Source organism: Rhineura floridana, chromosome 15 (genome assembly GCF_030035675.1).
Source record: "Rhineura floridana isolate rRhiFlo1 chromosome 15, rRhiFlo1.hap2, whole genome shotgun sequence".
NCBI classification, from domain to species: domain Eukaryota; kingdom Metazoa; phylum Chordata; class Lepidosauria; order Squamata; family Rhineuridae; genus Rhineura; species Rhineura floridana.
The window spans coordinates 22199253-22271341 of record NC_084494.1 but is presented as its reverse complement, the minus strand read 5'-3'; the positions used below and the strand labels follow the sequence as shown (position 1 = coordinate 22271341).

At 44.4% G+C, this 72089-nt stretch overlaps 1 protein-coding gene and 1 long non-coding RNA gene across 2 annotated transcripts in view; both read right to left on the bottom strand.

The window, feature by feature from the left end:
- Window positions 1–3454, bottom strand: part of LOC133370457 (uncharacterized) — a 21983-nt gene extending 18529 nt beyond the window's left edge. The window contains exons 1-2 of the long non-coding RNA XR_009759134.1: window positions 3112–3454; window positions 618–758 (exon numbers count right to left, since the gene is read on the bottom strand). This is a non-coding gene — a long non-coding RNA (uncharacterized LOC133370457). The remainder of the gene's footprint in view (window positions 1–617; window positions 759–3111) is intronic.
- Window positions 3455–37889: 34435 nt separating this feature from the next.
- On the bottom strand, window positions 37890–71849 carry SERINC2 (serine incorporator 2). The gene is made up of 10 exons (XM_061597274.1): window positions 71376–71849; window positions 62051–62212; window positions 61263–61450; window positions 57254–57333; window positions 52664–52801; window positions 52256–52425; window positions 50262–50352; window positions 47485–47629; window positions 43763–43975; window positions 37890–38583 (listed from the first exon to the last, which is right to left on the bottom strand). Exons 1-10 carry the CDS (start codon window positions 71412–71414, stop codon window positions 38445–38447), a joined length of 1365 nt encoding a protein of 454 aa, XP_061453258.1. The 5' UTR covers window positions 71415–71849; the 3' UTR covers window positions 37890–38444.
- Between the last annotated feature and the right edge of the window lie 240 nt (window positions 71850–72089).

Here is a 72089-nt window from a genome sequence, read left to right as displayed (position 1 = left end):
AGGCGATAGACTTAGCAAGAAAATATTATATTTATACACACACTTACAACTGAAGGAGGCATAGGAAGGCCTCACCAGTTTGCAACTATATTCACCTCCCTTCTCCCTCTCCCCCTCCCCTTTTGCAAAATCATTCACTGCCTTATCCAAGCCCCCCCCTTTTTTTTTGGCCCTCCCGTGGCTCTTTCCCTTAGCACCCTGCGTCCTCCGGGTACAACTCCAGTTCCCCCCACCCCATTCCCCCAACCTCTCCGCAACAGGCCTCCAATGGCGCAAGGCACAGGCAGGGTTAACAGCCGCCAACTGACACCGCGGAAAGGTTACTTCAGGCGCCCACCATCAGCCCTGCAAAAATCGCTACCCCGGAGCTCCAGCCTACTCGGGGGAACGAATACGCACACACGCTGGACACAGCACAGCTTCAAAGGCAGAGCGAGCGTACTCTGAAACAGCAACCTGACACCTCTTCGGCAACCCAGGCAAAATGGAATCTGCTCTCTTCTACTGGTGCCAGCACCGTCGCCCTCCACCAGCAAAGAGCAGCAGCAGCAACAGTCAAAACACACAAACGACACGAGGGGGCAGCGGCATAAATAGGGAAAGAGCCATCGCCTTACCTTGGCTGTCTAGCCGCAAGCTGATCCTCTCCACTTTTTCAAATATATCTATTATTTATTGGACTTGGCGTCTTGTTTCCCTCCATTAGGAAACGTTCTTCCGCTCAGCCGGGTGGTGATTTCCTATTCTTTTACTAACACCTGTTTCAAAAAAAAGGGGGGGTGGGTAGGGAGGGAGGCAAGGATCGGAGATGGGGGATTATTATGTCATCCTGCTGGAAGAAGAATGCATGCGATTTTTTTTTTCAAGGGAGGAATGAGAGGGTGGGGGAAGGCAGGTCACTCGGGCTACTGATGGTTTGTAGCTCAGCTTCAAAACAAAATCAATTTGGGAAAGAGCGAGGTGGGGGGGAGGAGAAAAAAACACAACACCCTGGGCAAGCTTAATAATGGGAGATTCTGCAGTTTGTGAGCATGCTCCAGGCGGAACCAATCTTCCTCTGTTATTCTTCGGAATAAAAATAATCCACGCTGAAGAAGACGAAGAAGAAGAAACCCACACGGAAGCGTCTTCCTGCGGCCTCTGGACAGCGAGGGATGAATTCCGCCCGGAGAAGCCGCATCACAATCGGAATTGCTGCTTGCGTTTGCTTTCCCTTGCTTTCCCCCCCTCTTTTTCTTGTAGAGGCAAAACAGCAAGCTTCTCTATCTCCGCCGTGGTGTGTTTTTCCCCCCTCTTCCCCCCCCGCACCCCCGGCTATTTAGGCCTTTGGGAAAGCGGTTTGAACCTTTTAAAGATACAGTACACCGATTAGCTTGTCCAGGGGGGTTGTGTCAGGACTTTGTGGTGGAGAGAGCGAGGGGTGGAGAGGGGAAGGCTGGCTGGCTGGCCCAAAATACCCCAGCTAGTGCCACGCGATTGAGCACCAGAAACGGGCACTGTGGGTGGCGAGGGGCGGAGCCGGAGATCCTAGTGCTTTACTTGATATCTTGCAACCGTCCCGAAGACTTCCACCCCGCACCATATCTTACTCGGAAGTAACCCCCCCCCTTTGATTTCATTGCGACTTTCTTTCGAGGAAGTGTCCGTTTTCGGATCCCAAGCATTATTTTTTTTAAAAAAACACAGGAGAGTCTAGTCTTCTGGATATCTATCAATGGAATCGTACGTCCATGTACAAGTAGGCTCCACTTCTCAGGCTCCCACATTCCTGGGAGCAAGCCCCATCCAATTTAATGGGACAAGCATACGACAGCCCCGGGCACAAAGCTGCGATTCCTCAGCGCCTTCTGTGCTTTTGTTTGTGCTTGTTTGTCTGTCTTACAACCTGGTCCCTATGTCTGTCGCTTCGAAGCACCGCTGTATTCAGTGGACTTTGGACAAGGGCCGTGGCTCAGCGGAAGAGCATCTGCGTCGCATGCAAACGGTCCCAAATTTAGACTCCGGCATTTCCAGGATGGGCTGTGAAAGACTCCCGTCTGAAATCTTGGGGCTTATGAGCCACTGCCAGACAGGGTAGCCTGTAGTGAGCTCGATGGACCGATAGTCTGACTCGGTGTCAGGCAGTTTCCCGGAGAAGGGGGGAAAGACGTGGGTAAGCGAGCTCCACAAGTCAATGGGACGGATATCCGACAACAGATTGGTTGCGGGGTGCGTTTTTGTCCTTAGATCTAGAGTCCATCGAAGTTCGTGGGGCAACAAGGCTGCTATCCCTTGCAAAATGTCTGGAGAGTAATAGCGTGGGAATTTGCTTCTGAGCAAACCTGCATAGAATCGCGCTGAATAAAACTTTTGTTGTTGTTTTGAAAGTGCCATAGAATTTCTCATACACTTGCTATGGCAGACGAAGGCTGCTGCAATCCTTAAAACACACTTAACCAGAAAGTAAGCTTCCCTAAACACAGTGGGGCTTACTTCCGAGTAGATTGACATAGGCTTTCACTGAAAGACTGAAATCCTATGTACCTGGGAGTCAGCTCCATTGATTGCAGCGGGGTATACTGTCCTATTTGAGTAAACACGCACAATATTGCTTTGTAATAAAGTTGCCCTTGTAGTAGAGTTCAACGGGGTTTACTCCCGGGTAATCGTACACGGGATTGCAGTTTTGCTCCCGAGTGCCCAGTCAGACGGCAATCCTCACCCCACTTACCCAAGAGTAAGCCCATTGAATTCCAGAGGACTTACTTCTGAGTAAACATGGACAGGATTGCACGTTGATCCGTTTAAGAACAGGTTAGGGGTACCTGTATCACCCAGTTGATGGGATTATCCTCAAACAGCTCCTATGCATGTCTTCTCAGAAGTAAGCCCTGCTGAGTTTACTTACACTCAGGTAAGAGTGAATAGGACTGAAGCATTAGTAAGGAGTGCCCACAAACGAACTGTGTTCAAAACCAACACACAGGACGCCGTCCACCCGTCCACATCCCCATTTTCATTTGCTGAGAGTGGAAAAAATTGAAGTCACCGCGGCAGTTGCTTTTCTCCTCTTTGGCTTTTGGTTCATTTCTTTTTTTTCAAAACCAACCACCCCACTCAGAGACTACTTACCCGGCCGAAAGGAGATTGCTAGACGCTAGAGGCCCAGGTTTGCATAACTAGACGCGAGATGCTTTTCTGGGACGATTTTTCTTCCTCCTCCAGATTTGTCCGCCAGACACAATATTAACCACCAATCCACCCCTCGCGATCCAAAGGGCTGAGCCGGTTCCACCAACTTTTTATGAGTATTGTTATTAATAAGTGGGGTTATTATTAAAGCGGCTGGCGCTGGGCATTCGAATCGTTGCCGCCCCCAACAAAAATCCTGGGAAGAAGAAGCCCAAGCGCCCCTGGAACTCTGGAGAAGCCTTAAGGGACGCGGAGGAAGACCTATGCCGCTCTCTTCGCACGTATTCCAGCGCCGCCGGAGAGCAGCCACATCCTCTGCTGGTGCCACACGTCGAGTCGCCGACCCACCGGACAAGAGGCATCACTCAAACGACCGGTCTTTCGTCCGGAGGGGAAGGGGGCGGCTTAATCCCAGGCCTCCCCAACAACTCTTAACCCCCGACCCTATTTTCAGTCCCAAAGCTCAGTCTTGTAAGATAGTGAGAGGAGAGGACCCCCGGGAGCGTACAGACTGCTTCTTGGGAGGCTGGAACCCCAGGGCTTGAGACCCACTAATCGCCGTGGGGTTGGGGGGGGGGACTTCGCCCCTCCTTCCCCTCCTTCCCCTCCCCCTCCTTCCCCTCCCCCTCCCAGCACCAAATCTCAGTTCTGGAAGATGGCAACGTTATAAGGGCTTTTGACCATCTTCAGAGCCCGTTGTTCATCGTAGATAGCAGTGGGCTTCGAGGAGAATTTCCCTCGGTGCCGCTCAGTCGGCCCTCTCGCCGCACTCATCCCCATTCCGTTTTAAACATCACGATGGCAAGGCGAGAGGCCTCTGAGCGTGTGCAGAGTACATTTATCCGCTAGACTGCCTGGGATGGGGAAGAAAGAGGAGCAACAACGTTGGTTCCAATATAGACCTGAAACCCCGGCACCTTTTCATAGGACTTCACCCCTGGCCTAGCCTCTCTTCTTTCTCTTGCCTCCCTCCTCCTCCTCCTCCTCTTTCAGCAGAATAAGATGATCATATTCTGCGTCTCTTTGCTCCGGCGAGCCGCTTGTGATCGCCAATTGGCTGGGCACTTGCAACCGGAAATGTCAACGGCCTCAGCTCTGCTGGCTGCCCAGAGCAGCAGCAGCAGCAGCCCGCCTGAGCTCAGCAGAATCCTGGCATCGACGGCCGCCGTTCCTCCTCTCCCCTCCCCTCCCCTCTCTGTTCTCTCTCTCTCGTCCACCCAGTGTCAGGTCACTGTGTCAATCCAAGCAGGAGAGACTTCACCAAAGAGGGGAGAGAGAGGACTGGCCAATGCTGCAGGCAAAGAGGGGGGGGGGAGAGAAAAGGTGCAGCCAAGTCCCTCTCTCCATAAGCAACACCAGAGGGAAGATGGGTGATGGTTTGGACTGTGTTCTGCCCCCTTAAGAAAAAGGGAGGAAAGAGCACAAGGCTCTATTCCCAAGGACAGAGATTTATTGATAAGATTTCTAACCTACTCTTTGCCAATAGGGTCCCAAAATGGGATGCAATAGCACAATGATAGAACCCTTATGATGACTGGGGAAAAACCATTCCCAATAGAACAGGACAGTATCAATTCAACAAAAGAGGTGGGTCCCATGCACACAGAAATACATTAACTTGTGGCCCTGTCTGCACTATATATTTAAAGCGGTATCATACTGTAAACAGTCATGGCTTCCCCGAAAGAATCCTGAGAATTGTAGTTTGTGAAGGGTGCTGACAGTTGTTAGGAGACCCCCCCCATTCCCCTTCTAGAGCTACAATTCTCAGAGTTGTTTAACTATCAAACCCTCTTCCCAGGAACTCCACAATTCAAAACTGTAATACCATAAAACACAATCTGTGAAGAATAAAAGAAAGAATAGACACACCATGAAACAATCACGCAGCATCTAGCACAGCACAATTGCTGCAACTACCAGAAAAATCATTAAGTGGGCCACCAAGACCCTCAGCAATTTTCAAGTGGTCCATGGTTAAAAAAAAAAAAGTTTGGAAACCACTGCTCTAGAGATTAATGCAAGGAAGCCTTGAGGTACTACCCTGTCAGATTAGAAAAAATGGTGATATCCTGAATAATAATTATGATGGTGGAGCTTGTTTCAAGTGTTTGTTAGAGTTAACTTTGGGGTCTTAAGTGAAATCCAATCTCCCTCTAGTTTGCTTTGCGAAGAATGGAGCTCTACTTGATTAAAGAAGCAGACGTGGTTATCCAGGGAACCAATCCTGTTCTGCAGCATAGATTTGGTCTGTCACCGGGGTTTCTTATAGAACTGCCTCGTGGTTCTTGTTTATCAAATTTCCCCCTGAGCAAAAGACACTCACTTTCCAGCACACATTAGTCTCCAGATGAGTCATTTCAGCCAGAAGGTCTTTACTGAAGTGAGTGCCTGCTTCCTTGGAAAAAGAAAGAGGAAGTCTGGGGTAGGACAGTTCATGCAATAGTAGGTTGATGGGGTGGGGGAGAGAAACAGAGAGATTTCAGTTTGCAGCTCAGAACCAATATGTGATGACAGGCAGTGGTGGAGTGGTTGAAGCACAGGAGCTCATCCTGACAACCCTGCCCCACCCACCCCCTCCCCAAAAGGAGAATCCAGACATGCAGACAGTTGTGTTTATTTATTTATTTATTTATTTTATTTATATACTGCCCTAAGCCCGAAGGCTCTCTGGGCGGTGTACAGAAAGATAAAAACAAGCACAATATATAAATACAATAAATACAATGAATCAAGAAACAAAACAACAAACAATAAAAGAACCAAACAACATCCAGAATACAAAATAATGATGAAAATGCTATTAAAACACACTTTAAAATGCCTGGGAGTATAAAAAGGTTTTCACCTGACGCTGAAAAGATAGTACCGTCGGCGCCAGGCGCACCTCATCAGGGAGGCTGTTCCACAGTTCGGGGGCCACCACGGAAAAGGCCCTAGTTCTGGTCACTGCCCTCCGAGCTTCTCGATGGGATGGCACTCGGAGGAGGGCCTTAGATGTTGAGCACAGTGTATGGGTAGGTTCATATTGGGAGAGGCGTTCCACCAGGTATTGCGGTCCCATGCCGTGTAGGGCTTTATAGGTCAGAACCAGCACTTTGAATCTAGCCCGGAAACAAATAGGAAGCCAGTGCAGACGGGCCAGAACAGGTGTTATATGAGCGGACCTTCTGGTCCACGTCAACAATCTGGCCGCTGCATTCTGGACTAACTGTAGTTTCTGAACAGTCTTCAAGGGCAGCCCAATGTAGAGCGCATTGCAGTAGTCTAGTCTAGAAGTTACCAGAGCATGAACAACTGAGGCGAGGTCGTCACTGTCCAGATAGGGACATAGCTGGGCTACCAAACGAAGATGGTAAAAAGCATTCCGTGCCACCGAGGCCACCTGGGCCTCAAGTGACAAGGAAGGATCGAAGAGAACTCCCAAGCTATGAACTTGTTCCTTCAAGGGGAGTGTAACCCCATCAAGAACAGGATGAACATCCACCATCTGGGCAGAGAAGGCACTCACCAACAGCGTCTCAGTCTTGTCTGGATTGAGCTTCAGTCTGTTAGCTCCCATCCAGTCCATTATCGCGGTCAGGCAACGGTTTAGCACGTTAACGGCCTCACCTGAAGAGGATGAAAAGGAGAAATAGAGCTGCGTGTCATCAGCATACTGATGGCAACGCACCCCAAAACTCCTGATGACCGCACCCAGCGGCTTCATGTAGATGTTAAAAAGCATGGGGGACAGTACCGATCCCTGCGGGACTCCACAATGGAGAGTCCAGGGAGTCGAGCAATGTTCCCCAAGCACTACCTTCTGGTGGCGACCCACCAAGTAGGAGCGGAGCCACTGCCAGGCAGTACCCCCCACTCCCAACTCCGTGAGTCTTCCCAGAAGGATACCATGGTCGATGGTATCAAAAGCAGCTGAGAGATCAAGGAGAATCAACAGAGTCACACTCCCCCTGTCCCTCTCCCGACAAAGGTCATCATACAGGGCGACCAAGGCCGTTTCAGTGCCAAAACCAGGCCTAAAACCGGATTGAAATGGATCAAGATAATCAGTGTCATCCAAGAGCCCCTGGAGCTGGCCGGCAACCACCTGTTCCATGTTGACCCATGGACTTTGGCTCGAGAGACCTCTATTCACAACCCCAAATTGCCATGAAGTTCCCAGGATAACCTTGGGCCAATCACTGTCTGAGCCTAGCCTACCTCGCAGGGTTATTGTGAAGATAAAAAGGGGTAACCCACACCTATGTGTGCCTCCAAACCCTCCACGGAGGAAGGATGATGGGATACAAAACTGAACTGTGTCAATGTACCATGTTGCACACACCCTGCCATTTCTCATGCTAGTCAGGCTCGTTTTGAATTGTTAATAAACAGATCGTAGGACAAGTGTGCTACTTTTCTATAATATATTTAATGCAAAAAGCAGAACACCTGAATGTCTTTTAAAAACACTGGCGCTAAGCTTCCGCACATTCCTGCTCTACTACACCACTAACAAAACAATGAAATAAGGTACTAGTCAGGAGGCTGACATCTGGTGTCACCACTAGGCATCTGCCAAGATATATGCCCCAATAAGGGGCCGACTGCTGCCCCTCCTCCTCCTTGCAGTTGTGCCTTGTTCACCTGATTTCTCCAAGCTTGCAAACAGTGACTACAGGAGGAGCCTGCACCTGTCTTGCCATCTTCCTGTGGATGGCCATGCAGATTTTATTTAAAGCATTTTATCCCACTCTTCAGCCAAAAAATGGGGGGGGGAGGTGTCTCTCAGAGCAGCTTCCATATGTCAGTGATAAGTTCATTCCTTCCCTCCAGCTTGCAGTCTAGAAGATACAGCACAAAAGGAAACAGGACGGAGAGGGAGAAGGAAAAAAGAAAACCAGGCACTGATCCTTAGTTAAGAGTTCTTAGAAAGACCTACTAGAACTGAGTGGTCTCATAGGAAAAGCAAATGGGCAGTAGTGATAGTGCCAAGGAAGTTGGCCCACTCAAAGAGAAGGGGTCACAAACAAACCCAAGGCACACAAACCCCATATATGGAGCCAACACTGACTATTTGGGTAGATCTTAGCTGGGTGACCTTTACAAGCATTGGTGGTGTGTTCCACTTCCTGAGAAAAAGATACAAGATCTCCAGGGAGGCTGCAGCTCTGAAAAGCAGCCTAGGAAAAAAAATATTTGGACACCACCATCACCCTGGATAGAAGCAATCCAGCACTATACATGGAAAGACACTGTGGGTGCTACCAGGCAGTTGCTATTTTCAAGTGGGATTCAATCACATACCATCGAATTCAGGTTGTGCAGTTAAAAATGCTTTGGAGGTCTTGCACAGGACAGCAAACTCTCTTCCCCAAAAGATAGTCCTTTTTGCAATAAAGAAAGTGATGAGAAAATGCACTGGAAAGGGTGGGATGGCATTTGCTTGATGCAACATCATCTTACCTCCCTGCAAACAAATCAGGACAATTTCTCAATATCGGGTCATCTAGAAGAAACCTGCATAAAAGACTCACTAAGATTTCTTTTTGAGCTTTTGGATGCTTAACAAAATACAAACACTCTCAACTCATCTGCTCCAAGAATAAAAACCCGAAAGAGCTATCCAGGATATACAAATATTTAGAGCAAGGGTCATGAAGAGCCTGAATTTTCTTTCTTGCTAGACCAGTTTGCCTTTTATCAGATTTTGCAACACAACACAAAAACTAAGACTATAGTCAGACTATCCAGATAATTGATCTCTACTCTGGGTGGATCTTCCACCTTGCTGCCTGGGACCCTTTCACAAAAGATACCAGGGCTTGAACCTGGGGACTTTTTACTTGCAAAGCACATCCCCTACCACAGGTAGAGAGGGCACAGGTTTGCATCCACTTTGCCTATGTTAATTTCTATGGATAGATGGAAAAGTTGCAGAAACAATTACTAAGATTTCAGTAAAAATGTAAGTTCCCAGAAACAGAATAGGCTTGTTTCCAGTGATAGTCCTGCTCAGAGTAGGCCCCTTGAAATTAATAGTCATGACTAACTTAGGTCTTTTAATTTCAGTGGGTCTACTTGGAGTAGAATTTATTTGGAGATAACTCCTAACACACTTTCACCCTGGTGAAGAAGCCTGCTGTCCAGAGGCTGATGGGAAGCTTCAAGGGTTCTTTATCATTAACCCATATTTGAATTGGAGAGTCCTTCAAACAGAGGACTGTCCTCTGTAAAGTAGGGCATATGGCCACCTTACAGACAGCCTGGATAACAGCAGTTTTTAATGAAATCCAATCACCAGTGTCTTTCCAGACTGAATTCAAGGTAGTGGAATTGACCTTTAAATCCCTAAAACAGCCTGGGTCTCTGGAATACCACCAGCAGCAACTTCTGATATATAAACCTCCTCCACATCATGAATTAAGATGAACTGGAGACATTTGGCTTCCTTCATATCCCACTGCTGCTTATTTTTTAGTACCAGTGAGACCTGAAACAAAGTGTTGCAGTATAGAGTGCTTCCTGTACAGGATGTTAGCCATGCCATTGCATTTCCTATCTCACCCCCAACACCATCCCCCACCAACCTCCAGTCACGGTTCTGTGGCCACTGAGCATGTTCAGTTCTTTGGGGGCTGTTTTTGGAATGATCCCCCCTTTTTAGGGTTGTTGCTGTTTTCATTAAAGAATCTGCTTACTTATGCATAGTTTGGGATCCCCCCAAACCTGTCGATACTTTCCTCTTGTATGTGAGTGGTGCCATTTTGGCTACAGAAGCAACATCACTCACCACTAAAAACTGGAAATAGAGGGTCATGATGAACTATCTCAGAGTATAAGGTGTGAGCTCACACAAATTAATGTTCCTCCATACCAAAAACAAAAAATAAAAAATGTAGAAAACTTGTGTCAAATGGAACCGTTCTAGCCCAGCATTCTTCCTGACCTGATAGCATTTACAAAAAGAAAAAAAGAAAAAAAAGATGAAGGCTTTTTTTATATTTGGTACACAAGAGCATTATAGCACTTGACATCTCAAGTGTTATCTCACTGAGGACTAGGCCCTTTTTTCAGTGCAAAGTCTGAAGAGTGGTATCAACAAGGTACTTTTCTAGACTTCAGGTATTGTAAGAGACGACTGTGTTGAAAATAAATCTACATTTAATGCCCACAATTATAAGAAAGTCTGGTTTCTAGCCTATGCTTTGTCTGAAAAAGTATTATAAATATTGCTAAGTAGTCTTTCCCTGGAGAGCCAGTGTGGCATAGTGGTTAGAGTGTTGGGCTATGACCTGGGAGACCAGGGTTCGAATCCCCACACAACCATGAATCTCACTGGGTGACCTTGAGCCAGTCATGCCTCTCAGCCTCAGAGGAAGGCAATGGTAAACCCCCTCTGAATACCGCTTACCATGAAAACCCTATTCATAGGGTCGCCATAAGTTGGGATCGACTTGAAGGCAGTTCATTTCCATTTCATTTCAGTCTTTCCATGCCTTTCTGTGGAATGGAACTGGTCTAATTCATTCATGGCACCTCTAAGACTGTCAGTGAGCCAGGATCAGTTATGGGGATTAAACCCAATACAGGTGCCAACTTCATACATCACTCTCTGAGTTCAAGAAGTTTGTTGACCTGCAATGCATTATAGTTCTTTTAAAACTCCAACCTAATGCTAACAGAAAATCAAGCTGCTAAACTCCAGTCTAACTACAGTAATTCACCATAGAACCTCTCCCCGACACACAGCTAGGATCATTGTTTTCACTGTCATAACAAGCAATTGGTTCAGGCCTTTTAATGACTTACTAGAAAAACAACACCAAAAATTAAAATCAAGAGACTTTGGCATCCAGGGAGGTTAAAAAAGAGTCATAATTAAATAACAAAGGCTGCAAGCCAAACAGTAACACTGGAAATAAAGAATAATCTTTTTACAGAATGTAGCAAATGGATTGCTTTAATTTCCACCAGGAATTCTGAAGTTGGTTACATATTCCTATTTCTTCATTTGCAGTTCTTCAGATTCCTTAATGAGGAATTTAACTGCAAAAGAACTGAAACCTTTTTTTCCCCTAGCTGTAATCAAATCAAACAAGAACTTTGCTAACAGCACAAAGGGAGCCCTCAATCATTAATTATAATCAGACATAAATCCAAAGAAATTATAACAGGAAGCAGTTGGAATGAAGGATTAATGTTCCCTCAGATGGATGCACCAGATCCGCGGTAGCAGACCACTTGAAATGCCTGAGGTCCCAGTCCTGAGCACACTTACACAACAGTAAGTTCCAGTGAACTCAATAGGACTTACTCCTCAGAGAACATACATAGGACTGCACTGCAAGGATCTTTTCCAAACACTCTATGCTATTCTGAATGTTGTGTACTTAAATCACTAACAGTCACACCACCTAGAAAGCTGAAATTTGGTACACATGAAGGATGGGAATCTGTCAATTGCAGTTTCTCTGTTTCTAATTTTTTCCACTCTTACATTCAGTTTTCCACATTTCCACATCAGTCTGTGATTTTTTTAAAAAAAGTCCTCATGAATATTCATCAGCATTTTAGTGCTGAATTTCTCCTAATGTACACATGTTTTCTACGCAATTTTACATAATGTACACATTTTTGTAAAACAATTTCCCCTAATTATGGAATGATTTGCCTGATGAGGTGTGCCTGGCACCAACACTGTAATCTTTTCGGAGCCTGGTCAAGACTTTCCTCTTCTCCCAGGCATTTTAGCATGTGTTTTTAAATTGTTTTTTTTTTTTAAAAAAATGTGTTTTTAAATTTGTATATTCGTTCTTAATGTTTTCAATTGTTGTAAACTGCCCAGAGAGCTAGGGCTATGGGGCGGTATACAAATGCAATAAATAAATAAATAATACAATGCACTTAGTATGTTATTTTCAAAAATACATCCATCTTTATGCAGTTTACCCTCGTATATGCATTTTTGTACACATTACTAGGCTAAAGAAATTGCAAAATTTGAAGAAGTGTGAATTTTGAAGAATGGCTGCTGTGTTTCAGTTCTTGTATTGTTTTGGAATGTTTGAATTTGTTAGATTCACCCTTAAATGCGAACTGAATTAAATCTCTCCCCCGTCCCTAAATCCAAGACACTCTGATTCCTGGCAAAGTGTGAAAACAAGACATAATGGTTCATCTCTCCTTCAAAACAGCTGAACAGTAATATGAACTCATATTACTGATTTCGAGTACACCTCAATATTACCCAGAAAGCTGAAGTATGGTGCATGCATAGCTCCAGTTATTTGACGAGTTTGGAAAATGAGATATTTTAAAATTCTCTAGCAGCCAAAGCTCAGCACAAGACATTTCCCTCCTAAGAAAGAGCAGGAGTCCAGCATAGAGGAAGCTAAACCCACACATGTGTTGTTGGGGGCGTGTTAGACAGCCAGTTCCATTTCTCCTTCACATACTTGCATCACCCTTGAGGGGAGTTCCATCACAGAACAGAAGACTAGTGAAGACTCTCTCACACACACACATACACAACTGTTTGTGCATAGCACTCGTGCATATTAATATACACACAAAAAGTGTTTCTAGAGGTGGCAGAAGTAGAGTAAAATGCTATAGGTTTTTCCTCCTTTTAACTTCCTTCTACAAGAAGACATGCAAACACAAACTATTTTTGCTAGATCAGGACCTGCAAGCATAAATTGGATGTACATCCAAAGTTAAAACAAAAAACATAAAAAAGGGCATGAGAAAAGTCTTGCTGGATGGATCCAACCAAAGATCCATCTCTTCCAGCATCCCGTTTCAATTTTAATAATCAAAATTAAAAACAAACAGCAGGGAAACTAACTAAAGCAACAGAAAACCAAACAAGTTTTTTTTTTAAAAAAATGTGGCAAATAAAATTAACTCTCCAGCAAATTCAAAACAAAGAAGATTTTACATCCCATTTGAAAGCCAGGAATGAGGGGACCAACCACATTTCCTGCGACAAAGCACCTTGGACAGCTCCTTGAAAGTTTGGACTAAAACCCGGAAAGGGTTCCACTTCCCCCTGACATAAAGCCACTGGCCACCACTGGTACAAAAGTAAGAGTTGCCCCACCCACTAGCATCTAGCCCTGCCTACCACTGGCATGGACCCCCCAGAAGGTTGCTCATGAGGGAATGTGGCCCCTGGACTGAAAAAGGTTCCCAACTCCTATATAAGAAAATGGTCTATCAGACTTTGGGATCTGGAGGTGTTGAGTAAAATTACATCAACCTTGTGCATCAAGCATGGAAGATAAATGAACAAGAGTGGCAGGCTTTTAGATGTAATTGAAATGGTAAAAGAAATCTAGATTGCAGACATTATTTCTCCTTGTTATAAGAAAAAATGTTGTTAATAATGGGTTTAAGTATCCAGTGGATTTGATAAGATTACATTAGTGTGGTGGGGATGGTAACTTGATCTGGTAGAATTTTTAAAAATTAATTAAGATTTAAGGACTGGAAATATTGATCATGGGTTGTATTCAACTAAGTCCTACTCATAGTAGACCCATTGGAATTAATGAACCTAAGCTAGTCATGTTTATAAGCTTCAGTGAGTCTACTCTGTATTGGACTAGCAAAATCAATCCATCAGTCATTATCACTAGGTACTGTTGATGCCCTCTCCCATGAATGTGTGTGTCTCCAAAAAACTACTGGGGCTCTTACTTAATGAAGAGCTTTCACCAATTCTACCCACAAATTGAATGTAAGAGTGGATAGGTCCTTTTGTCATAATATTTATTTATTTATTTATTTAGGGTGCTTTACAGCAATTAAAAATATTAAAAACAAATATACACATTTTAAAACACAAATTTTTTTAAAAAAACACAATTTAAAAAAATTTAAAAGCAATTTAAAAATAAAATAATGATAGCAGTAATTAATAATTATTTGTTTATAATTAATTTTACTTTGATTATTAATTATGATCATTATTAATATGCCCTGTTATCAATATCAATGATAATGATAATTTAATAATAATGGGACATACCTGGGAATGGGGCATATTACTATCACTATTACTATTCTCCATTCCCAGTTCCTGAATATACTCAACTAATGCTATCACTGAGCACAATTTTTTTTCCCTGCATGGTGCTAAAAACTAGAAATATTCTTTCTGTGTTGTTCTTGACCAGTGAAGCTTAATAACCGCAACCTTATTTGCAAAGGGTAAATCCATATATTCCCAAACCCACCCTGAATTATCCACTTCCTATATAGCAATCAGCCTAAATATTCTTAGCACCATGTAGAAAGCCCAAAATATTGCTGCTTTAAATAACATAATGTCATAATAAGGCAACTGTGCATTTCTTATTTACAGTTAAATAAATACAGCTGTGCAGAGTGGAATGCAAAGGGCATGGCTAAACTGGTTATTCCAGGGTAAAATACAGCATTACCAACAACAACACCAAACAGTTAAAACAAGAGAACCAAATAACAGCACAATATTTAAAATGCCCGGGCAAATAGAAAAGTTTCACATTGGTGCTGAAAGGATTGTAGCGTTGGCACTAGTCACACCCCTTTGAGGAGAGTGTTTTACAGTTGGGGTACCACCACAAAAAAGGCTCTCCCCATTTGTAAAATGAAAGGACACTCACAAACACCCCTAAGACCACCTTGGAAGTAACATAAGCACAACAAAAGCACTCCCCTACACCTATGAGAATTTCATTGAGATTGTCTCTTATAATTGCTGAACATAATTAATTTGCTTATGGATTGGTGGTGAGTTCTTTTAAAAATAAAGGAGAAATATTTGGCACAACACTAGAGGCACCAGTTGGCAAAACAGGGGGAGGATCAAGGGGCAAAGTCAAGGTGGTGCAATTGCACCAGTGGATGTGCCAAACTGGCTCCACTGCCATGTTTGAACCATGCCAGCGTTGCTGCCATATGCCCTCCCCTTCTATCTCCCCATAAGCTGCAGTGACATGATTGACCACAGGTTGGGTGAGAGCCGCTGCCCCCACTACACTGTCCGCAACTGCAGAAAAACAAACAATTATACCCTACCGTCTCAGCTTCACCAATTACAATTTGTCTCAATCATTTCCTCAATTACAGCTTGGATCTGATTAACTTTATAGATTCATCTGATTAAAGCCTGCCTGCAGCCTTAGATAATAGGGAAGAAAATCCAGTACTCTTGGAGGGTAAGGATAGCTGGGTTCGATTCTGTAAGACTTTTGGGCCAAATGACACATGACAACAAATGTCTTGCAGCCATTTCTCCATGCAAACCAGTGGTTTACAACTAAGAAGCAGCTCGGCAGAGGGGATGTTTAATGCTCTAAATTCACATTTTTAAATTTCCCACCACTTCCATCAAACTCAATGAGGGGGGAATCCCTTGGCCCAGAGTAACCTACCACCATTGATGGGGGATTTATGGTCATGGTCTATGAATTTGCCAAAGTCACTGGGCAAGTGGCTTAAGTAGAGCAGGGGTAAGAAACCTCAGGCTCGGGGGCCAGATGTGGCCATCCAGGCCTCTCTGCCTGGCCCTTGGAACTCTCCCCGGGCTACACCCCTCAATGGCTCTGCTTTGCACCCTGTTCTTTTTAAAAAAAGAAATTTAATAAACATCAAGACAAACATACGAACAAGTCTCAACTAATACAAAGAAACTGAGTTATAATGAGGATATCAGCGGAAAAAGTCTAGAGCAAATGTACATTTGTAAGTCACTCAACTAAGAAATGTTCTCCAAAAGTATCTATTGTGTATGTGGAGGCTTTTTACCTTCAACAGAAACATGAATGAAAAGAGGGGAAACCAGGTAACCGCAAATTGTCCTGGTTTTGGATGGACCTATGCTCTGCCGACTGTAAGTTTCTCAGAGAGGGCCAAGATCCAAATGCAATTATACCAAGCATCAAGCATTAAGTACAAAAAAGGTTTTCCAACTGCTTGCCACAGTGGATCTCGCAGCCACCAAAATAAAATAAATCAAGTTCATATGCAAGAGTCTTTTGTGTGGACTAGTTGACAATAGAGCAAGGGAGGGGGATTTGGGTACCAATTGCACTGTAATAATGGGGAAATGATTAAACACCTGATCCCACAAACTGCTAACAAAGGGGCAGGACCACCACATATACCTGAGAGTGCCACTGGTATTACAGGCCCCCCAGCAGTTGGGAAACATAGTCACCAGAGTCAAATGCCATCTACGGACTACCTTCAACGCTGCTTTTCTTACTGATGCAGAAATCATTTTGAAGGGGGGATTTCTCTACATAGAATCCTATGTTTTGTCTGGTATAGATTCACCCAGATCCCCCTCCCAGGCCAGTTTTAAACTATAGGTAAGTGAAATAAGCATGTAATATAAAATGGAAATTATACCCCCTCAACGGTCAGACTGCTGCAGGCATTCCTGTTGAAACAAAGTTAAAGAAGCTGGCATCTCACACTCTTACCCTGAGTGTTCTTGCCTGGCTGGAATGCGCCCTTGAGCTCTTGATAATGACTCTTGCTAGCCTGGATGGGAGGATAGAGAGGACGTGTGTGTAGAAGCTAGACTACTGCACAATGGTAAAACTTGCGTTTGTTGCTCCACCCACTTTCGGTTCTGGTCCCACCCATCACTGACATGTGGCCCTTGGAAAGGTGCCCAGAATAGAATATGGCTGTCGGACTTTAAAAAGTTCCCCACCCCTAAAGTATAGGACAAAAGCTTAGGGTGTTCCTTCTTTGTGCCAGCTCACCCACCACTCTTTGACTTTTGAGCTGCCCTTGGGCTGAAGAGTGGGGTAAAAATTGTCGGAATTCTATTGAGATGCGTAGCAGAGTTGTGTAGTGCTGCGGAATGGAGAGTATTGAGCGAGCTTAGTGTGTGTGTGTTTGAATCTTTGCTAAGATTCTACCTTCCCTGCAAATTAGTCAGACAGAGACTTTAAGCTTTAAAATAAGAAGCAACTACTTTATTCTGGAAGTACATGCTTGATAGGAAAGAGTTCTATATCTAGCTAACTGGCTATGCTGGAGCAGCCTGCACTGGTCCCAGTGCTGGCCCTCATCCTGGTTGAGAGGAGAGACAAAGAGAAGATGTCTGCTTCCCTCTCGAGAGAAAGAGAACACTGAGAAAGGCGGGAAGGAACTGGGATCAACATTCCTTTGCTTATCAGCCTAACAGGAAGGGGAGAGACGGCAGAGGATCAAAGGGATAAGTATAGCCTCAACCAGCAAGAGGTCTAGCTCTCTAGCTACCCTTATTAACCCCATGCAGCCTCAACCCACCAAGTTGGAGTTGAACCTCATACATTCGAACAAAAATTAGGGCTCTGCAGTCCTGATCTGGGGCGCTGGAACACCTTCGGGCTGACCCAGAGAGTACCCAAATCAATTCAGGTAGTGGGGCTAATGTTTAATTATGGTTTTAAAAACCTTAAACACACAGTCAGGAAGGGGGTAAGGGAAGGAACTGGTGAGCAGAGGCTTCAGTCCCACAGGGTGCTGCTTTCTGTGGGTAATGCACTTGTGAAGGAGCACCTTGTAGCCAACAGGATTGATTCCTCCCCTTACCACCTCCTCCTCTCTCTCGACTGTATGTTGTTTAATTAGGGTTTTTAAAACCCTAATTAAACCCAGCCCAGAGCAATCGGACTCAGTCCAAGCCTGAATCGGCTCCCAATTCAGTTTGGTATTCAGCTGAATCCAGTGCATAGCCCTAGTAAAAATGCTTTAAGTAAATAACTCCACCCCTTTCTGGCAATTCCACCAGCACATTTCCCCCCACGCAGCCTCTGCACTGGCGGGCATCTCCATCAGCTGATGCGTTTCACTAGAATATCTGGAATTGCACTTGCACAGGGTTGCTTCCATCATAGCCTATTGCTCCTCAGCCGGCATAACTTAAATAAAGAATTCAGGGGTGTAATCCAGGGTTGTGGGGGTCATAGACCCCTTACTTTTTTGGGAGCAGGGTCCCAGGCAGGTTTTTATGTATGAGCCAATCAGTATGAAAGGGGAGCATGTCACCTATTGAGACGAGTTCTTGCCATGCCATGCTGATTGAAGCCAATCAGAGTGAAAGAAAGCGAGTCAGTCACTGAGAGGACTCTTTTCAGTAGCTCACACACAGGCTCCCCTTTCATGCTGATTGGCTCCTAGACACATCTGTAATAGCAGAATGTGGGCTCACGAGATGACAGCAAGGGAGATGAAGGAAACTGGAAACGGGGGTGTGGTGTGACAGGGGCATGGCATAACAATCATGAAGGGGCCCTGGATTTCTGAATTTGCCACTATACTACTGACAGAATTGCACTCTAAGTGTCTCCTGACTTAAAAACAAAAATCAGCCGCAGAGGCTTGCATTCCCCTCTAGCTGTTTTTCTGATCAAACACACCCACACTAAACTACATTACTCCCTGTCGATGAACAGTTACTGGGTCCACATATCATTTGTGAGTATGAAGCTGTTGCAGGGAGGGCATTTTCACTGGGAAAATGATCCAAGAATAAAGATGGGAAAGAAGTTCAATTCAATTTGCATTAAAAGGTGAACGTTCCTGGTTTGCCCTTTCCAAAACAAGCACATGCAAAATGAAATACGGCCACTCTTCGACAATTGCACTTCTCTGAATTTTGCAATGCAGTTCTCCAGCCAAGGAATGCATACCAAAATGCATATGCTAGGTTAAAGGGCACGTAAAAATGTATATCTTAGCAAAAACAACATACAAAATGCTAACATAATTGAATTTCTGCCCTATCCCTGCTAGGAGCCATTAAGATCTACTAGGGAAACCTTTTTTGCAATAATGTGTATAAGGCAAAAATGCATATATTAGTGTAATGTGTCCATAAAAATGCATGCATTACTGAAGATAACATACAAAAATGCACTATAATAGGGGAAGCTGTTTGGCAAAAATATACATATTAAGTAAAATGACATTCAAATATGTATGTATTAAAAGATTCAGATCCAAATGCTGATATATTTTTATGACTTAAAAAAAAAAGAACTAGTGAGGAAATGTGGAGAACTGAGAGAAACCAAAACTAACAAATTTGCCCATTTCTATCCCAGAGTTAAGGATCAAGCCCCCCCATCTGCCAGCTCTGATCAAATATGGAACCACCAACCAACACCCATAACAGCTGCAGTAAAGTTTTTAAAAAGAAAGGAACCAGGATTCAGTTTACATACCTCCTGTGTCCTATCTGGCTTGGTTTTTGAACCTAGCAATTTGAGGAGTTTCATAATGACAAAGAGCTCACACACGTTCTAAAGGTTTCTTTCTTTTAATGAGGCTTAAGCAAGAGTAATTGTGGGCTGGACTGCAGCCAAGACATGGCAATTAAATTGGAAGAAATCACAGATTAAGTCAGACAGAACCTTGATTTTGGACCAGCTAACATTCCAAATGTTGGAACCAAGCTTTGGAATCACACAGAACTTTTCTTCAGGCTTAGACATTCAGTGGGGCGGGAGTGGGAGGGAAACAAAGACAAAAAAAACCCCTCATGTTGCATTGGTTTAGGGCGGTTCACTTAATGATGCTGGCTGGTTTTCAAAAGATGATGAAGAAGAAAGTTAACATATTCATTCTAGTATTTGCAACACTGTAGCTGGTAGGAATGAATGAATGTGTCAATTTTGGTTTCTCTCTGGCCCCATCTGCACTTCAATATATTTAAAGCAGCATCATACCACTTTAAGCAGTCATGATGTCCCCCAAAGAATCCTGGGAACTATAGTTTGTTAAGGGTGCTGAGAGTTGTTAGGAGACCCCCTATTCCCTTCACAGAGCTGAAGTTCTCAGGTTCCCTGGGATGAGGGATTGACTGTCAAACCACACTGAGAATTGTGGCTCCCTTTTCCTGTTTATACATTGCTGGAGTCGGTGTTCCGCCTGCCAATAGCCATATTCATTTACTCTACAATTGCCAGCCTTGCACCAATTTGAAAGCCTTTTGTTTAAGGCTGCAACCTTGTCCAGCCTCCAGCCTTTGGGTCCCCAAATGTTGCTAGACTACAACTCCCATCAGCCCCAGCCAGCCGGCCAATGGTAAGGAATTATGGGAACTGTAGTCCAACAACATCTGTGGACCCAAAGACTGGGAAAGACTCATTTAGACAATGGACATGTGTGTAATAGCAGGAAACATCTTAGAAGAAGTGTTCCATCCTGTATGAGAAAAAAAAGGAGAGATGCTTCTTTTCAGATGATACTTGCCCTCTGGACTTTTATAAATCTGCCTTTTCTAAGAGAAGGTACATATCTCAGTGGTAGGGCTTTGCATGCAAAATGCCCCAGGTTCAATCCATAGCATCTCCAGGGAAGGCTGGGAGAGACCCCTGTCTGAAATCCTGGAGAGCTGCTGTCAGTCAGAGTAGATATTGCTGAGCTAGATGGACCAGGGCTCTGATTCAGTATAAGGCAGCTTCCTTTGTTCCCACTGAGGTGAATGGGATGTACCCCTGAGTAAGTCTTTCTCTTGGAGTCAACACCTATCTAAGGGCTGGCAACTCTACACAGGAATACAAGACGTTTCATACCTCCCATGGCCAGGCCTAGACAAGGACGCCTAGCTCAGGGCTGGCAAACAAATCACCCTTGGAAAACCTTTCCCACAGCAAGTCTCAAATGCAAATCACTGTTCAGAAGATTCCAAATACTTTCAATAATTGTGCTCCCTGCCCTTCAAATAAAAATGCCAAAAACAGTTAGCATAATAATAAACTTACAATATAAGAACAATAAAGGAGACAATTATTTTAAAAGCAGCAAGTAAAAACCAATCCTTTTAGGGTCAAATGTTCTTTAAAAGCCGGTGGAGGGGGATTTTTGGCCTGTGCCAAAGGCTGATGATGTAGACCCCAGGCAAGCCTGGTAAGAGCATTCTGCAGATGGATGCCATCACCGAAAAGGCCCTCTTCTCAGTTGCTCCTCAGTGAATCTTTTAGATTGTAAATTTGCAGACAGGCTTGTTTTAAACTGATTGTATGGAAGCCGCTCTTGGCTGAAGGGGGGATAATAATGCTTTAAGTAAAATTAATAATAAGCATACTTCAATCAGCAGGGGCACTTGGTGAAGAGCCTTCGATTGTGACCACAGGGAATGGGCAGCCTGATAAAGAGATAGTGATGCTCAAGTCCGGCACTAGAATCTGGCATACTTAGGCAGCTGCAGGGGGACATGGACTGCACTGGGGCCCGTTAGGACAGATGCTTGCTCTGTCTGGGCCTCTGCCGCTATCAGGCTTTTCTGCCCAGTGTTGATGCTGGAGCTTGCCACCACTTGCCCCAACAGTTTCCTGTTTTTGTCTCAGGATCATAAAAACAATGTTAGTGTTTTTATGTTTTGTTTTGGCTGTTATAGAAATGCTCTTAAATAAATAAGATGTTGTGCCCTTCAGATGTTAGTGGACTACAACTCCCATCAACTCCACCCAGCCCTGTGGAATTCCCTCCCTTTGAATATTAGGCAGGCGCCATCTGTGCTACCTTTCGGTGCCTTTTGAAGACTTTCCTCTTTCAACAAGCCTTTTAAGTTGAGACCTATCCCAGTCTGCATCTGTGTCAGAATTGTTTAATATGTTTTTTAATAATGTTTTTAACCCTTTTTAAGGTTGTTTTTAAACATGTTTTTAATGCTGTTTTGTTTTAATGTATTTTAAGATCTGTTTTTATGATGTTTTAAAGTGTTTAGTGCTTTGTTTGCCGCCCTGGGCTCCTGCTGGGAGGAAGGGTGGGATACAAATAAAATAAATAAATAAATAAATAAAATGGCTACCTGCCACGGATTCAGGATGAGTGAACATGTCAGTTTCATTTTCTTTCACAGTTTTTCATTTTCCCAATCTTAAATTCAGTTCCCCACATTTCCACATCATTGTGCAATTTTTTTTAAAAAAAGTCCTCATGGGCTCCTACTGGGAGGAAGGGTGGGATATAAATCTAATAAATAAATAAAATAATGAAAATTCATCAGCAAATTTCTCTTTATACATTTCCACATACAACTGTGCCTCATATACACATTTTTGCAAAGAATTTTTCCTAATGCAACACATTTTTGTATGTTATTTTCACTCATATGCTTGTTTATGTACACTCTACCCTAATATATGCATTTTTGTACACATTATTTGACTGGAGAACTGTATTGCAAAATTTGGAGAAGTGCAAATGTTGAAGGAGGGCTGTTTCTCTGTTCACATATTGTTTTGGACAGTGCAAAGTAGGAAGGCTCGCCTTTCAACACAAACTGAATTGAACTTCTCCCCTATCCCTGTCAGGAATGATGGGAACTATAGTCCAACAACATCTGGAGTGCACCATGTTGGCTACTCCTGCTTATAAGAGAAAATGGCAGCTCTGTAAAAGGAAATGAATTATGGGAGAAGAAGGCAGACAAAATAAGTCTAGGTCTTGTCTGTGTATGTGATGAGGAAGTGAGATAGGCTGCGGGGGGGGGCTTCTGAGTCCAGTTACTGAGGCCCTCCAAATTCTGGATCTGGGCCTGTCCAAACATCGTTTGCCAAAGGCTACAAAAAAGGAGGATTTGGCAGCACTTTCTTTTTGTGAAATGTTTGTAATAATGGCAGGATTTGGTATGCAAGTCTGTAACAACTCGTCAGTTGTCACAAATGTCTTTTTAAAAAAAAAAAAATCCTGTGGGGAAATCTGAAACGTGTCACTGAATGGAATCATTTATTGAGAACTTTTTTCCTTTTCTTTTTTGGCCTTTATACCAATTACTTTTTAAATGCAGACATGAGAACTCTCCCCCCCCATGCCCCTTTTCTGGCTGTCAAGAGAAAGCATAAGCAGAAAGGCTCTTGCACAAGTCACAAGAGGACACGTTTTAATGTTCCCAATGTCCATTGTTTCCTTTTTGCTGAAATGATTATGTTACTCAAGCTTGGCTCCCCAAAGCCATGAAGTCTGCACCATTCCGCCATGCAAACTTCTCAAAGAGGTGCAAGAGAAGGAACACAGTGAACCTTTGTAAGATGTCGAGTTCGTGGTTATCAAACGCCCTCCTAAGTAAGGAACGTTGATGACTTCTCCACTCCGCTGTTGTCTAAATGTAAATTAAGATGTGTCGGGAACACTTAGAAATATATTCCAGTTTAATAATCTGAATAATGAGATGATGATTCTGAAAAAGGCATAACAATGATTGTCTCCTTCAGGGTTATGGGAAACCTTGTTCAGGCTGAGGGCCACATTCTCTCATGGGGAACCTTCCAAGGGCCACACGCCAGTAGTGAGTGGGGCCAGAAAAGTGGGAGGAGCAACAGGGGGGACTATACAGTAAAAGTCAGAGATTTTTATATACATCCACACCCCACATATCCCTCTCCCTCTGTCCCCAGGGCCAGAAGCAAAAGTGGGTGAAGCAATAAATGTGTATTTACTCCCATATCCTTCTGTATTCTCCCTGGAGGCAAGCAAGTTGCATTATCGCACTTCAAGGACACATTCCAGCCAGGCAAAAGCACTCAAGGAGATTGCAGGGCAGTGTGCCTCTGAATGCCAGCTTCTGGGAATCACCAAGGGTGTGTGTGCACTGTTGCACTCGGGTCCTGCTTGCAGGATTCCCGTAAGCATCTTGTTGGCCACTGGGAGAATAGGATGCTGGACTAGATGGGCCTTTGGCCTGATCCAGCACCCAGGCTCTTCTTATGTGCGTATGCTGACTATCTGCATCATTCACAGCTTGTGTATATCTGAGAGGCAACTGGCTGTCCACTGACAGATGTTTAAATTGACCTTTGCTCTAACCCAGCCAGACTATCTCCTCTCCCGTTCCCTCCCACCCCACTCTGTTCTGATCATTTGGAAGAGAAAGCAATGGAACAAGTACAATGCTGAACGGCGAGAGGAGGCAACAACCCACAAAAGCCAACCATGTAAGGATTAAGTCAGCAACCACAATGACTGCACAGCTTGCATTAGCCTCATAACCTCTTTGGTATTCATTTGCCATCCATTCACAATGCAGGTGAAACATTTCATTCTCCCGAGCAGTCAACTTTTCCCACCCACTTTGTGGTGACTAGTATGCCTTCAAGGTCATCATCACTTGCAGAGAACTATATGCTCAAAATGAAAGGAAAAAGAAAACCTGTATGTTCTTGAGCCCAGTTCCATTAAGGGACCGGGCCTTGAAGAGGGTTAAAGGCAAAGCCATGCACATATGTTTGTGTGTGGTCAGTGGGCCACACCTAGGAACATAAGGAGAGACCTGCTGGTTCAGGCCAAGGGCCCATCTAGTCCAGAATCCTGTTCTCACAGTGGCCAACCAGGTACCTGTGGAAGCCCAGATGCAGGACATTGTACCTCTGACTATGGATGGAAGGATCTGTCAATTTCAGTTCTCTCAGTCTAATATTTTTCCAGTCTTCAATTCAGTTCTCATTTCTGCAGCAATTTGCTATATTTTTTTTTCAAATCCTCATGAAAATTCTTCAGCATTTCAATGTGAATTTCTCCAGATAAACACGTCTGTATGCACTTTTGACTAATGTACACATTTTTGCAAGCAATTTCCCCTAAAAGAATGCATTTTATATTATTTTCAGCAATATGTTCATTTTTTTTGCACTTTCCCCTAATATATGCATTTTTGTAAACTTTGGCTAGAGAGCTGCATCACAAAATCAGGATGAGCGGATTTTGAAGGATAGCTGTGTTTTGGTTCTCATATTGCTTCAGAAAGTGTGAAGTTGGTAGACTTGGCTTGAACTGCGAACTCAGTCTAATTTCTCCCCATCTCTACCTCTGACAGTGGAAATAGTACACCGCTGTCATGGCTACTAGCTCTTTAGGAGATGGCTATTTAGGGAGAGTGTTTCAGACAACATACGATCAATCCTTGGGAACACCTGTATTTCTGGCAACTTACTAATTCTGCAGACAGAATGGTGACAGTTTATAGCCAATTAAATGTACTATGTATCCATGCCAAGGGCACTGTTTCCTTTACAAGAAAGAAAGTTGAGGATATAACTAGCTACCGTGCACTACTCAACACTACTCTAGTTCGAGGGAGGGGTGTCTCTGAAAAGTAGGACACATGACCACCCTATGAACACAGCTAAAATAAAAGAACATAAGAAGAGCCTGCTAGATCAGACCCAAGGCCCATCTAGTCCAACATCCTGTTCTCACAGTGGCCAACCAGATGCCTATGGGAAGCCCTCAAGCAGGTCCTGAGTTCAACAGCACCTCTCCCCACTAGTAGTTCCTAGAAACTGGCATTCAGAGATATACTGCCTCTGACAGTGGAGGGAGAACATAGCCATTGTAGCTAGTAGCCTGATGGGAATGGAGCTAACTTTTAGGAGATCATGAAAGTAATTTATTGCCCTCAGCACTTGAAAGGTGTATAGCTGCTAGAACTACAAAGTCATTCCTGCTTTCAGCCGCCATGCGTCATTCTGAAAGCCATTAGCATACAAGATTAAAGGGCTGTTTTATCATTCTCGGGTGCCTATCCGTATCCTCTGACTGTCAGATACTGAAATTCATGGAACTTTCACTTATTTTGCTGGTGTTCTGAAATGACAAATCCATGTCCCTACTAATTAATATTTAAGTGATCTTGATAATGTAATAAAAATGCCTTAATTCTTACTGCATGTTTTGCAGATTGTTAATAGCTTTATGAGACTTGGCAAATTCGCTTGGATCTATTGCTGTAATGCATCCATATAACTGAATCCCAGCAGCGATGCAGAAACAAAGTGTCCTTGCAGCACATCAGCAACCCAACAGGTTTCCACATGTGGACTGTGGACTCCTTGCTGTGGCCATGAAAACAGACTGCAATGAATTAAGCTTGAGTAGACACATGGATTATCTGGAAATAAAAAACTGCCTTGTTAAGAGTACCATCTTGCTCATTTCATTCTACACTAGAGACAAGAATGAGCCTTCTCAGTCAGTGGAATGCTGTCCCCAGGAAGATAGACCTGCTGCCAGTCTTTATCCACCGAACTAAGAACTTTGGTTTACCCAGGCTTTGGTTAATTAATGTTGGCTCCTATAGCGATGCTCATCACTATAGGAGGGCAACAAGGATGTTCAGGGGACTAGAAACAAAGCTCTGTGAGGAGAGACTGAAAGAACTGGGCATGTTTAGCCTGGAGAAGACTGAGAGGAGAAAGGATAGCACTCTTCTACTTGAAAGGTTGCCACACAGAGGAGGGCCAAGATCTCTTCTCGATCATCTCAGAGTGCAAGACATGGAATAATGGGCTCAAGTTGCAGGAAGCCAAATTTTGGCTGAACATCAGGAAAAACTTCCTAACTGTTAGAGCAGTACAACAAAGGAATCAATTACCTAGGGAGGTGGTGGGCTCTCCAACACTGGAAGCCTTCAAGAGGCAGCTGGACAGGCACCTGTTGGGTATGCTTTAATTTGAATTCCTGCATTGAGCAGAGGATTGGACTCGATGGCCTTATAGGCCCTTTCCAACTCTACGATTCTATTATCTTTTTGTAGGACAGGTAGAACTTGTCCTTATTAATATGTTTCTGGATTAGCTTTTTATGTACTTTATAGTGTTCATTGTTTTAATTTTTTTTGTTTTAAATTGCTTTTAAGTGCTGTATTTCACCTTGAGAATTTTGAGACTTTTTATTGTATAAAACAACTGCTAAATGCTAATACTAATAATAATGAATCTGTGAATTCTGGACAAAATAGCCCTTGGCCTGATCTAGCAGAACCCTTCTTATGTTCTTAAAAGTCACTCCAATCCATTTCAGAGCAGTTGAGGCCAAACTACGCAGGTCATGGGATTTCCATGTTCAGAACTTGCAGGAGGTAAGGATAGATGGATCATCCTATTTCCATTTTATGTCAGTTTCACATGTGCTCAGTCATTGGTCCATTTTGTCCCTTTTTTGCTTATTTTAAAAAAAGTTTAAAAATCACATTTAAATAATACATGAAATAATGCATTTAAATTATACACATTATTCCCCTAAAATATACACTTGCGTATGCTTTTTAATGCCTTTTCCTTAAAATATTCATTTTCTGTAAAATATGCATTTGTGTGTGCTTGTTTTTTTAACTGAAACTGCAATGCAGAATTTGGAAAAGTATATAATCTGTTTGATATATGTGCCCCAAGCTCCCTATAAGTTCGGGACTGTGGAATTAGGTTAGTTAAGTTTCAAATCCAGACCAAAAAAAAAAAACCCTCCGTCCCTAGCGAAAGGTGGGAAAGGGGAGGGTATTTCAAGTCAAGCAGGCAAGTCTATTTTGTTTATTTAATTCTATGGAGTTGTGTTCCTCCACTCTCCGTTTTTATAGTGGTCTTTTTAACCCTATAGTTGAATTTTATTGGCTGACATTTACTGTATTTTTATTGCAATTGCGTGTGTTTTAGCTTGTTCTCATTTTTATCCAGTAGTTTTTGTTATAGGGTGGCCTGTACATACTATGTATGTATTGTTACACTCACCTCAATTCTTTGAGCATTTGAGAACACCAAGGGTGCAGCATGTAGGGTTCTGTTTCTTTGAAATGAAGGTCACTGGAGACTTATGGCATTTGTGATATGAGTTAATAGCATTAACTCCAACAGCTATGGCTTCTCTTCAGATTTCAAGGAGAACCCCCAAAGTACTGGATTCTCAAAGAGTAAGTCAGGCTCTGTGTCTCTTTCAGACTCACTTCCAGCACAGCCAGCCTATTATTCTCTTTCCCAGAGATACCTAGATGACATCACTGGGCTCCTGCTGGGAGGAAGAGTCGAATATAAATATAATAAATAAATAAATAAATCACCCTCCAGCCAGAGAAGTGGGGGGAAGAAAGACATGCCCCCTTCCAGAATGATCTCCAGCTATGTATGCATGAATGCATGAATGCATGAATGCATGAATGCATGAATGCATGAATGCATGAATGCATGAATGCATGAATGCATGAATGAACCTGGTTATTCAGGCGGGCTTACAGGATTCTTGGGGCAGACTAGTTTTTATCTTGTTGTAGTTTGTGGGTGGTTTTAGATTGATTACAGTTGATGTTTTGCTTATATGTTGTATTTTATATGTTGTATTTTATCCTACTATGTACGCCGCCTAGAGTGGCCGTTAATTCGGCCAGATAGGCGGCTTAGAAATAAAATTTTATTATATTATTATTATTATTATTATTATGAATGAATGAATGAGACCACCCATCCAACCAAGATTTTTGGGCAGTTTCCGAAGGCAACAAGTCACCTGTACTTGATCATCTTTTTAGTTAAGCGAACGCTTATCCTCCAAGCAAAAAGGGGGATTTCCCGAGCAAAGCTGCCTCTTTAGTAGTGTCAGAAGGCAGAGCTGGGGTCCCAATCCCGGAGAGCTGGATCCCGGAGAGTTGGGAGAAGAGTATTTGGATGGATGGCAGAGGGAAGGGGGAGGAACTTCCCCCCTTTGGAGCGAAGACGAAACAGAGGAACTGCCAGTGATAAGGTCGCTTAGCAACGGGGAGCCTGAGCCCTCCCTGGACATTCTCACGCCTCCCCCTCTTTCAGGCTCAGAACAAGAGGGGCAAGAGGGAGGGCTGCTCACAGCCGAAAAGCGGGGAGGCAGTTTACCATCAGCCCCTCCCCTATCCCCCATCCTGGAATCGGAAACTTCAGAAGAGGAGGGGGTGATGCTTCCCCCCTCACTGCGCACACGCAGACAGCTGAAAAGACAGGAGAGAAGGGGGGAAGGCGGGCAGTACCTGAGGGGCAGTTAAGGAGGAGCGAAAGATTGCGCGCCCGTTTGGCCCCTTCTTAAAGAACAGGCGGGAAGAAGTCCCTTGCTCTGTCAACTTTCTCCCAATGCCGCAGGACCTGTATCCCTGTATTGATTCATGAGAAAATGCAGTCTTTGTTTGGACATTACCCTAATAAAACACAAATTAACTACAATCGTTGGTCTGGTTCCTGAGTCACATCCTGGGCCTGACAAGTAGTCTCTTTTTATAACTTGAGTCATGGGGGGTGGGGGACAATCCTTGCGAGATCATTCAAACCAACCCCCTTTCATTACATTAAGTATAAATGTTTGCTTTATGCTGCAATCTTTTTCAGACTTACGTAGATGTAACACTGAACTCTCTGGGACTAAGGCTGCAATCCATTACATGTCTACTAAGAAGTAAGATCCATTGGGTTCAGTGGGACTTATTCCCAGATAAGTGTGTATTGGTGTTCTCATTGGAGAAGAAAGGGAACAGTTTTAAGTGGACTTTTTCTCTGCTGGTAAGGTCTGTTTCTGATTCTGTGGTCAATTATAATGGTAGAGGGCCTAAGAAAACTGTCACTGAGAGTTAAGAAAAGCTGGTGGCCATTGCAATTTGTAATTGTGCAATGAAGGAAGTAGAGAGACCCTGCAAAGCACTCTGATAGGTCTCTGTGAACACACTTGAGGCTCTGCATTGAGGACCCTGGGCCTGTAGTGTACGTGGGTTGGAGTGTTGTACTGGAAAAATCCAGGTTCCAATCCCTGCTCATCCATGAAGCTCACTGGGTCACTTTGGGCCAGTCTTTGACTCTCAGCCTAACCTACCTCACAGTTAGTTGGGAGGATAAAACAGAAAGGAAGAGGAGGATTGGGCAGACTGCCTTGGGTTCCTTGGAGAAAAAAAGGGTAAGATATTAATGCAATATTTTTTTAAAGTCTGACTATGGTTGAGCTGAGTTGCTACTATTAGCCCTCCCTGTGGCTGCAACCATCATGCTCATGCTGTCATGACAAAAAGGCACCACCACTAGTACAGTTTGTTTTGTGATTTTTTCCCCACTAAGGGCCCATCCAAACTTACTTGGATAATCCACATTTTCCATATTCGCTTTGTCATTGGACTGTCCCCACCTTGGCTGTTTGTTCGCTGTTTTCATTGTAAACAAATCTGCTGTTTTCGTGCCTAGACGTGAAATACATTTTGTGGTTTTTCCTAATGCTCCACCTGTCAGACCGCCCCATGAGCCAATTGGTCCACAAAATATGACGCAGGCTTTCTCGGACATTCACGCACATGTGCAAAATGGAAATATGCGATTGGCTGGGAAGGATAGAAGGGGTATGGGGAAACGCCCAAGGACCGCCCCTGGAACCCCTATTGTAGTAAACTCCGCTGCATTGCGTCCAAGCGTCATAAAGGTAACACGATTGCTTCCTGCTTTAGGAAAGCATATCACATTTTTCAAGGCATCGCAAATGCAGATTTGTGAGCATGAAAATCCGCAACAATGAGCAACGTCGTATAGACCACGGAGAATTAATCACTACAGAAAGTGATCTATTGCAGATTATACAAGTTGTTTGGACAGGCCCTTAAGTTTATAGTGTTCAAGTTAGTGGGATTTTGAAAGAAAAGAGTTGGCAGTAATGCCATATTCATGTGGCCCCCTCCATGTGTGAGGGCCCCCCAAAATATGAGGCCTGGGGCAATTGCCCTCTGTGCTCCTCCCCTTAAAATGGCCCTGGATAATGCTGTTACTTTTCTTTTATGGACCGCCTTGTTTATTATAGCTGTAATTCATATTCCCTATGTATGTGCATGGGAATTGAAATAATGACATATTCAGCCAACCACCACCACCACCCCCGTCCTCTTGTGCATCCCTCAAATTGGCCCTACAGTGCACGGGAGGAGAAGGAGAGGGGAGATCGCTCCATCAGGCAAACAGAAATGTTTGCAGTGACAGAGTGATCTCATTAGTGCTACATAGAACTGAAATAATGATGTCTTCATTATTTTATTTGTATTTTTTCCTCACATTTGGTGCCCCCCCCTTAACTTGGCACCCTAGGTGACTGCCTAGTTTGCCTATATGGATGACTGCCCCTGCCCCCCAAGCATCACAACACTTCCCCTCTTGCTTCTCAACAGCCCTGTTTTGGCAACACAAGCCTGTCGTCACTCACCAGCTGAGTTTGCTGTAGAGCAATGGTCTGACTATACGGCCACGGGTCTCTGCACATGTTTAAATAAACACTTTAAAAAAAAAAGTGGTGTGCAACTCCTAGTGTGAGGTCGGGGGGGTGACTTAAAAATGACAGCCCCACCAACTCAGAAAGCCACCACCAACACCCTCTGCTTGGCCTGCCTATCTCTGTATGTCTTGCTCACAGCAAAAAGTACGGACAGCATTTCAATTACTCTTTTTTCCAGGACAAGGGATTTTTAACAGCAGAAAAACAGTAAGAAAACAATTAAGCGCACTGGCGTCATTAGGAAATTATGCAAGATTGCAAACAGTGGCTGGAGCAGACCGCTAGATATTCATTTAGTCCCATCATCTATTTAGTGTCTATCTGCATTTGTCAAAGAAGGATGCTCATTATTACCAGTCCTTTCAAAACCAATTTTTGCTGATATCCATAAGGCAATAAAGAACCACTAGCCTGAGTATCTGAGAGAGAGAGAGAGAGAGAGAGAGAGAGAGAGAGAGAGAGAGAGAGAGAGAGAGAGAGAGATTTTGTTCTTCACTTATGCCACCAATTGGATTAGGAACATAATTCTGACTTAACAAATTTGATGCGTCCAGCAAAACAAGCTGTAGTCTCATAAGCATTGCTCCAGGTGCCATCTGAATCCTCAAAGAGTAACTTCCACTCCTTTCTGCAGAGATAATCGTATAAGTTCATTTGCTCCTGCAGTTGGCCATAAAAATGTAAATGTACTGCCTCCAAGTCGATTCCGACTTATGGCGACCCTACAGACAGGGTTTTCATGGTAAGCGGTATTCAGAGGTGGTTTACCATTGCCTTCCTCTGAGGCTGAGAGGCAATGACTGGCCCAAAGTCACCCAGTGAGCTTCATGGCTGTGTGGGGATTCGAACCCTGTTCTCCCAGGTTGTACTCCAACACTCAAACCACTACACCACACTGGCTCTCAAAATATTTAGCATGTTTTTATTAATATATTGGAAATGGACGGCCTTCAAGTCGATCCCAACTTATGGAAACCCTATGAATAGGGTTTTCATGGTAATCAGTATTCAGAGGGGGTTTACCATTGCCTCCCTCTGAAGCTGAGAGGCAGTGACTGGCCCAAGGTCAGCAGTGAGCTTCATGGCTGTGTGGGGATTCAAACCCTGGTCTCCCAGGTCGTAGTCCAGCACCTTAACCACTGCACCACACTGGCTCTCCATTGGCCATATCAACATTATAAAACAATGCCCAACCTTTCAAATGCACTTATAGTCAGCACACCCAATGTATAGATACAGACACACACAGAGAGACACAAAAACCAGGACCAGCCCTATCATTAGGCAGAGTGGAGCAAGTGCCTCAGGTGGGTGGGTTCAGAAACTAGGGGTGTTCATCTTAGTCACTGTGGTGTGATGACCCCAGCTCAGCTGCTATTAACTCTGGGAAGGAAACTGCCTTTGGGCCCAATGGAATTTCCTTCCCAAGGCCAACAGGAGGGGTCACTCTGCAAGAAAGTGTGTGTTTCTTCCAGGGCTGAGTGAGACCAGCCCTGCCTACCTTCCAGCTTAAACTTGGAGAGCTGTTCCTTCCTGACACTGTGCTGCTGTTCTGGGTTGGGAACCCCCTTCCCAGATGTTTTATATGTCTATGGGAAATGAGCCGGTGCTCAGCGCTCATCCCTGATTTTTTTGTTTAATTACTGAACTACGTGAATGCTGTATCAAATGATTTGTTTTGGCTTTACTGATACACCTTTTTTTAAAAAAAAACCGATTGTATAGAATGTTTTCTTTTTGTAAAAATAAAAGTTTCATTATCGTGACCTGCTTTGAACTCAACTTTGTTGTTGGATAAGTGGCTTACAAGTATCACATCAGATCAAATCCCTTCCTTGTGCATGTGGTCCTGATCACACACCCCCTATGCATTATTTAGAACAGTGATTCTCAAACAGTGCGCCCAGGCACACTGGTGCGCCCTAAGAGGTGGATAGGTGTGCCTCAAATATTATGAAAGTATATTTTAAAAATGAGAAGAAACCCATTTGTATAGGGTAAGTAATAGTTTTCTATAGTTTATTTCTATTCATAGTTTAATATATATTAATATATTTTTAATTTTGTACACACAGTGCGCCAGAAATTTTTTATATGTTTTACAGTGCGCTGTGAACCAAACAAGTTTGAGAACCACTGATTTAGAAGGACAGTGAAACTAGAAAACTGAAATGCAATCATATATTGAAACATCTCATCTACTGCAGTCCAATGAGACTCTTGGTATTTTGGATGCTGTACTTGCAATCCTACAGGAAACTGAGGATCCATTGCCAACTGGACTCCAGAGACCATCATCCTAGAAAGTATAGTAAGAGCCTTTTTTCTCCAAGCACATTAGGTGGGTGGTCTTATTGAACAGGCAATTAGGATCATATGTCCTTTTCTGTGTGCAATCTAGACTCCCATTGCTTGCCAGCAACACATATGGGAAGCTCAGCCACAAGGGACAACAACATGTTGGATGAGCATCAGGCTTATGGAATCTCTGGTTAATGATAGCAGTCTTCACTGTCCCTGCTGCCGACCCAAAGCCCAGATGTCACGTGCATTCCTCAGTTGTATTTTGCTTCTGTTCCATCTTTGCTTTCAGATCTCAAACTCTCAACAGCCACTTTGAATGTGGTTTTACCGGATATGCTTCAGTGCTTTGGTCATGCACTCCATAATTCCACAGCCTACTTTCCTCCTGGAACAGATCTGGCTACTGTAACTCATGCCCTGGTCACATTCAGATTAGACTACTGCAATGTGCTACACACGGGGTTGCTCTTGAGGAGTGTTTGGAAACCCCATGGCAGCAGCCAGGGCAATTTGTGTTATTTTGTTTCTCAGGTAATATCATACCAGTTATTCTTCATTTGCACTGGCTTCCAATTCATTTCTGGCCATAATTCTAAGGAAGCAATCCCACACACACTCCGTCACCACCCACCATTCCTGTGCTTCCATTTCTGGACATTTTGCATATAGCGCTTTCCAAACTGTCAGGAGCTTCTAACATGGTTACATCTGATTTTCAGACATGCCTGTGAGTGGTTTATCAACATTAGGCAGGCACCTTCATTGTACTATTTTTAGCACCTGATAAAAAAACCTTTTGTTTTGTTTAGACAAGCCTACCCAGGCATGTGATTTAATTATGTACATTTTTTAAAATCTGCTTTTGCGTCTGCATTTTATAATTTTATTGTGCTCACTGTTCTTAAAGTCCATTTGAATTGCAGTTTTTAATGAACATTTTATGTCATTTAATGTAAACAGGCTAGAGATTTATTTATTTATTTAGATGAAGCAGGATATAAATCTTGCTAACTTCCACAAGAGAAGCTGCCACCTACAGTTCAAAAGTTCACCACATGAAGGAAATCCAGCAGCTCTTGACAGAAAAGACCTGGCTGCCCCATCTCCAAAAGGATAATGACCGAGGTGGTCAACTAAAGCAATCAAGGGGACAGAACATATTTCCTTTGATGAAAGGCTAAAGTATTTGGAGTTTAGTTGTGGGCAAGGGAGGGGAGGGGGGCATGCAAGCATCCAGGAGAAGAATTCAAGGCTAATAAGGTAGCATGGAGAGATGTTTTTCTTCTGCTTCTATAATACGCCCTCTCACAACACATAATTAACTCACCACAATGAGCGATGTCATCCAGTAACTTAGGGTTGTTTGTGTCTGTACATGTGTGTGTGCAGTGTGATGCAGTCACACACACACACACACACACACACTGGAAGGGCTGGTGTATCAACAGGTAGTTGCTCAGTAGAACCTCCATATCCAGCTGCTGTATACTACTTACCAGATCCTGGAGACAAAACACCAAGAGTGGGCGATCACCCTCATGCCCTGCTTTTGAACCTTCAGAGAAATCGGGAGGGGTCCTGCTGTTCTAAACTATCCAGCAAGATACTACCTTGCAAAAGCCATTTTCCCACAATGTCTTGCAAAAGCCATTGGCTGATACTGTTCTAAACTCTCCATCAAGACCACATGTTGCCAAACTGGTTCCTTCCACCCCTACAAAAAATTACGGTGACTGCTTGTGCTCTGCAAAAGGGGCCTCAGTTGCCCTGTGTTTTTCATCGGTTTTACCAAAGCATAAGAATGCAAAACACAGTTCCTCGTCTCTGCAAAGGCATGTGCTGCCCTCTAGCGTTCAGAAGATCCTGGGATCGATCTCTCTCTCTTTTTAAGCACGCTACAGTAGGAGAGAAGAATGGGAACTGGTCAAGGCAGATCAATGCTCTATTTTACTCTAGCGCAGGGGTGGGCAGCTTTCTGATACATGCAACACATGGATGGGGTTGCATGCCAGCAGGCAGGACTTCTCACATGCCCACAAACACTCAGGGAGCACAGAAAAGAAGGGGGGACCCTTTTTCTGCTGGAGGGCCACATTCCTTTATGGGCCATCCTCTCAGGGCCACATGCCAGTGATGGGGAGGGAAGGAGCTAAAAGCAAGGGGAGTTCTGCAAAGGCAACGCTGAGACCAAGGAGAAGTAAATCAATAGCCAGTTCCATCCACTGGATTGGCTGTAAAGAAGAAGGCAGGCAGGTGGGGACTGACCGCAGGTTGGTGGGGCACTGCGTCACTTGCTCTTATTGACCAGCCATCACTGGGAGCAGCAAATATAATTTTTACCTATGTACTGTAGGCCAGTTTCTAAATGGACACAAATTTAGCTCTGTTGTCCATTGTAGGCAAGAAAGAGGCATTATCAGAGTTCAAGGACACACTCCAGCCAGACAAGAATATTAAAGAGTGGAAAGCAGGGCCAATGAGGGATGTGACCAGAAGACAATTCCAAGGGGCAGACAGAGAAGCTTGGGGGACACATTCAGCCCTCCAAGCCTGAGGTTCCCCACTCCTGGCATTGACCATTGGCTTGCAGGAGCATGTTCTTGGCAAAGATGCAGTCCAATTTAGTGGCAACCAGTCTAGTGGGACCTAGAGCATTTTTAACAGATGCCTGGTCTTCGAGCAAAGGCCCAACAGTCTTCTGCAGGGGATAAGCGAGTGACGGATTTCCTGCATTAAGCAGGGGTTGAACGAGCCAGCCTGGTTTTGGAATTCATATGCATGGTTTTATTGTTTTCTGAATTTGTTGACCTGATTTTTGTTCTTACAAGCTTGCGTTTGTGTGCTTTATTTTGTTTATCTTGTATGCTGCTTTAATGACTTTATGCTGCGAAGCAGTTTACAAGCGTATATAATAACAATACAAGGTCTCTTCCAGCGCTAAGTACATAAGCTTCTTATGTACGTAACAACCCATAATTTATGGATGTCCATTGGCACAAGGTACAACGATGGCCACATGCTTAGATGCCTTTAGACAAGTTTATGACAGAGGATAAGCCTATCAAAAGGCATTGGGCATGGCGTTTAGATGGAACTACTAGATTCAGAAGTAGCACATCACTGACTACCAACTGCTGGGGGGGGGCAACATCAGAGGTGGACTCTTACCATCATGCCCTGCTGGTGGACTTCCTGAAGGCATCCGGCTAGCTATCATGACAGAGATGGGGGAATCTGACCCTCCAGACAGGAACATAGGAAGCTGCCTTATTCCAAGTCAGACCACTGGTCCATCTAGATCAGCCTTGTCTTACACTGACTGGCAGCAACTTTCGAGGATTTTAGACAGGTTTCTCTCCTAGCTCTACCTTGAGATGCCGGGGATTGAACCTGGGACCTTCTGCATACAAGGCTGATGCTGTACCAGTGAGCCATGGCCCCTTCTCGGATGTTGCTGGACTCCAGCTCCCATCAGCTCCAGCCAGCATAGCCCCACAGTCAGAGACGATGGAAGCTGGAGTCAAACAACAGCTGGAGGGCTGCAGGTTTCCCATCCTGGCACTGGGAATAAAACAATGGCCAGACCAGATGGTATGATCCAACAGGGTTTTCTTACAACAGAAGAATAGCACCTGGATGGAACTATGTTGAGGGGCAAAGGCTCAATATTCAATGGCTGGGGTCAAGAGGGGCAGGGAATAGGTTGAGAATCCCTCTCAGTGGAACCATTTCATTTTCTCCCATAGAAGTGAATGGTTGCCATTCAGGTGGGAAAAAGGGGACGTGCAGCAGCTGGGGACATTGTGCTGAGTGAAAGCCTAAAAGCGTTTAACAAGGGTAGGGGAGGATTTGTCATTTTTATAGTATGGTTGAATGAAAACTTCTAGGAAATTCATTTATTGTATTTCATTTTTTTGTTATGTGGCTTTAATTTTTTTTAGTAGTTTTGTATTTTATGCAGTTATAAGTTGCTTTGAAGCATCCCTTTTTGTATAAAGCGATGAACAGATGCTAATAATAATAATGGAGGAGGGATAAAAGGAGACGTGATCATAGATCTTTCTACTGGGTGGAAGGGCAGGATATAAACCTAATAAATAATAAATGTCTAGTTTGGTCCCTAGAGGAGGCAGAGCTAGAATGCCGTCATTTGGAGCTTATGAGGTTTGGACACTTGATGCCCATCATTTTGCAAAATATCTCACGTATGGAAATTATTATTATTATTATTATTGATTGTCAACTCTTCACCAGAAGGTCCCAGGGTGGGTCACAATAACAGAAAATACACACTTCAGAACATCTTCCCCCAGGCTCCAATCCCACCCGTAGCCTTCATATGCAGGAACACACACCATAGAAATAGGTGGAATCAGGCTTCACTGGCAGAACTCCAGTGCTACTCAAATCTCTTTACACTCAAAGCTGTTCATTTATTTAAACTTCCCCAAGTTACACAAAGTTTCATATCAAAATGAACTGATTTATCTAAAAAGGCAGTCCGTAACAAGGCAGGCTGGTAAACAGCTACATTAAAAGTTATTCCTCCATTGAATGCTGTTTAGAAAAATAAATGGTCAGCCATGTTTCAGGGGCTTCAGATTATTTCGCAACATGCTTAGAAGTCATCACGAGCAACAGCAACCAAATCTGTACCGCCCCCCCACCCCAAAAATCATTGACCTATGTGTTAAGTATCACACACAAGTGTACCCATCCCCTTTGCTTAACATACTTTTCCTTAAGAAAAAGAAAACAGAGAAAAGGCACAAATGTGGCAGATCTGTCTGGAAGCCAAAACAGCAACAAGGCAAAAAAGATTAAGTCAACAGCTTTGGTATTCATAGGGACCAGAGCCCATATTTCAAGTTCAAGTAAAGGAACAAAGATTCTCCTTTTTTCCTCTCCAATGGCAAGATACATTTCTTGCTTGCACTGACTCAATGGTGCAATGCTCTTGAGAGCCTTCAGCTGAAGTCACGATCTGGAAGCACAATGGGGGCCACCAGAGTCCACACATAGAGGAGAAGCCCAACCCAGCTGGAAGAGATCTTCACCCAGACTGCAGTCCAAGGGCTGGTCAGGACCTGGTGATTTTCCTCAGGTCTGGGAAAAGAACACACACACAAGTAAATCAAGTCTCCATGTTAAGACCATCTCAGAAATGCCACACTCTGCACCAGCCCTGCCTTCGCTTGCCAACCAACCCTGTCATCATTTGCCAACAACAACCCATCTCAAGTGTAGACATTTATCAAGGTAACATAAATAGTTCCCGGGAGAACTATGTCCTCACAATAACCAAGTGAGGCAGGGTTAGTCAAAGAGAATGACTGGCCCAATGTCACCCAGTGGGTTTCATGGCAGAGTGGGGATCTGAACCCATGACTCCCCAGTCCTACATCAAGCTGGCTCTCCAAAAGTACAACATATACCAGGCAGCTGATGCCTCTAAGTGTTCGACCACATATCAGAACCATAAACTTATGGAAGAGCAACACATTTGCAGTTCCTTGGACACAATCCAAAACAATTACTTAGGACTGTTGAAGTGTGTGCGTGCAGGGGGATGCCACGTGTTTCATGCACAGGGTTATGCACATTCATGATGGGACATAGCAGCAAGCATTGCGCTAGCACACCTCCACAATGTACAAATAATGTGAAGTGGTGAATATGCACAAATGCCAACAGAAATTGCCCGTTCTTGTGGCCTTTCGCATGAATTCGAGACTGAGTAAAAAGGCATTGTGCACCTGGGCACAGTTCACACAAGTCCATGGGGGATAATTCTGCAATGGCAATCTACAACCTCCATGTTGAGACACTGCATCAACATTCAATACTAACGGTAAGAGCGGGGGGGGGGGCTATCGCTTTCATGCCGTTTCTGGGCTTCCCACAAAGCATTTGATTGGCCACTGTAGGAAGAAAGATGCTGAATCAAGGAGGCCTTCGGGATCATCCAGCAGGGCTTTTATGTTCTCATTCCAATGTCCTACTTCTCATGTATCCTACACCAGGAGTTGCCATTGTGGGGCCCGCAGGCACACATACACCCACAGAGGGCTTCCCTGACGCTCACAGGGTTCTGTTCTCCCTGCTGAAATTAGGCATTATTACATACAGTAGAAGGCCTTTTTCAAGCCTAATTGTAACACAGGGGCAATTTGGGGGGGTACAGATGGGGAGAGAAAAATTAGGCCTTCACAGCTGTGACCCTCCCACCCCCCAAAAAATTAGCTCTCCAATTAGGCTTGGGGGGAAGGCTTTCTACTGGCTCCAGTAGAAGGTTTCCCCTGACCCCAACCCTTATTATTGCAGGGGACAGGGTTGATCATCCTGGAATCGTGACTGGGAAGGGAAGGTTAAGTCCTCCCCAGCTACACTTTCCCGAAAAATCTCTCTCACACACACACATACACATGGCCTGAAAAAAGCAAATACTTTTTTAAAGCTGAACTGCTAGCAGAGAAAAATGAGCGGGTGCACATGTGTGGGCAGTGCCCATGACAGTTTCTCCAGTTTTGCAAGTGTGCCCACGGGCCCCAAAATGTGGTGTCCCCGGACATACACATTGGGACTGTGTGTGATGATGCTTGAAGCAGGCTGCATATCGACACCACCCCTCTCCATCAAAGCAAAACCTGTAATGGACAGTTCAGATCATTCTTGCATTCTTGCTGCGTGCAATGAAAACATTTTTAAAAAATGTTTTAAGGCAGCATCTGTGCACAGCTGGATTGCAGCTGCTGTCTAGATGGGAAGCTGATACAATGTTGTATATAAATTCTCAAAACACAGAGAACACAACAGTGACTTGAACTGGGAACTTGTGCATCAGGAATGATCTTTAGTTCCTGAATATTTTCTACTGCCCTTTGAAACAGTCCTGCTAGCCTTCTTATCCGTTGCCTTCACTGCTACTCTAAACACACATTATACTGGGCTGCCTCTTTTAAAAGCATCTGGAAGTAGGGATGGAAGGATCTATCAGTTTTGGTCCTCTCAGTTACCAATTTTTTCCCCATCTTAAATTCAGTTCTTCACATTTCTGCAGCAATTTACAATTTTTTTAAAAAAAATCTTTAACATTTTGATATGAATTTCTCCTAATAAACACATTTTTGCATGCAGTTTAGACTAATGTACACATTTTGGCCAGTAATTCCTCCTAATAGAATGCATTTCTGTACGTTGTTTCCACTAATGTATTCATTTTCATGCACACTTCCCCTCCCCCTCCCAATATATGCATTTTTGTAAACATTGCTTGGTTGTGAAACTGCCTTGCAAAAATTCAGATGAGCGGCGACTTCCAAAGGATGGCTGTGTTTCGGTTCTTATGAAGTGTCATAAAGTGTGAATTTGACAGATTTAGCTTCAAATGCAAATGAACTTAAATTCTCCCCCATTCCTGTCTGGAAGCTTCAGATGGTGCTGAAGCCACCAACACAATCCCAATTTTCTGATCATTTTAGTACTGTTGTACCATCAGCTGCCAATTTGTTTCAAAATGCAATTGGATGTGCTGGTCTTTAACTTTTTCCTTTTTTTAAAGAAAACACACTAATATGGTTTGGGATCTGGATATCTCAAGAGGCCCACTGGCTCCCATATAAAACCTATCTAGGCACTGCAGTCAGAGAAGTCACTGATCGCATACCCCCATGCAGAGACTAAAAGAACACAGACAGGGCCTTTTTTCCCTTTTGCTGGGGGGAACTCAAGCTATGGAATTCTTAGCTGCAGGGAACCTGGCCATCTTCATCCCTTTTCAGTTCAAAAACTACAGCCGTTCAGCCACTCATTCCATCAGGGAATTCTGGGCAGCCTTCCAAGGGCCACATGCGAATGGTGAGCAGGGCCAAAGACAAAAGTGAGTGAAGCAACAACTGTACATATTCATCTTTATTACATTGCCTAGTTTCTCCACACATGCTTTTATCCTCCCATCCAGACAAGCAAAAGGCATAATCGGAGTTCAAAGTCACATTCCAGCCATGCAAAAATACCCAGGATAGGAAGGAAATACTGGGGACGGCTTGGGGCCAAACTTCCCTGGGAAGAGGGATTAATTGTTCAGTCACTCTGAGAACTGTAGCTCTGTGTGAGGAATAGAGGTCTCCTAACAACTCTGAGCACCCTTTACACACGACAGTTCTTAGGATTTGTTTTTGGGGGGGGGTTGCTTTAAAGTGGCATGATACTGCTTTAAATGTATAGTGCAGATGGGGCTCTGCTACGCCCGACTTTGCATGCAGATGCCAAAAAGGAAAAGGAAAAAATGCTCTTGGGCACATGGGCCCACTCTGTCTCATTTCCATTCAGAGACCTGTTACTGGAGAGAGAAAAGTAGTCCAGGAAAGAAGTCTGCTGTCGCCTGTTTCTGTCACGCTGTCAGTCCCACTGAGACAGAACACATGCACAGCCAACACCCTGCAGAGCAACCTGGCAGGGCTACAGGTGACTTTCTTGTGCGACAGTGAGTCAGGCCCTAGCAATAGCCAGGTGGGGATGGGAGGGGAGACTATGTATGAATAAGCAGTCAAGCACGCAGAGTTTGCAAGCTCCGGGCAACCGCTCTGCGGTGTGAAACCAAGCTGGAGCGCCTTTGCAGGCGGCACTTCCCAGCCCTCGAGAATCACAAGCCATCTGTTCCCCTAGACTTGGTGGAGGGAGCTGTCTCCTTTCTCCTTCCAAAATAAGCTTGGTCTGGGAGTACTGAAGCTCCAAGTTCGTTACCTAGGCAACAATAGCGGAGAAAGTAGACCCATTTCTGCATACCCCGAAAGGCTAGGAAATGCTATATAAATTCCAGCTCCTTTTTTAAAAAATCATTTTTTCTGATCCTGGTCACTGGGAAAACATTGTTCTATTTTTTACTTTAGGGATGCACAGTTGAAAGTTTTGCTTCTGTTAAGTTGCTAGGATCGTCATTGTTCAGGTGTTCTTCCAACATTCTGCTCTATTGGATAACCCCAGGCTCTGGTATTATGACAGAGGGGGAGAAACATTTTGCTACATCCTGCATAAATTTTATACATATCCATCATTCCCCCACCTCCTACTTCTGGGTCTTCTCCCCCACAACTAAAAGTAACTTTGGAGCTTTATGGGTTAAAATCAGTACTTTGAATTGCACCCAAACACAGACTAGAAACCAGCAGTGACGACGGCAGCAAAATATGTTCAAGTTGGACAATCCCAGTCTGCTATATTGTGAACTGGTTGATGTTTCCAAAAGGTCTAACAAAAACGCAGCCTCGCATTCAACGTGTCTGAGTCACCTAAAGCTGAAAGTCATCAGATCAGCGAATTATATGGAAGGGACCTTGGAAGTCATCTATCCCAATCCCTTCCTCAGGTGTAGGATCTACAATGCCTGTCTTGCTACTGTAGCAACCTAGGCATGATGCCAGTCCAGCCTCTGCTTACAAAGCCCACCATCTCCTCAGATAGTCTGCAATACTTGTCTGCAGTGGCAGCTGGGGGCTCCATGACAGTGGGGCAGTGGAATGCGCTCCAGGTTTTAAGTCTGAAATTTCAAGGAGCTGTGCATCGTGGACAGCGCCTTGAAAGTTCGGACTAAAACCCAGAGTGGATTCCACTGCCGTGGAGCCATCAGTCGCCACTGCTTGTCTCCCCGTTTCTAGGTCTGTGCAGCCGCTCCAGTGGAAGCTCGGATACAAAGCGTCAGCCAGATTGATTTGAAACAGCCTCGGGTCAGCCCATGCAGAGTGATCCAGGGCTCTCCAAAGGTGGGACTGTTGGGCTGTAGGGAGGAAGGAGGACAGACAGGCAGCCTCTGCAGTGCCTGCTTCACCAGCACTTCCTTGCAGGCAATGTGCTGGAGAAAGAGCGCCCAGCAGGACTGAACACAGCGTCTCCTTCTCCCTCTGCACCCTCCCAACCACATGCTTAATTTGGGCTTTAAACCTTAATTAACCATCTGGGTTGACCTCCAAATCGATGTGGGGCAGGATTTGGGTTGGATCAGCCCTGGATCATCCTGGGTCAGATCTGACATCCCAGATCAGGCCTTGGATCAGGGCAGGGAGGCCATGTACAGCCCTATTAATTTCTCCTTATGTGTAGCTGAAGTCAGCTTCCCTGCCGTCTCCATCCATTAGATGTACTCTTGCTCTCTGGAGCAGAAAGAGGACAATTCTCCTCCCGCCTCCTGCATGGCAACCTTTTGGATCGTTGAAGAGCACTATCATGTCTCCCCCTTAAACATGAACCATTCTGGCAAGGAGGGCATGGAAGCAATGGCTGCACTCACCTGTACCAGTTTGTGAGTGTCATCATGATGTAGAGGGAGGCCAAGAATAGGCAGATGTGGAAAAAAGTGTAGTTGTAAGTCACGCCATCCTCTTCATTGTCATAAGCCCGGTGCACCCCACCTTCAGGGTCAGTGTTACCACCCCCGAGCATAGCCGGGCTCTCCTCCGTCAGCATCATCTTGTTCACTTGGGCGTGGTCAGAGGAACGGATGCTGATGGGAAAGCAAAGAGAGAAGCATCAGGAGTACATCCCTTGCTATGTTTCTGGTTTGCCCTCTGACATCCTCGTACTGTTTTGTGTACATGTGCACATGCAAATATGCACATTCATGTGCAAGCCCACCTCTCAGGATGGTGGGATATCTTTGGGTCAGGCTTTTTGTAAATATAGCATTCTTCTCTCTCTCTCTCTTTTTAAGACAGCTTTTGCACACACAGTTTTTCCGCAAGCGCACTGCAGCCAAATGAACACACTGCAAGCAATCCAGCAGAAGCAGAGCTGGCCCTACCATTAGACAGAGTAAGATAAGCTGTTTCGGGCAGCTGATTTGGGGCATCACAAAAGGGCAGAAAACCATCCGATGATTTAGTTTATTCGTGTTGTATTTTCACTGCAGAGGAGGAGAGATGCTTGGGAGATTCCTGCCTGGGGAAAGGATCCTTCCTTGGTGGCAGGGGCGGGGAACATTTTTTCAGACTGAGGGCCACATTTTGATCTCGGCAACTTTCCAGGGGCCGCATGCCAGTGGTGGGTGGGACTGGAGGCAACCGTGGGCAGAGCAACAAATATAAATTTTACCTTTGTCTAGTAAGCCAGTTTCCACACACATTCACACATGCTCTCCTCTATCTGGGCAAGCAAGAGGCATCATCGGAGTTCAAGGACACACTCCAGCCAGGCAAAAATATTCAAGGAGGATGTGAAGCAAGACTGATGAAGGGTGTGGCCTGGGCGAGTCCAGAGGGCCACATTCGGCCCCTGGGCCTGCCGTTCTCCATCCACGTGGAAGGGGTGCAACTCGCTGCCAGATCAACTGCTTTACATGCAGAAGAACTCCAGTTCAATCCCCAGCATGCTGCCAGTCAGTGCAGCCAATACTGAGATAGATGGACCAATGGTCTGCACATTATAAGGCCGCTTCACGTGCACTGATAAAGTGTAGGTGGCTGGCCAGTCATGTTTAGTTTCGTCTTCACCGAGTTGGTAACCAGCATGGCCACTGGTCAGGAATGATGGGAATTGTAGTCCAGCAACATTGGGGACCCTACAGTTGGGAAAGACTGGTCTGCACTATATAGACTATAGGGTAGGAGTGGCTAACTGCTAGCCCACATGTGGCTCATGAAGCCCCCTCCTTGCAGCAGTTAGCCTTGAAACCAGCCTCCCGTTGGAGCCAATGGAAAGCAACTTTCAAACATAAATTACCACCAGCGCTGTGGAGTTGGTACACCAAACCTTCAACTCCGACTCCTCTATTTTTCTACTGTCCGACTCCGACTCCACCCAAAATTGCTTCTTGTCAATCAACATTTATTTGGAAGTCGGAGTCGGTACATTGCTTCCGACTCCTCCCAAAATTGCTCCCGACTCCGACTCCACCCAAAATTGCTCCCGACTCCGACTCCACAGCCCTGATTACCACAACCAACATGAAGATCACACACCCCAGTTGCAACTGAAAAACGCTAAAATGGCCATTGATCGCTACTAGTCATGATAGCTATAGCAGCTCCAGTATTGGAAGCAGTATGCCTCTGAGTACCAGTAGCCGGGGCCCATGAACAAGAGCGCTATTGTGTCCAGATCCCACTGATGGGCTTCCTGTTGGTACTTGGTTGGCCACTACAAGAACAGAACGGTTAGAGTTTGCCTGAACTGGGAGAGAGTTCTGCATGTGCGCCTACACACGTGCTGTGTGTTAAGTGCGAAAATTGGGTGTTATGGATGCATAATATGAATGGGTGCATATAAGAGTGTGTGTGGTAGCTCCACCCATTTTGCACTGGCCCCACCCACCACTGGCATGAATTCCTCCGGAGGTTAGGTTAGTTCTACTCAGAGTAGACCCAATGAAATTGATGGACATGGCTAACTCAGGTCTACTCTGAGTAGGACTTCGTGGGATACAGCCCTTAGACTGCAATCCAATACACTTACCTGGGAGTAAGTCCCAACTGAACCTAATTGAGCTTACTTCTGAGAAGACATGTACTGGATTGCAGCCTTAGTCACATGAGAATACTCCACTCAGACTGAAAAAGGTTCCTCACTCAAGCTCCTGCTGGGTGCTGGTGGCGATGATGATAAGAAACCCATGAGGGAATGTTCATGCATACAAAAATACAAAATTAGTCTCCCTGTAGACAGACAACTAGCACGTCAGGGAAAAAGGTTCTAGCCTAGATTTCTCTCTGCAGGGATTTAAGAAGTCTTTGTTAAGGAGGAGCATTCTATCATGAAAGTCCCTCCTGCCCATTTGCAGTCTGAAATAGAATAGCCCAGACGTAGCTGTACTTCTCCATGAGAAGTAGGCCTAATACTCACTGGAAACAGCAATGGAAACAAAACGCACAGTTAAATTTAAGGAAATTTATCCTTGCCATTCTACTATAAAAAGCCCACAAGAACAGTCTTAAGTTCCAATTTCAGTTAAAGAGGCTACAAGGAAGCTGTGTGAGTGTCTTACACCCTTCAAGCCCCTTGGTTTTGGATTACTCTTCACTTAATACAGGAAAAGATTTATTTCTCATTACCAGCAGGGGGAGACTAGAAGCTAAAATAAGCTCAACGTACTTTGCATATATAATGTGTGGGACAAATCAATAATTGACCAGTTCTGGGTGCTACACTCTAAGCAGGATATACACAGCTTGGGACAGGTTCAGAGAGGCTGATGTGCAAGGTGTCCCTCTCTAGCTATCTGTGTGGGGTAGCAGATATGCTGCCCTGGTAGAAGCTCGTGATCTTTGTCTCCACTTACACTCTGTTTCCACTAAAAAAGACAATAATGCTGGGGAAAACAGAAGGGAGTAGAAAAAGAGGAAGGCCAAACAAGAGATGGATTGATTCCATAAAGGAAGCCACAGACCTGAACTTACAAAATCTGAACAGGGTGGTTCATGACAGATGCTCTTGGAGGTCGCTGATTCATAGGGTCGCCATAAGTCATAATCAACTTGAAGGCACATAATAACAAGAAACACTCTGTTTCAGGTGTGGGGAACCTTTGGCCTCCAGACATTGCTGATCTACAGCTCCCATCATGCCTGGCCATTGGGCCATACTTGCTGGGGCTGTTGGGAGGTACAGTTCAGCAACATCTGGAGGACTACAGGTTCCCCATGTATGCTCTATTTGAAAAGAAAGCAAATGTTCCAGGAATGTCATCTATGAAGCTGCCTTATATCGAGTCAGACCTTTGATCCATCAAGCCCAGGAGTCATAAGAACATAAGAAGAGCCTGCTAGATCAGGCCAATGGCATCCTGTTCTCACAGTGGCTTACCAGATGCCTGTGGGAAACCTGCAAAGAGGGCCGAATAAATGAGCACTCTCCCCTCCCGCGATTACCTGCAACTGGTATTCAGAAGCATACTACTTCCGACTGTGGATACGCCAAAGTCTATACCATAGGCTGAGAATTTCCTGCAGCCCTCTAGGTCTCTCTTAACTGATTGCCAATTTCACTGAGTTTGGTTTCCAAATGAATATGGACTCCCACCTTATGAAGAACGTGCAGAGGATGAAGATGACCAACCCTACAATGCTCGGGGCATCCCACCACTGAGTCAGTTGTCCGTTGGCAGGAACAGAGCTGGTGCCGTTGCCCTCCGTTCGTATCAAAAGGGTTGGATTACAGTATTTGTCTACAAAGGACAAACAAAGCTTCTAATTTTTATTTATTTATTTATTTATTGCATTTAGATCCCACCTTTTCCTCCAAGGAGCTCAAAGTGGCATACATTGTTCTCCCTCTCCTCATAATCCCCACAACAACCGTGTGAGGTAGGTTAGGCTGATAGGCAGTGACTGGCCCAAAGTCACACAGCGAGCTTCATGGCTGAGTGGGGATTCGAGCTCTGGTCTCCCAGGTCCTAGTCCAACACTCTAACCACTACACCACACTGGCTTTCAATTTATATCTGGAACTGATGTGGGTAGTCTCTGACCCTCCAGTTATTGGTGAACTACAGCACCCATAATCCCTGGATATTGGCTGTGCTTTCTACAACTGCACCCAAATTCAGATCCTCACAAACACCAAGGGCATACCAGCTACCCAATTCACATCATGATGTGAGGTAGAAAGTCACTCAGCATACACACAGAAAAAGCATCCTCTGATCTTCTTTCCCCATCAAAAATGCCAACACTCTTGAGAAGAAAAAGGGGACACTGTTCACTAGAGATTGGCAAATATGTCAATCTCAATTTATCTCAATTTCCCATTTTTCTAGTCTGAAGTTCTCCACATTTCCACAGGCTCAGTAGACATGGTAAATGCATCAGATTCCCACAGCCACTCCTGTGTTTAGGGCAAGTGTGAAGAATATATCTGTAGAAACTTTCCAGTAATTGAACTAAGTTCTAGGAGCATCCTACAGTTGAGAAGCCACCTGTGACTAGTGTTAATGCACACGGGGGGTCGCAAAGATCCAGGTTTTCCGTATTTTGTGCACACTTGCCCATACATGAGCATAAATGTATGTGGAGGCTCTCTGCACAATTAAGAACTGGGGTCAGGGGAATCTGCACAAACTTGAGGGCAGGGCTAAAAGCTCAACCCCAGAGCCCTGCCTCACCCATGCCCTACATTTGGTGAGAAGTGCATGAATAGGGTTCAAGGCTACATGCACACACAGCAGCTGAAAGTGGATTCAGTGCACCTTATGTGTGCATGCTTTCCATATCATCCATATGTAAGAACATAAGAAGAGCCTCCTAGATCAGACCAAAGGCCCATCTAGTCCAGCATCCTGTTCTCACAGTGGCCAACCAGATGCCTATGGGAAACCTGAAAGCAGAACCTGAGCGTAAGAGCAGTCTCCCCTCCTGTGGTTTCCAGTAACTGGTATTCAGAAGCATACTGCCTCCGACTATGGAGAGAGAGCATAGCCATCATGACTAGAAGCCACTGAATGCTTCACACTGTTGTCCTCATCCAAGTGACAGTTCACACTTTCTCCCTATTTAATCCAGATTTTCCTGAGTCAACGCAGTAAAAAAAAAATCCAAAATGAAATCACGTTACCCAACTGCTAACTTACTGAAGTACATTGTGTGGGCATGGGGGGGGGAGTTGCATGTGTGGTGACATTTTGCTGGGTGCCACCTGTCACTGCTCTCCCTACTTCCATTGGTGAAGCACTCCTCAGTGGACAGCTGGTGGAGTCAGACACAACACACACACACACCCCTATATTTTAATTTTATAAACTAATAACCTGCTGTTTTGTGCAATTCTGATATATCAGAAAACTTAAAGTATTTTAAAAAGGGGCATGCCCACAGGTAAACTAATACCTGTGCATATCCCCACAATAGACCTCAGGTTTCTGGAATTCAGCGAAGGTGGGAAATATTGATTGAGGGAAGAGGACACCATACAGTGTGAATATATCGCCTACAGCATGAATACACCTAGCCTCGTGTGTGGATGGGAAAGGTTGAGATAGACTTCAATTGAAAGTGCTCATGTGTGGATAAATGTGCACAAAAGCACATATAGAAAAACTAGTTCTGTGCTACACACATGTGCATTAACACTCTGGTGTGTACGCAGACAAGGGCACATTTAGATATTAGGCAGGTATCAATTAAGAAAAGAGCCTTTTCAGTGGTGGCTCCTTCACAGTAGAATGCTCCTAGGACCTACTTAAATTAAGTCTTAAGCAACCCAGCTTTTTAAAAAAAATGTCCGGACCTTCCACTGAATTTAGAACTGACTTAGGCCGTTTCTTCACCATACATTTAAAGCAGTATTATACCACTTTAAATTGTCATGGTTTCCCCCAAAGCAATCCTGGGAAGTGTACTTTGTGAAAAGTGCTGAGAGTTGTTAGGAGACTCCTGTTTCTCTCACAGAGCTGCAATCTTCAGTTTCCTGCGAAGTGGGATTGATTGTTAAACCACTCTTGTAGCTCTGCGAGGGGAATAAGGGTCCCCTAGCAACTGTCAGTACCTTTAACAAATGACCGTTCCCAGGATGCATTGGGAGAAACCATGACCGTTTAAAGTGGCGTGCTTTAAATGTAAGGTGCAAATGTGACCTTTTTAAAGCAGCCTCCCCCAACCTGGTGCTCTCCCGATGTTGTCAGACCACAACTCCCATCAGCCCCAGTCAGCATAGCCATGCTGAGGGATGATGGGACCTATAGTCCAGCTGTAGTTCTCTCCCAAGTCTGTTATTTTGTTTGTAGGTCATTTGGAATTTCCCCCCCTCCGTTTTCTTTTAAAAAAATACATAAAATATTTAAGGAGTAGGGTGGCGCTACTTACCTGGGACATTTGCCATGGCTGACCAGGTGATGAATATAGTGTAGAGTGTAATGATGGAGGCTTGCAGCAGGCCTGAGTGAGGCTGGGCATTCTGCAGAGAAGAAGCAGTGCCTGTTAAAGTCCAGAAGCAGATTTCATGCAAAAAGCAGGGCTGAACTGGATATGCTGTTGAATGCCTCTTTGCATTCAACATTCAGGTGGTTGTTTTAGAAAACTTGCAACAGCTGGGGCTTTAAATTAATGGGATCAGAGTAGGAAAATGGGGGAGAAATGCAATTCTTTCCTGGCATTTGGGGAGATTTCCAATACCAGTTTTTATTGGGGGTCTCCTCAGGGCTGTAGCAGGGAAGGAAAGGGTTAAATTCTCCCCATGACTGTTCTGACCTTGTCAATCAGCAGCACATATGCACACACATCAAGCTGATGAAGTGTGCTCTTATTTTAAAAAAAAAAGTGAAATGGAAAGATGCATCCAAAGTCATGTCTAGTTTGGCCCTGAAGACAATGCATTTGTTGAAAAAAGTGGGAGGAGTTGTCTTCTAAAATTTTTAGTTTTCTCATTTTGTATTATTATGTGTTGCACTTTTATGATACACAAGCTGCCTTGTGCAGGCTGTGCTCAAAAAGGTGGCCTACATTAATAGAATTAATGAGAGCCAGTGAGGTGTAGTGAGAGCATCAGACTTAAGTTCAAGTTCCCACTCAGCCACAGAGCTCATCACTGAGTGACCTTGGCCCAGTCACTGTCTCTCAGCCTAACCTAACTCACTGGGTTCTTCTGAGCAGAGAAAAGGGAGAGGGGGAAACTGTGTATGCCACCCTGGGCCCCTTGGAGGAAAGGTAGGGTGAACGAAAGTCAGAGAAAACTTCATCGTGTGTACCTAGAGCTTACTGGCAACAGAAAATGCAGGTATGTCAGTGTAAAGGGAGGGAATTGGACAACAGAAAGAGAGCCCCCGTCCACATGGGAAACTGCCTACCAAGAGCCTGAGACTGGTGTGGTTATTCATTTTGTTTTTAAGGGAAGTCCATCCTTTTACTTTTTTAAAAAAATATATCTGCACCAATTCTTTAAAATTAAAAGACTTCCCTTAGAAAAACAAAATCAGCAACCGCACTAACCTCCAGCACACAATAGGTAGCCTCTCCAACCTTCCGGTGTTTCCAGACACAGAAGAATGTCATGGGATTTTCAGGAAATGGTGGCACCCAGGAAGACTGCAGAGTGAAGTCTCTCCAGAGTCCACTGGGGAGATGATTGGTAATGTGAAGGGAAAGACACAAAATATACCCCTCAGCCACCTTGACATTAAGGTGAGCACAACAGAAGCCCTACGCTCCACCCACAAGAAGGTCACTAAAATTCTCTTCCCCCTTGCACAAGTTTTTGAATGCAATTTCTTTTCTCATCAAATGATGGAGAACAGTCGAAAAAGAGAAATGTTCGGCACAGGACTAGTTATTTTATTGCAGTGCTATATTCATGCTTCTAGTTTAGCTCCATTATCATTTCACCGAAGGGCATCCTAAAAAACACATACACAGGCCCTATCTGCACTACACATTTAAAAAGGTATCATACCACTTTATACAGTCATGGCTTCCCCCATAGCTTCCTAGGAACTATAGCTTTTAAGGGTGCTGAGAATTGTTAGGAGGCCCCTGTTTCCCTCACAGAGCTACAATTCTCAGAGTTCCCTGGGAAGTGGATTTGTTAAACCACTCTGGGAACTGTAGCTCTGTGAGGGGAATAGCGGTCCCCTAGCAACTCTCAGCACCTTCACAAACTACACTTCCCAGGATGCTTTATGGGAAGCCATGACTACTTAAAGTGGTATGATACTGCTTGAAATCTATATCCACAATTGGTTCCTAACTTTAAATCTACATGTACAGCCACATCTGCACTATATAAGTTGGTTGTCATGCTTCTCTGTACAATAGCAGGAAATCTACTCCAAGGACCGAAAAAGGCTCCCTACACAGCATCTTACCTGGACCTTGGGCAGGATGGACACCACGGAAACAACCACACAGAATATTAGGTTAAGGCTGATTAGTGCCTTGTTTACTGTACAGCTGTCCGGTTTCGTGTAATACACATAGAGCAGCACCACAGCAGCAATGGAGACAGCATAGAAGAGGAAGGTGAAGATGAGAAGGGCTGGGAAACAAAAGAGGAGGAGACATCAGTGCACAGCTTGGCAGTAAGACGGGGATGGAGAGCTTGGGAGCCTTCCAGCTGTTGTTAGACTTCCAGGTCCCATCAGCCAAAGCCAGCATGGCCAACTGTCAGGAATGATGCAGTCCAGCAACATGTGGCAAGCTACAGGTTCCCCACCCCTGAACCCACACACAGAGCATCAGTTTCACAGACATGTAAAGCGGTGCTCCATACTGACCTGCATACCAGGATTTGGAATTGCCTTCATCCGCATTGCGTAGCCAAATCTGACTCCAGGAGTGCGCAAAGTCAATCAGCAGGATAAGCTGGATGAGGATGAAGAAGAAAGCACCAACCACACCGAAGTAGAACCAAACTTTTTAAGTCAGGAAAAAACATAACAGGGAGAGGAGAGGGAGGGAGGGGGAGAGGGAGAGGATTATTAATTTAAATCCTTGCATGTCCACAAGCTACCAATATGGAGTTTTAGATATTAAATAGGCATCCATTAGGGAAGATTTAGATACAGAAATTCTTCCATGTTACAGGATTGTATTAAACCAGGAATGGAGAACCGCAGGCCTAGGAGCCAAATCCCTGCCATATGCGCAGAAGCAAGGATGGATCTACTACACACCCATTAAAATGCAACAGATTGTATGAAGCTGCAACTCAGGGAGCAATCTATTTGAATCTTTCCTGCACCCCTCTTCAGGCATTCCCAATTCATGGGAAATAAACATGGGAAGGGGAGTGCAGGAGTGAACATGCTAGCTTTGCCTGCTGGCCTTCCAGCTCACGGAGGGCAACCTTGAGAAGCAGAGTGACTCCGGTACTTGTGAGGGCTCCTTGAGTGTTTTAGAACCCTAGAAAAAGATCACAAGCAGGAAGTGTGGACATCCACAGTGGAGTCCATTGTCCAACCACCTGGCTGAACCATGATCTTAGATTCCCAGCTTTCCTTTAAAAAAAAAAGAATATATTTCTTGCATTTCTAGAGCCTAAGATACAAGCCTGGGATACGGGGACTATTCTCTTTTTTTTTTTTGGTGAGAAACTAGCCTGCTTCCCCTCCCTTTCAATATTTTATTTTCCCCCACCCTTGGAAAAAATTATGTGAACATCTATGACGGGGAGCCTCCACAAGTGCAGGAGGCTCCCACATTTCAAGGTCACCTTCCATGAGTTGGAGGTGACTGGAATGGAAGTGAGGCAGGACAGAGCTAGTACACTCATACCCATATTCAGCTGAATTTGATTCAGCTGAATCCTGAATCAAATTGGGCCAATATATGCCCTGTCCTGATTGGGCTGAGGCAGCTAGAAATAGCTACGGAGCAGGTCGGGTCAACCCAAAACAATTTAGAGCTATTTGTGTGCATCTGAAGCTCAAAACAGTTTCTCAGGAAGCCAGCCAGCCAGTCTCTAAAATGTTGCAATTATTAATTGCGATACCATATCAGGATAATGCAAGGCTTTGGGAGAGGGGGAGGAGGGAAGCTGGACTTTGCTTATTGAGAGCTGCAGGGCTAGAATCTCACCACACCCAGCCAACACTCTCCAGTCACAATGCTTGTGGGGAAGAATGGTGAAGCATTGAAATGCAGAACTCTTTTGTAAGTTCTGTCTCTTACAAAGAGTTTGGCGCAGTTTTGTGGCATTTGTTTAGCTTGTGTTTCGTTTCCTTCACAATACCCTATCCAGCCTTATACCTGTCTGTTTTCCATCCTTTCCCAATCAAACCTAGTCCCATCCTTAAGTAAAAAAAATGTTTGCTATCTGTCACTTAGTATCGTCCCTTCCCCCCCCCCCAATTTTGGCTCTAGTTTTTAGGTACAATTTATTTACAGCTGTATTGTTTTCTGTGTCTGTCCTTATTAGTACTTTGTCTTCTCTGTGTGTGTGTCAGTAGGTCTTGTGAGTATAGCTTGCACAGTCCAGTATATTGTACATAGTCAGTGTACAAATAACACACATACAGTGTAAAAAGCAAACTTTAACGGTGGCCAGGACAAAAATCCCTGGAGCTATCTGTCTACAATTTGGTAGGGTTAATCCCCTGTGTAGGGTCTCACATCTGAAAATTTCTAGGCCCTGTATCAAAGAACAACAGTGTTATGGCCAGTTTGGTTCTCCAATTAAAGTCAATGGGATTTCCAAAGATTTCTATGTTCTGGATTGTGATCCAGGTCCAATCTGGATTTACAAGTTGGGCCCATGAATGGGATTGGGGGGGGGATGTCCATGCACAGCTCCACTGTCCTCCTCTCCTTATGTGTTTAATTCACACACATGAAGAACATCTGAAGAGTGCTTACATCATGAACTCACTTAGGAATTCTTAGGTACTAGGCTCTCTCAGCTTTAGTTCCCACATTTACAAACGGGAATACTACTGGATTTCCTTTACAAAGTTGTTGCAAGGGCTGCAACACAATCACAGCACATGCTTTGATCATTCTGGAAGCACTGAATAAATGCTTCAGTATTAGGAGGTTTACCCACATAGAGACAGGGGAAATGTACCACGCTGTACGGACAGACAAAACACGTCAGACAGACAAAACACGTCAGACAAATGGGCCCTTAGAGAAGCTAAGGAGTGACCTTACCAGTACCAGTTTCCACGCTTAGTGCCTTGCAGATCAGTGTGCATGCTTGCAAGGCACAAGAGGCAGTGAGGGTCACGGATGGCTTTAAAGGAGGATTAGAAAAACCCACGAAGGCGAAGGCTATCAGTGGTTACTAGCCACAAAGGCTATGCTCTCCCCTCCACTGTCGGAGGCAGTATGCCTCTGGATACCAGTTGCTGGGAATCACAAGTGAGCACTGCTGCCCTCAGGTTCTGCTTGGCCATGAGAACAGAGCCCTGGTCTAAATGAGATCTTCTTATGGCAAGTCTACAGAGCCAGAAACATACATACACATGGAAAGGTATTTTGCAAAGAGCAAAGCTTCTGTGAGGAAAGCCTAAGGGTACTGGCAGGGTGGGTCTCAGCCTCACCTTCCCTCTGGGACATCACATTCAGGAACAGAAAAAGAGGGAGAGAACACCTTGCTTAAGGTTAGAGGCAAGGTTCAAATCTGGGATTTCCTGTTCCACAGCTTAATATACCATCCATTACATCTCAACTGGTGTGGAAGATCCAGCCTAGATATTTATTTATTTTAAAAAATTATATCCCGCTCTATTTTCAAAGAACTCAGAGCGGCTCCCAAGCCCTTCAACTATCTGTCACAGAAGCGCAATCAATCATGAAAAAGAAGTAGGCTTTCACTGGCAAGGAATCTGGACTTCGTTCTGCTATTGTTCACTACACAAAAGGAAATAGCTACTGTGCATACTCTTATATACACGCTGTCTGTCATTTGTGACTCGATACAGAATTTTTCCCTGATCCAACATTAGTCCTTTTCAGAATAGATCCACTGAAATCAACAAACTTAAGTTAGCTGCATCCATTAAATGTGATGGGTCTACTCCGAGTAGGGATGGGAGAGAAATTTGATTCAGTTCACGTTTAAAGGCGAACGTATCAAATTCGCGCTTTCCGAAAAAAGTAGGCAAACTGAAAAACAACAGTCCTTTGTAATTTGCACACACCTGACTTTTGCAACACAGTTCTCCAGCCTAGTAATGAGTACAAAAATGCATATACTATGGTCAAATGTGCATATAAAGGCATATATTAGTGACATTAACATACAAAAATGCATTAGATTAGGGGAAAGTGCTTTGCAAAAATGTGTTACGTTGGGCAAAATTGCATACAAAAATGTGTGCGTTAAGAGAAATGCACACTAAAATACTTAAGAATATTCATGAGCATCTTTTAAAAATTGCTACAGAAACATTTATTTATTTATTTATTATATTTATACCCTGCCTTTCTTTTCATGATAGAAATCCACTGTGGCTTACATATGGTTCCCAGGCAGTCTCCCATCCACGCACTGACCAGACCTGACCCTGCTTAGCTTCAGCAGGGAGCTGGCCTCATGTGCCTTCAGACCATAGCCTGGGACTATGGGGAAGCATGGGGAACTAAATTTATGACTGGAAAAATGAGAAACTGAAGAGAACCAAAATTGATATACAGTATACTCATATATCCTTAACTCTGAGCGGAAGTAACACTCAACAGAGTGTTAAGTTGAGACCTATTCCAGTCTGCATCTGTGTCAGAATTGTTTAACATGTTTTTAATAATGTTTTAACCCTTTTTTTAAGTTGTTTTTTTAAATGTTTTTAATGCTGTTTTGTTTTAATGTATTTTAAGATCTGTTTTTATGATGTTTTGAAGTGTTTTAGTGCTTTATTTGCCATCCTGGGCTCCTGCTGGGAGGAAGGGCGGGATACTAATTAATTAATTAAATAATAATAATAATTAATAATATAATAATAATAGAGCCAACTGTCAGCATTAAAAGAGTTTCTACCCCAGGTGCTTCCTGGAAGCAAAACAAAAGTGCTGGACTTTCGCTGAAGGATGAAGAAGCTAAAGAGGACTAGGGAGGGTGCTTTCAAAACATTGCCAGAAGGAAAGGGCAGTTGTTCCCCACCCAGGTCACCATCATGTTACTTAGTATCCTCAGGCAGCTTCTAGTGACTTGGCTGGATCCACTGCTGACAGCCTTGGGCTCCCTGCCATGACCACCCTTCTTGGCTTTCACAGAGTAGAAGGCATGACAGACCCACTTCATGTAAAATAGCACACGCACGCATGCACACACACACACAAGCACACACGCGTGCGCACGCACACACACTATTCTACATCACAGCCCCATTATAAGTTCATGAATACAGATGCAAGAATTGTTTTACCGGATGTGAATGAGCCATCGGGAATATAGAAGGCCCCCACTGTTATTCCAATCAGTATCAGGAACTTGAAGAACCAAAACCTGGAATTGACAAGGGGAGAAGAGAAGAGACGTTTTAAAGCTATACAGAGGGGTCCTGGAAAGGCCCCTTTAAGCAGTCTCATATGGCTCCAACATTAAGCTAGAATGGAAACATCTGGACCACACATCTGGTGCAAAATGCAGCTGCCAGGACACTAATGAGAGCCAGAAGGTTTGAGCATGCAGTACCACTTTTGCGCCAGTTGTACCAGCTAGGAGTTCACTTCTAAGCCCAATTCAAAGCACCGGGGTTCACTTTTAAGGCCTGTAATGGTAAGGACCACCTGCCCATAATCCAAGACCTGTGTCTGAGGTCCTGCTTGTGTAAAATCAGTTCATTTGGTGAGCACACAAGACAAGGTCTTCTTCTTGGTGACCCTGCAGTTCTTGGAACTCTTTCAGTTAACATTCATTTGGTTCCTTCAGTTCTGGTGTTCAAGATGTCCTTAAGTTTTAATATTGCCTTTCTTTTTTAAATAATGTTTTCATAAAAAAAACCAATGAAAGCATTAAATGATAAAGCACAACCTCCAGGAATCAGAGAGGACCTATCACATTATCTGTCCTACCAAATCCATGTACATCTTAAAGACCACTTCCATCTTATTAAATCTCCATTACTTGTCCTTTATATAAATGGGTCCCTCCACAGTGTGCCAGGTGCTATATTTGGCAGGTGTCTTATGACAGTCTCCCTTGTTTTATGAAGTCAATAAAGCAGGTCCACATTGCATAGAAAGTTATCAGTCTCTTCTAACTCTCGTTTCTCCTCAGCCCCTCCCCTCCAAGAATGGATGCAACAATGTTTTTTTACTGTAACTGTTTTTTAGAAAGTTGTTAACTGTAACTGCTTTTAGATACATATTTTTGTTACACTGTTTTGTTGATGTGTTTGTCATCTTGGGCTACCAACGCTCAATATTTGGTTTTTCATCTCATTTCCTAAATTTAGCTGTTGCCGTATGCATTGCCACAATAAGAAACATTATCAGACCCTTATGCAAACAAAAAAAAATCCTTGGCATTTGGTGATCTAATTCAGTATCTGTCATGCATCTATTTGTCTGTATCCATCCACTCAGTGCTTCATACTCTGCCTGAAGTTCTACTGTCTTCCATTTCTCTCTGTATATCACTTTGTGAGGATTTCGCCATGGAAAGTGACTAATAAATTGCTAGAATAGCTAAGTAAACTAAGAAGCTGAAGGTGACCACATGGCTCTCCTTTGTACTCAAAGGGATAGGGAAGGTCCATAGCTCAGCGGCACAGCATCTGCTTTGCATGCAGAAGGTTTCAGGTTAAATCCCTGGCATCTCCAGATCGGACTGGGAGAGAACCCTACCTGAAACCCTGGAGAGCTGCTGCCAGTCAGAGCAGACATTACTGAGTTAAATGGACAAGCAGCTTTCTACGCTCCTCCAATCAGAAAAAAGAGTTGCTATTTCAGACCAGCAATCACTCTCCTGCATCAACATGCATCAGGAAAAATATACTAGCAATTGCAGTTTTGAACTGTAGTTGCAGCTCAGAAGGTCTAAGAACATTAGCACTTAAAATTATCCACAGAAGCCTTGTACTCTTTCACCAGGGTGCTCAGATAGAAAGGAAAGGCTGGACGTTTGGGGAGGGAGAGAAATCACTGTCAAAACTTAAGACGTTTTGTTTTGAGACAGGATTTTAAGACAGCATTTTTATTTACATCTTATTTGGTCCTATTTCAGGGGAAATAATGCATTTAACACTGGTTAATGCTAAGTTATATAAGTCATGGCCTTCAGGCTTTGCATCTGAAGTATTGCAGCAGTAGACTTGTCTCTGATGTATGCAAAGTTAGAAGCAGGAACTAGAGCAGCCTTTCCCTAGGCTTCTGCCTAGCAGATGTTGCTGGACTACAATTCCCATGTGACTCAGCCAGCATGGCCAATAGTCAGGGATGATGGGAGCTGTAGTCTAACAACAGCTGGAGGGCAGGTTGGGGTAAGGCTGAACGAAACTTTTAAAGAGGTTATTGGGGCACATGATGCAGCAACCTTACTAAAGTTAAGTAGATCTGGATCTGATCAGTGGATGGTTGACAGGCCACCTGCAAACCCAAAGGCATTACACCTTACAGATGAAATCCTGTGCAGCCAATACCCAGGGCTACTCAATGGGACTTACTTTTGAATACAGAGGAATAAGATTGCATTTATTATTTAAACATGTATAAAAGTATTTCTGTTTTGCCATATCATATAACAGAGTAGTGTACAATGTTAAAGAGTGAAACATTATTTTAAAAAACAGAAATACACACATCATTGAGGTGACTGGCTAATGAAATATAAAACTTAAAACAGCTGCAAAGGCCCATCAGCATTAAAAAAAAAAAAGTCTTCAGAAGATGCCTGAAAGTCCAAAGTGAGAATGCACTGCTAGTTCCACTGAAGAGAGGCAAGCTAAAAAACAAATATTGGTCCAATGCCCATGGAGAGAAACTGGGTTAATTTATTCTCATCTGCCCTGACTCTGAAAAATAAATAAAATGAAACTGACAATACAGAACTGAAACTGACTTGCTTCTTTTGGACAAATAACGGTCAACTTAAAAAGATGAAAAGTCTACCTTTATTTATTTATTAGATCAGTATCCTGCTTTTTGTCTGGAGTTGTTGAAGGGGAGTGACATCATACATTTAACTGCTGCATTAACTATATATATATATTATGCTTTATTTTAAAAAAGCATGAAAGGAATTGATCAATAAGTAAAATATGTCTTGGGGAGAGGGCCGAGGGGAGGGCAGGGAAGAGGACAAGATTTTGCCGGACAGATTGCGTTGTCTCATGGAAAGCACTGTGTGGCAGGAGCAGCCCTGCCTTCTGGGCCCAGGCATGATCACCTCCACTGCTCTCAAATCTGATTGGAGGGGGAGAGGAGCTTTTCTGGGAAGGGACTCTTCTCCCAGACTGTACAAAACTGCATCAACACAACTATAACACAGCCTTATAAAAATGGTTAAGAACTGATGCCCGACCTTACTCTTCCTTCCTACCCGCACTCCCCCAATCCCATGCACCAGGTCTTTTAGACCAGGGGTAGTCAACATAGTGCCCACTGGATGATGCTGGACTACAACTCCCATTAGCCCAGACCATTGGCCATGCTGGCAGGGGCTGATAGGAGTTCTAGTTCAGCAATGTCTGGAGAGCACCCCATTGACTACCCCTGTTTCAGACTGTAAGCCTGAGGACAAGGACCAGCTTACTGCTGCTTTTTTTGTTTTTTGCAAGCTGCTCAGACAGCCCTTTTAGTGAAAGAGTGGGATACTGATGCTCTAAGACAGGGGTTCGCCAACATGGCACATTCTACATGTTGGACTCTCAATCCTATTAGCCCCAGCTAATATGGCCAATGGCCAGGGATTATGGGAGATGGAGTCCAGCAACATCGGAAGGGTGTCACACTGGCTACTCCTGCTTTAAATAAATACATGTGGGGAAGAGAGCAATAGAAGAGGCAGCTCAGAGCTGATGCAGGAGCAGAGCTTTTTTTTTTTTTTTAACCTCCCTCACTCCATGGCCTCAATCCAAATGACTCACAAGTTGCATTTTCCATTTTTAAAAAACACACAGGAGACCAAAGGTTCTAGCCAGCACTAATCCTACTCAGAGAAGTCACACTGAAGTTAATGGGCATGACTAACACAAGTCCATTAATTTCAGTGATCTACTCTGAGCACAACTTGGTTGAATACAATCCCAAATCACAAACCTCCTGACCTTATGTCTGCTTTGGTCCTTTGGCACAAGGCAAAATACAAGGCTATTGTACCCAACATTAGTCATAATAATAGTAGAACTATTGAAATTAATGGACCTGAATAAGACTGACTTGCACACGACTCTATGTAGCTATAAGAAGTATGACCAATGCCAGCAACCTCACCCATTCTGTATTGAGGCCCTTGGGTCCTTGCTGCTTCTTACGCAGATCATCATCAAGGCAAACAGGAAGAAGAAGGCAGCTGTTGCAAAGCACATGCGGTATACTGATTTGTGACCCAGGAATGACTTGCAGTTGACTTTGCCTTGAGCACCTAGAAGTAAATTGCCTCCTTCACAGAACCCGGGAAGCTGTTGAAAGAGAAGTCAGACATAAAGACTGGCCTTAATCTTTGTATTATAAACATGGCTAGCAGAACTGCTGCCTTGCAGGAGGAGTGGCTGCTTGCCTCCACTTATGTTCTGCTTGTATATTTGGAAAGGAAACATTAAAAAAACCCATATGTCTCCAGCACATCTCCCTCATCAAAAGGAAGATAAACCCAGACATGTCAAGCCTAGTTCTCTATCCCCAATTTATAACCTGTGTGCCTCTAGAGGTTGTCGGATTACAATTCCCATCATACCCAACCACTGATTGGGCTGGCTGGTGCCAAGGAAGAGAGATTGCTGCCTCAGGCAGCAGATGCTTGTGTGGCAGCAGGCCCCCATCCTCCCCACTTCCCCTAAGCTAGCCTGCTGCCTCCTGATACAGTGGAGGTCCCTGCCTGATTCCCATTCTAGTTAGATTCTATCTGTGGAATGGGAGGGTGCCATCTTGTCCTTTGCCTTAGGCAGCAAAAATGTCCAGAGCCCTGGCTGGGACTAATGGGAGACACAGTTAAACAACATCTGCAGGACCACAAGTTCACTTGTGCTGGATCACTACCCCCGATGCAATGCATAGCTTACCTTGTGGAGTTCTGCTTCTACTCCAGGGATAATCATGATAATAGATACCAATGTGCCCAGGAACAGGAACAAGGTAAAGCTCAGGCGAGTGATTGTGGAGTTCTTTGTAGAGGGGCAGCAGCCACACAAGAGACAAGGAGCAGAACCGCAGAGACATGACACCTGGCAATGAAAGGGCAGCAATGAACATCCACTACAGGGACACAGAGATGTCAGCGATGAGGGAGAAGTGGGCAGATACTTTGCTCCTTTTGCACAATGCCACCCTGATAGATCGCTATCATCTGTGGCTTCTGACACAGGATGGGGAACCCATGGCCTTCCAGATGCCACTGGACTACATCTCCCACCATCCTGGACTGTCAACCACGCTGGTTGTGGCTGACAGGAGCAGGGAATCCAGCAACATCTAGAGGGCATGAAGTTGGCTCTCCTGATCTAGAGACTGTAAGGTTGTTGGGGCAGGGATCTGTCCACTCATTCTTGTATGAAGTGCTATATACATGGTTTTCATAATACCGTTGTTACATTCATGACTTTTTTTTTTACACAGTGTGGAAATAAGCAATAGCATATAACATCGGGCAGTATCTCCTCCCGCATTTTTATTTATCTGTCTGCATTTATATCCCACATTTCCTAAAGGAGGTCGAAGTGGCATATGCGGTCCTTCCCCTCCTTGTTTTATCCACACAACAACCCTGTGAGGTAGACTAGGCTGAGAGATGGTGACTGGCCCAAGGTTACCCAGCAAGCTTCATGGCTACATGGGGATTTGAACCCAGGTCTCCCAGATACTAGCCTGACAGTCTAACCACTACACCATGCTGGATAATTTCAAGTATGATTCCTGTATGACTCTCTTCTTCCTTCCTGTAAAGCAGCCTTCGTCAACCTGGCAGCCTCCAGTTGTTTTGGATTACAGCTTCCATCAGCCTCAGAAGCACTGCCCATTGGTTGACCCTGGTGGAATAGGGTGCAATTTCCAGGGATGTTGTGGCCATTATTTTTCCGCTGTGCACATGTGTTATTTTTTACACCTTTGGGAATTTTCTACATGCACATTTTTCTCTTCTCCTCCCAGGCTGCACATGCACCGGATATGGTGTAATGAAAATATAACATAGCAGTGGCCTATCTCTGTTGCTGGCTAATGCACGCCCAGGATTGCTCTGTAAACAAACCAAGTTGAACAGTAACTTCCAAAAGATAAGCGATGCAAAATTCTAGTTGTTCGACCATACTGAGTGATCAAGACACAGTTTTTAAAACCCTCGGATGCTTTGTTTGCTCATTTTAACAGGAGTATAGATCACTGTGTTTTATGGTCACAGACAACAATGCTAGCTTTTGCAACACCTATCTCAGTTCCTTTTTGCTACCACATCAGAGATGAGGCTGCGTACACTCCATGCATTTAAAGCACATGGCTTCCCACAAAGAATCCTGAGAACTTACTCCCTCACAGAACCACAATTCTCAGCATCCTTAACAAACTACAGTTCCCAGGATTCTCGGGTTGGGGGGGAGAAGTCGTGTGCTTCAAATATATGGCATGTGTACAGCCTGATAAGGAAGAGAGAGTTGGGCCATTAAAAGAAGTAGCTCCAGGACAGAGCACCACACACAGAGACACACACATATGCAGGACATCAATATCAGCCTTTAAGACAGGGGTGGGAAACCTTTGCAACACAAGAGGCACATTCCTTTCTAGGCAACCTTCTAGGGGCCACATGCCACTGGTGGGCAGGGCCAGAGGCAAAAGTGACTGGAGCAACAATTGGAAATTTTACCTTTGTACAGTACACCCGCCTACGGCCATACTACCCTGAACACACCCAATCTCGTCTGATCTCGGAAGCTGAGCAGGGTGAGGCAAACGCGAAACATTATCATGCTCCGAGGGTACACTCCAGGAGGGCAAAAACACTCAAGAAGAGTGTGAAGCAAGGCCAGTGAAGGGTATGGACTAGGGAGACAGGGTGTCGCTGGGGAGAGTCCCAAGGGCCAGATATAGAGGCCTGGAGGGCCAGATTCGGCCCGAGGTTCCCCATCCCTGCTTTAAGCTGACTTGGGGGAGGGCAATTACCACAGAGAAGCAGCTGCCATCATTGAACAAATGAGGCCAAGTATGTGACCTTGGATGGAGACAGACTTTAAAGCCAGGAGGAGGAATATTGTTGAATTAATTCTGGATTTAATAGATGGTATTTTATTTATCGATCCAGAGATTTTTATACTGCCCTTCACCAAAAATGGTCACAGTGAGGCTTACAAAAACAAGGCCATTTGAGAGCATTTCGACATGGCTTTCGATTCGAGCTGTGTAAATTGCTCTGTTACATTGTGGTCTTCCATTCAGATATTTTTGTTGTTAGGCAGTTCAGTTTGTTTCTGCTTTTGCCGTTAGCCACTTTGGGCTCCCCTCAGGAAGGAAACCCAGGTTATAAAGGCAATAACGGAAAGGAAACATTTTTAAAAGACATGATTGAGACATGTGCAGCAAAAAAAATAAGAGTCCAAATAAGGAGAAATTCACAACGATCAAATGCAAACAGCCTGGCCTCATCTATGGCTGGCAGGAAAGGAGAGAGCTGGTGGACATTCTGACATTTTAAGGCTAAAGAGTGTGCATAGAGGTGTTTCCCTGGGGAAACTTGTTATTTTCACTAAGTGTCACTATTCTTTTCAATGCAAAACACATTTCCCCAAGAAGCAAGTTCGACCACCACTTAAGATACTTTCATCAACATTTGCCTAATGCACAAAGCATTTCACATCAGTTAGCTCCAGCCCAGTTTATGCACGCCAAATCAAGAGACGCACAACCCAGGGAAAGCTTTATCATCAGGCTGGAGGTAGATGCTGGCAAGGTTTTGAACATTCTACCACTATTTTTTAAAAAAAACCTTTGCAAGCAAATACTGTAAGACATCAGTGACAGAAGTTCAGCCTAGCTTTCTCCTTGGAATAGTGCTTCACTAAGAAATAGCACTACGCATACAGAACAACAGACTCTGTGCTGTAGTTTTGCAATGGTAGGGCCTGGGTGAAGTATTGCCCACTGCTAGACTGCGTGAACTTCAATAAGTTTAAAAACCTAAGAACCCTACTGTGTCGGACCAATGGCTCATCTAGTTCAGCATTCTGTTCCCACAGTAGCCAACCAGATGCCTTTGCAAAGCCCACAAGGAGTACAATAGCTCTCTATCACTGTTGTTTCCCAGCAGCTGGTATTCAGAGGCATACGTAGCCATTGTGGCTAGTAGCCACGGATAGGGTCATCTTCCATGACTTTATCTAATCCTCTTCGAAAGTCATCCTAGTTATTGGTCATCACCACATCTGTCTTGGAGTAGTAAATTCCATAGCTTAAACAAGCTGTCGCCAACCCAATGCCCTCCAGGTGTTTTGCACCAAAATTCCCATCAGCCCCAGCCAGAAGAGCAATGTAGTGCAATCCAAACATCTGGAGGACATTGGATTGGCAAACACTGGTTTTAAATTTGGTGCTGTGTGAAGAAACCCAGTAACTAAGGCCACATCCACACCAGACATTTATTCCACTTTAAACAGGCATGGCTTCCCAAAAAAAATCCGGGGAAGTGTAGCTTGTGACAGGTGCTGAGAGCTGTTATGACACTGTTACTCCCTTCACAGAACTCCAATTCCGACTCTGGCCACTGCTGCTCTTTCAGGAGAACAGGAGTCTCCTAATAACACTCAGCACCCTTCACACACTACACTTCCCAGGATTCTTTGGGGGAAGCCATGACTGTTTAAAGTGGAATAAATGTCTGGAGTGGATCTGGAGTAAGACAATAAACTAGTGTAGTTATCCCAGCATCACAAATGGAGAATGTAAGATGCCCAGAGTATGGAACAACCTCCCCAGATGTGCATTTGGTCTCTTCATTGCCCACTTGTAAGTGGGCTCTTGCAACAGTGTTTAAGCAGATGTTTTTTCTAAATTGAAGGCCTTTTAGGATTTGCTGTTCGACCTTCCATATGCTCATTTTAATTATCTGTTCTTTTATTGTTGTTGTAACCCACCTTGTACATCTATAAACATTATTTACAGAAACAAAGCAAGAAAAAAATGGTTTGCTTAAATGCCACCTAGCATTCATGGTTATGGTCATATTCGGACTAAGCCATTATGATATCTGCATCTCATGCCCCTCCCCACTCTCTTGTTGAACCTTTCATACCACCAAAAAATGATCTTGAAACATCCATGGCCAGATCTTTAAAACAGAGGTGAAGAGTCTCAGGCCCAGGGACTAAATGCGACCCTCCAGGCCTCCTTATATAGCCCTTGGGACTCTTCCCAAGCCACAACCCTCACCGCTCCTGCTCAAGGGCTTTTGACTGGTCGGAATGCATTCTTGAACTGTTATAATGCCTCATGCTTGCCTGGACTGAGAGGTGTGAAAGGGAGGGGGGCTATAAATCTCCAGTTTCTGCATGATTAGAATGTAACTTACTGTACAATGGCAAGAATCACATCCATTGCTTCACCCACTTTTCCATCTAGCCCTGCCCCCTTTGGAGCCAATCAGAATGAAAGAAGGTGAGCCAGACGCTGGGAAGACTCTTCTCAATAGCTAACATGCAGCCTCCCCTTTCATGCTGATTAGCTCCTAGGGACATCTGTTATAGTGGAGTGTGGACTTGCAAGACAACAGGGAGAGCAAGGGTGATAAGGGAAAGTGGAAAAGGGGATATAGCTGTGAGGGGTGTGTGGTGTGACTATTATGGAGGGACCCTGCATTTCTGAATTTGCCACTCTAGTATTGGTGCTGTAAGATCTAACTTCACTAGATAATGGTGTGACCATGGCAATGTGGTTCATTCTGGCCACACCCACCACTGGCATACAACACCTGGCATACAACACTGTGTTGTTCCCAACCCCTGCTTTAAAGAAACCAGTTCACAATTGACTTGCTGAACTCGGGTACAAAAAGAGTCCCAAGCCTGAATGAAACACAAAATACACACACTATGTTGTTGGTTGCCAGTGGTTTATAAAGTTAAACATCCAGATTTCCCTTTAAACATAAAATCAGATCCCCAATGACCAAGAAAACCTGGTCATTGAAATATATGTACAGCATTCACAATCAACACCCCAGAATGGGCGTTTGCCCATTTAATCTTGGGTACTTTTTGTGAATTGTTTTAAGAAAATAAACTAAAATCTGTTATTCTTTCACAAGAAACAAATGTTTAATCCATCACTATTCCAATGTATTAGCCTTGGCCTCTATGGATAGGGTACACATATTAATAATCTAATCCCTATTTTAGGATGTTATGTTCTTGAAATGTTCAGAACCGATCAAATTATTTTAATTGGCTTTTGTATTTTCCCCCCTCTCTCTTTTCACCTCTTCTATTTACTTTTGGCTACTTTATTGCAATCGATTGTGAACATTGCTAAATTGTTGTTTAAAACAAGAGTTGGGAACATTTGGCCCTCCAGATGCTGCTGAACTACAATTCACATTGGCCCAAGCAAGGCTGGCCAATGGCTAGAGATGATCGGAGATGTAGTTCAACAATACCCAGAGGGCCAAAGGCTCCCCAAACTTGGTTTAAAACTTACATTGTTAGCCACCTGGGATACACTGCAGAAACAGGGATACCAGTATTTAATCAAGAAATGTTACAGCCTAAAAAGAGTTTGAAGTTCACAGAGTTGTCATAGCCAGAAGAAGGCTTTCAACAGCAAAGCAACCATTGCAAAACAGTATCCCAGTTCTATTTACAACTACTCTACATCCAATTATATATTGCAACAAAGGCACACACATTAAACTTTCTGGAAGAGTCCCCCTTCTGTTCATCCACCGCTTCCTCAATCACTAACACACAACAGCATTCTCTCTCTCTCATATATAGTCCCATTCATTAACAGATGGTACTTCCTTGCCAATGGATTTAATGGTGCAGAAATCTATGGAGTGTAAGGGAAATATACAAACTACACACCCTTCTTTGTTCAGCAGTTTCAATGTCTCAACACAGTTCATTATAGAAACTTTACAAGTTCCTCCGCATTTTCAAACTACTTTGTCATATATTGTATGGCTCAGCAGGACCGGCTGCAGACATGCCAGGGCCCTTGGGCACAAGCCTGCCCCAGGCCCCTGCACTCCCCTTCCATGATCCTGCTGGGGATCGCATGGCGAGAGCTTCGGAGACCCCACTATTCCCTTGCTTCAACCTACCTTTCTTGGCTGTTGTGCGGTTACATGTGCAGCGCTGCCCTTAACCAATATGGCGGCCGAGGTTTCCCTAAGGGGCTGAAGCCTCTGCCGCCATCTTGGCTCATGGCAGGGATGCACGAGCATAGCACACATGTGTGCCATCAGTCAAGATGGCAGCAGAGGCCCTTCCTCCCCTCCCCATCACCTGTGGTCAGTTTCACCTATCCTAAGCATAATTGCAGGGGAGTAAATCCCACTGAACTCAATAAGCATGCAAATGATCAATCCATTCTCAGCAAACTTGGACAGGATCGCACTTCTTACCTCCCAGATTAAAAAGCAGGGAAATTCACTAATAGGCAAAAACCTTATGGTTTAAGAACATACCTATAGCCCACAGATATTTCTATCAAACTTTAAAAAGCAGGGAAATTGGGCAGCTATAGTGAATGCACCAGGGGAGCTGGAGACCTGAACTCCTCTCTGAGATATTGTACTGCCCTACAAATTTGTCAAAATGCAAACGCAATTTGGGTTGGTTTTTCACAGTCCAATCTACTTCCTGTGTAGCTTGCAAGAATTTGATGACATGTGCCTCTGAGCAAGTCTAAATGCTACATTACACATTATCGCTCCCTCCCAGTCACATCCCCAGTTTCACCTTACAGGGTGTGGGCGGAACAAAGAAAGACAAGATTACAGAGAGGTGTATGCATATGAGCCACATTACCAAGGACCAAGAAAACATTCACACCACACATTTAGGCCACTATTATTCCACTTTAAACAGTCATGGCTTCCCCCAAAGAATCCTGGGAAGCACAGCTTGTGAAAGGTGCTGATCATCTTTAGAAGACCCCCTAATCCCCTCACAGAGCTACAATTCTCAGAGTTCTCTGGGAAAAGGGACTGACTGTTAAACCCCTTGGACAACTGTAGCTCTGTGAGGAGAACAGAGATCTCCTAGCAACTCTCAGCACCCTTAACAAACTACAGCTCCCAGGATGCTTTGGGGTGAACCATGATGGTTTAAAGTGGAATAAATGCATGGTGCGAATGTGGCCCAATTATCACATAAATTTTGTTCTTGCTATATTAAGGATAGGAAGACGCCCAGCAGTTTTGAAGAATGCAGATGCAAAGCCTTTCAGATGCATCAGCCTTTCTGAATTTAAAGCCCTAAACAGCAACATGGAAGTTCAAAGATCTTTCCATACCATGTATGATACCACCATACATAGAGGTGGACTCTATTTCCCATCAGCTTCAGGCAGGGGTACGTCTTTAGCTCCAGAAGAGAGCACTTGCTTTGCATGCAGAAGTCCCAGGTGGAATTCCCAACATCTCCTCTGCCTGAAACCCTCAACAGTCTTTGCCAGTCTGTGTAGATAATCCTGAGATAGTTGGTTCAATGGGCTGACTCAGCACAAGGCAGCTTTCTGTGCTCCAGTGGTCAATGATGGGAGTTGTCATCCAGCAAATACATGGAGGGCCACAGATTCCTCGCCCCTACTTTAGAGGCAGAGGGGGGACAGCTATTTTAACAGCTTTATAGAAAAGGAAATTTTTGCAAGTGAAGCTTGTTGTACAAGGCACTGCCAAAGCATCATCTCTCTCTGCACCACTGCCCTTCAGCTGATGGGTCGGGACTGACAACTGCAGCGGTACTCAACCTGGTGCTCTCCAGATGTTGACCATGCTGACTGAGGCTGATCGAATCCAGCAACATCTAGATAGCGCAAGTTGAGGAAGGCTGGATGATTTGACCTTAGGGTTGCAACAATAGTACTACCACCATATAAAACAATAATAAGTGGGGGGGGGCGAATGGTTAATGGTGGATCTTGGATGTAACTGCTTGAAGTCTTTACAGTACAATCTAAACCACTAACAAAGTTCAACAAATAGTCCAACTTCCTTTGCATCTGATCACATGTTCGCCTTCAACACATGACTCTGCCATTTATCTTGCAGCATTTGCAATAGTCTTCCCATCACGCAGGAAAGGGGAACCCTTTTGTGTCCAAGGGCCACATTTCCTTCGGGGCAGCCTTCCAGAGGTGACATGCCAGTGGTGCACAGGGTCAGAGGAAAACTGGGCAGAGTCATGAATGCAAATTTTACCTTTGTACAGTAGGCTAGTTTCTTCACACACCCCTCTCAATCCTCCCAGGAGAGTTCCCAGGGCAAGATAGACAGGCCTGGAGAGCCGCATTCAGCCCCCAGGCCTGAGGTTTCCCAACTGTACCGCAACATAAAGGGCTGCTTATAATAACTACTACTACTACTACTACGTAGTAAGACACAAAACAATAACATCAAAAGCAACAGAAATGTCTCGCTCCTTTTTAAAAAGAAAACCGGCAAACAATACAGGGAGCAGCGGTGGTCTGCACCATGGATGTGTAACCCACCATCAGTCAAGTCACAACGTCCTTGAGGGTCTCGAACCACCAGTTGAAAACCCCTGGACGCCTATGGCTTTCATTATAATCCTGTTTACCCCCCGGGGAGTAAACCCCACTGGATTCAATAAGCCTTACATCCGAGCAGACATGGTTGAGATTGTGCTGTAAATGCTGCGAACTCCGTGGAGTTTATACGCTTATGACTACACCGAGGGAAAATGCACAGGATTGCAAAACGCCCTGCAGGTCTTTTAAACAGACAAGAGGAACGAACACGGAACCGTGGTCGTCAGCCTGTAATAGTGGAATGATTATGATCCAAATAATATTTTTTTCTTTTCTAAATCTGCAATTAGGGTGCGGTGGGGTTGGAAGAGGCAGGAAATGTGGCAGATAGAACGATTTTTAAAAGGGGAACAAAGCAAGACTTGCCCATTTGACGAAGCTCAAATGACGCTACCCTCGAGAACATGGGACTTACTTCGGAGTAAACAGAGAACAGGTCTATCTACCCCCAACCCGGGCGATGGCTCAGCCCTGTTTAGACTGGAAGTCACCATCCAAGCAAAAATACAATAAAGTCAGGCAAGCCAGACTCAAGCCAAGTGAGACGGGGAAAAGCCCCAGCACCTTCCCCCCCCCATGCGAAAGTTATATTTATTTATCAAACATATAAAAACTACTGCAATAAACACTCACGCAGCTCAGCACAGAGCAGATCCCGAGGCACGCTCCCATGACGCCGCTGGGCACAAAGACCTCCGCCTCTGAAATTCAACGCCGTCCGGCGCAGTTCCCGGAGAGGACAAACTTGACTGCTCAGCTCCACTCCCGGAGCTACCTGCCGAAGCCGCTCGGGATCCCTCGGCACGTTCCGCCTCCTTCCACCTCTTCGGTAATTTCCGCCGACGCCCGGGATCGCCTAACCACGCCTCTCCTGAGCTAGACGGGCGAGGTTGGGGAGTCGACCAGCGCACCTGGCTTGGTAGGCGGGGCATTTCCCAGGCTGGAGTCTTGCAGGTGCAGAAGGCCGGGGAGGAGGAAGAGGCGAAGTCGGCTGTCGTTTTAAGCGTTGCATTGTATCTCGCGGGATGGATTGCTCGCAGTGCTCAAGATATGAATCAGTCGAGCAGCAGCAGAAAGAGACCTACCTTAGCTGGGCGTTGTGACGTCATCACTATCGCCTTGCCTGCGGAGATGGCTGAACCTGAATGACAACATCCAACAGGCTGTGTTGCTTCCCCCCTCCCTGCATCCAGCCACGTGTAGGCCAACAGCCAATCCTTGGATGGGTCTTTTCCTGGGTAACCTACTTAGATGAGCATCCTCCTTTTCAGGGCTGCACCCAGATTAAAAAAAATGTTAACAGATGAGTCTAATTTTATTTCGTGGTTTGTTTATATTAAGCATTGG

What these genes read in the sequence shown, in the direction of transcription:
- SERINC2 (XM_061597274.1), bottom strand. Translation starts at nt 71,414, where the DNA reads ATGGGAGCGTGCCTCGGGATCTGCTCTGTGCTGAGCTGC. An exon ending in TAGAAGCAGAACTCCACAAG is followed by an intron (nt 61,451 to 62,050) that starts GTAAGCTATGCA and finishes CTCTTTCAACAG; the next exon opens with CTTCCCGGGTTCTGTGAAGG. An exon ending in TTCCAAATCCTGGTATGCAG is followed by an intron (nt 52,426 to 52,663) that starts GTCAGTATGGAG and finishes TTTGTTTCCCAG; the next exon opens with CCCTTCTCATCTTCACCTTC.